We start from the raw sequence: 72,089 nt of genomic DNA on the forward strand, positions 1-72,089 counted from the left end.
TCCATTATAATGTTGAATTTGGACCTTAGAAATAACACCTGGCTCGTACAGCATAAGTTGTAATTTAGTGCTTCATTTAATTTGCATATATGTTATTCTTATATTTACAGTGAATGTAGTACTTCATTTAATGTAATATTAAAATACAATTTAAATTTTACCTTTAATTTTCTATTGCCACATCCCTTGAACCTCCCATGGCTGCAAGTGCTAGTAATTAACATTTTTATGGAATGAGATCTGAGCATTATACCTGTTTTGTCACATGGATGCTGACATATATTTTGTCTACTAAAATACACAAAATATTTTATTTCTGTTATTTAATTTCAAATTGCAGGAAAGCTTGTAGAGCTGCTAAACTTAAACATTTTATGCAACCACACGATAAATTTATCAACCAATTGACAATATCAATCTACAATAAGATTTTGAGGAGTAGCTCTCTGCTTATTTGTGGACAGGATTGTGCAATTGCTGGATGTTTTGCCCATGACTTTAATTTAACTCTTTACTGTTTTGTTGTCTATAGAGATGAGCTGCCAAATGCAGCAGTTTTAAGAAGAATCCTGTTTAAAGTTTAAACAAATAAATATTTGGCAGGGCTTATGATAATTTGAATGTAATGCAAGGATTATTAAATACTAGTTAATTTGTTTCTAATTCTGCAGAGGTATTGAGGCTAAGCAGCCTAACTCTGCTATTCGAAAGTGTGCAAGAGTTCAGCTTATCAAGAATGGAAAGAAGATTGCTGCGTTTGTTCCAAATGATGGTTGTTTGAACTACATCGAAGAAAATGTAAGTATCTAATACTCAAAAGGCATTGAAATTTTGCTTGTTAAAATTAATGGCATCAATGGCTCTATGGTTTATGCTTATTAAATGAGCAGTCTACTTAGAAAATTAATAGCATCTATGGCTCTGTGGTTTATGCTGATTATTTGCAATCCATGGACGAGTTCTATCTGTTTGTTGAGTCTTCTGGAGTAAGCTGTATAGGCAAAGAAAAGATACATGCAAATTACTTTTAAAGACCCTATGAATATAGAGAGGAAAAAGATCAGAACTCTCTGTTTTTGACTGTTAGGTGAACATTTATCAAATGTTTCTGTTGCCATATGGACTGGTGAATGGTAATCATGAATGAATTGCTACTTTTGCCTGTTATATATGATTTTCATGACTCGTAACTATCAGAACAAAATACCCAGAGTGGATATAGTTTCATATTTTATTTGCTTCTTGTTGCAGTAGTTATTAAACAGGATCTTTCTTATTGTTGACAAACTTTTGGCCATCAGGATGAGGTGCTCATTGCTGGATTTGGGCGAAAAGGGCATGCTGTGGGAGATATTCCTGGAGTTCGGTTTAAGGTTGTTAAGGTGTCTGGTGTATCGTTGTTAGCTCTTTTTAAGGAGAAAAAGGAGAAGCCACGATCATGAGCTGGTTGTTTAAGTGGTTCTTTAAAGGACATGACTGGCATTTAGAAGCTTTGAGAAGTTTAATCACGGGAACATGATTTCAGTTATTGTATGGATTTATAAACAAATTTTGATTAAGATTGTCTTCTTCAAACTGTGAATCTGTTTTGCTTGTCCATGCTTTAATATGGTTTAATATTTTAGTTAAACATAAAAGTGAATGGAATGGAGGTAGTTCCCACAATTCATGTTTTATTTTGCTCTTGTTCATGGAATGGTTCTACTCAAAGTTCAATGGTTGAAACAATTTTGCTCTTAAGCATTTGTTATGGATGTGTCTTTTTAGCAGATCATTTTTTGCAGTCTTTGCTTTTACTAAACCAATGTTGTAATATACATGAGGTTTTACAAGTTTTAGGTTTTACAAGTTTTGTCACAACTGGGCTAATTAAGGCTCATCTTATTTGTTACACATCTGGTTAGAGTGACTTCTCATTAGTAAATCATTGTAAATTGCTATGTATAATATTAATGAGCCTCCAAATTAGATGGCCATGTATAAATGTATATGTATGAATCTTTGGCCTCGATCCGAAAGTATTGGAATTACCATCCCCTATGGTTGTGTTTTTCACTGAGCACAGAGAAGAGATCTCTTACAAAATGTTCAAAAATTTCATAGGCATCCTACTGCTCAAGGATTTCGTCAGCATTTCACTACGGGCAGAGGATGGGACATGGTGGACACGAGCCTAAGAAAACTTAGGAAAAAGCAAGGAAGAGGGTTTTTTTCAACACTTCACCAAGATATGACTCTTTTCAAGGATGTCGCAAAGGAGAACTTTGGAAATCACAAGAGGGGCTTTTTTTCAACACGTACACCATAGATATGACACTGTTGTTATGGATGTTCACGGCGGGCGTATCTAATACAGCTTGAAAATTTACCCTAATTCTGTATATTATTGGGACATAGAATGAGTTTGTTGAATATTTGATTTGAGCAAGGCACAATTATTGTTTCTTTTTAAATCTTACGCATTTCTTCGAGTTCGTTGCCCCATAGAAAAATATGGTTTACGAGGGCATACCAAAAAAATTGTAATTTAATGATATAAAATGGAGTGCCACTTTTAAACAGGAAAGCGTCAAGGGGCATTTATATGCTTTGCTTTTTAAAATGAAAATGAACTTGCATTAATGGATGGATTTTTGTTTAGTTTCTTTGTATAACTAACAACGAATGTTTTATTTGATATATATTTTTGTTCGAGCATGATTTAATTTTTGGTAAATTAGAATAATACAAATACAAATTAAATATTAAATCAAATTTCTATTAATCAAATATTGTTGGATTTTTGTTTAGTTTCTTTATTTGTATAATTAACAACAAATGGTTTATTTGATGTACATTTTTGCCCAAGCATGATTGCATTTTTGGTAAATTAGAATTAATTATAAATAAAAAAAATTGAATCAAATATCTATTGGTCAAATATTGTTAGATAATTTTTTGGATTGAATTGTGTGATCACACTTTGTGATTTATCTTCAAGTTGTGGATAGGGTTGTAAGGAGTAGAAGAGAATGAAATAATGAGTTGCTAATAATGATCAACTAAATAGAATGGGGAGTGGTGATGTAGAAGTCGAGATCACAAGGATGAGAAAAAAGAAAAACAAGAAATGGAGAAGATGATGTATTGAGGTCATAATCACAATTAATATAAAATTAAAAACAAGAGACTTGTGTATGCATGCTATTACACACAAGCAACTCTCTCTCCATATTTTGGGTGCAAGGATGAGAAAAAAGAAAAACAAGAAAAAGCTTAGTGTGTTTATTATAGAAGATGAACGGAAAAGATGTAGTGAGGTCATAATCACAATTAATATAAAATTAAAAAGAAGAGACTGGTGTACACATGCAACTATACATAAGCAACTTTCTCTGCATGCATTAGGTGTCTATTGGGCACATAAGTAGGTTGCCTTTATGTGGGGACGGTACAAAAGAGGTATTAGATCTCTAGTCTTGTGCGGGAGGGATAAAAGTGGTTCTAAGGGTAGGTTTTGATATGAGAGCTTGTGGGTGAGTTCATGTGTACTCAAGAGTATAGGCCAAGAGAAGTTTGTATGGGTAACAAAGTGGTAGGGGTTACTAAGATTGTTGGAGTGGCCAAGAGGTGCGTGGCTCAAGGAGCTTGTTGAGTTGGATATAGAATCTAGTACTTGTGATGTTTGGATGAGCCATAAACAAAGAGCTTAGGGATCTTAGTGAGGCAATCATGGGTGTGGAGAGAAGTCTATGAGAGCTAAGGGTTGGTTTGGCCTTGCATGGAGTTGGTGTGGTTTCATGGAATGCCACGGGTCAAGGATTTGTTGATAGGGCTATGTGGGACAAGGCATGAAGCCAATCTAGTCATATATGACTTGGATAAAGAAGCTAATTTAGGGAGTCTAGCCATTCTAAGGAATGAAAAAGAGGCTCAAAGTGTTTAAAGAAGAAGTGGGCCAATATGGGATGTCACTATTAGGATAGTGTTGGCCCAAGTCAAGGAGTATGGCAAGGTAGTGCTAGGGGTGCAATGAAAAGGTGGACTTAGGGAGTCCTAATTGGTTGTGGAGTAACATAGCAACTTAGGGAAGGGTTATAATTTTATGATATAAAATGGGTTGTTAATTCTAATGAAGAAAGCATTAAGAGGCATTGAACTTGCATAAATGACAATGAATGTATTTTTGTTTAGTTTCTTTGTTTATATATTCAACAATAAATGTTGTACTTGATGCACACATTTTTCGTTGAGCATAATTTTATTTTTGGTAAATTAGAATAAATTATAAATAAAAAAGTTTGGATAGTTTTAAAAGCCATGTTGTCCTCTACCAGGGTTTGTGGTTTTTTTTTTGTGGTTCTTGGTTTCCCTTATGTCATTCCATGCCTTTGATAGAAAAATCCTTATTCACCTTCATTTGTTGGTCTTTTTTAGTTTGTTCTTTATATGGTCTTAAAGAGTTTCAACACAATAGTTCATGTTGGTGTTGACAGTTTGGTGGCCTACAAAATTGTTCCTCCAAGCGTTATTAAAAATCAAACCTAAGGGTATTGAGGTGCACATTTTGATTCTCCAACGAATGGTTGTTTTATCAATCCTTAAATTTGGTAGTGTTTGTAGATGGTTAGAACATTTTAGTCTCCTAAGATATTTAGAGGGGAGATCTCCCCCTAAAATCATGCTTCGAGAATGGGTCAACAAGCACTAAGCCTCATATGGGGTTCAAATTGATGCTATTGAAAACTTCTCTAAAGAGTTCTTTCTTTTTCATTTTTCTAAGGCTATCTTCAAGCATGACCCCTAGTACGTTTGCTTGTCCTTGTTGGTCTTTCGACCTTGTAATCACTATGTATTAGTATGGCTTGAGTTTCCAGGTTTACCCCTTCCATTGCTCCCTCTCTAGGAAATGTTATATGTGTGGAGCTTGATAAGTTTTACTAAGGTCACCCATAAAAACACATTTGCATTGAGATTGATTTATCTAATGATTTAAAAGAGTCAATTGACATTCAAATTTACAACCTTTGTCACACCTAGAGGGTGCTTTACTTTAATCAATCTAACACTTATTTTTCCTATTAAGCTTTCAAACATAAATTTAAGAATTGCCTTTTAGCAACCCCCCACATCAAATCACCTCCTTGATTGGTTGAAGCTCCTCAATCTATAAAGATTCTTGTCTCAAAATTTGAGGAAAATGAACTACAGTGTCACACTATAAAGACAAAAATACCAACATTGGTGGAGTGCAAGTCAAAACACAACCCACTTCAAATTCTTCCGATTTCAAGGTGTAACCATTAGTTGCTTAACACCCTTTTGGTAAGGGGAAAAAAGGGTCATGCCACCCTTGAGTGAGCCATCCTCCAAACCAACGTTCTCTCAGTTGTCATAGCTAGCATCAATTTTATCTTCACAATCATTTTTTTTTTTTCACTCTCCCTTGTCACTAAAGCATTTGGAATAGTCTCATAGCCCTCTTGGGCACTTGGAGGAGGGAGAATATGCTATTGAGAAATAAAGGATTTCACCACTCAACTTTAGTTGGGTTCCTTCTACCCAAAGTTCTTGCAAAATTGTTATTCCACTCTCTAAAAGTTGGACAACAAGGATATGATCAACTCTTGCACATGAGTTTTTTGTCTTTTAATGTTTGTGGTTTCACCGACCTCCTTAAGAAGTATTTTGTCCATGACACTCTTTAGAAGCAGTTGACTCTAGTTGTGTTTGTTTATAAGAAGTGAAGATTATTGGTTTCATTCTTTTAATTACATGTCATTTCATATGGCTTGCTAGTACTACATGACTTCTACATGTTTTCGACCATGGCTGTGACCCCACTAATGGTGAAATTTGGATCTCTTTAAATGTCAATAATCATGCTTTTGAAATCATAAATGTTTACAACTAGAATGATGCTATTGAAAGATATCTTTTGTGGTTATAACTTGTTGATTCAATGGCTACTACCACTTGAGTTATATGTAGTGATTTCAATATGGTTGATATGGCATATGATAAATATGGTACATTATCCTTATGTTAGACAACTGGCGAGTGAAAGATGTGGTATTACATGTGCAATAAATTGGATCTTTTTTATCCCAACTTAAGTTGTTGCCACAATCAACCCATTTGTAATAAATGGTGTAACTTTTGGACTGGCTTTGATAGTGGCTTTAAATACCTTAATCATGCTATGATTTATGTGCACTCTTTCTTTTCCTTTGCCAATTACTTTTCCCTCCAGGTGGATTTGTTGCCAGACATCACCTTGTTAGACCAATTTCCCATTTGGTTCAAAGTTTAATAGGAAGTGGGGTCTCCTCAATGTTAGAAGACTCAATTATTCTTAAATGATTATTTGTTGAGTCATCATCCTTTCTTGGCTCACATTAGGAAAATATGGAACCTTAAATATCAACTCACTTAGCCAATTGGTTGGATTGCTTAGTGGAACAAAGCCACTTTTAACACTAACCCTTGAGCTTGCTCTATGGCATGTACATTTAAAATTTAAGTGGTATAAAAAAATGAAAAAAGTAAAAATAAGCAATTGGGGCGAAATATGACGTAGAGTTGGAAGAAAGGGACTTGGAGGTGAAAAAGTTGATAGTTAGTATGGAAAAGATGACTAATCTAGGAAACCAACTGAAGAGTTGTAGGCCACCAACCTGGGTATATGCCTGTATTTGCAAGTTAGCTTATTAGAGAGGCACCTATTTCCATCATTACACCTAGAATATTTTTAATTGCTATTTCAAAGGCCACACTAGAAATGCAAGACCAAATGTGTGAATTTTACCTTCACAACCTAGTTGTCCCTTATAATGTAAATTGGAACCCATTAATATACATGTGATATGTTCAACTTAAGGCTCTTGCTTCTTACCTTAGGAATGAACAAGAAAGGGGAGATTTGTTTCAAGCATATTAGGAAAGGAAAATGTCACATCCTTTGCAAATCAGAGTAGAATCAACTGAGTCAAAAAAGATTATAGATGAATGGTTTCATCTCATTACCAAACGAGAAGTGGTTGAGAAAATTGTTCAATGTAGGATAGAGGATTATAGCAAGTTAAAAGCATTAATGGCTAGGTCAGGTAAAGATACAAAGGTGCATCATCAGAATAAGTGGAGTGAGCTCACTCTTGAGTTCAAGAGAAAAGTACCTTAATCAATTTCCAACTACGTTGCACTACAATCAAGGGCAACAATATACATCAAGGCTTCATTAGATACCGAGGTCACATGGATCCTACTCACATTTCATCCCCCACTCCTCCATTATCCAAATCACTAGTCAAGAAAGAAGTTGGTGGATATGGTGAAAGAAAGAGAATGATAGGAGAAGATCATCGAACAAGAAGGCTTTTATATGACACATTATGTAGGTGTTAGTGAGCGAGTAGACTTTATACTTGATGTGTTCTAAATTAATCTTAGGCCCTAGTTTTCTTGGGGACAAGAAAAGGTGTAGCTGGGGGGGAAGATGGGTCTTGCAATTAGAATTGTTTTATCTATTTTAATCTTGCTTTCACCAGACTTTTATATGTTTTAAGACTATATGTTGAACTATGTTTTACTTAATAGATGGTATATATGACATGCGATGAATGAATATGTTCTGTATATTTTCATGGTTGATATAATGTCAAAATGTTAGAAATAATGTTGATATGAATGGATACTTGTCTTGAGATACTAGCACGCAACTTAAAGATTAATGATTGGTCAACAACCAAAGTAGAATGTGCCTTGTGACTTGCATGGAAGGAGTCAGAGGATGCCAACCAAAACGTAGTTGTTAGGAAGCTTTGATTGACCTTGTCTTTGAAGAATAATCATGTGAAGGATATGGATTTCACAAGATAATGAAGTTGTGCTTCATTAAGTCGTGCATATTGAATCTTTCATGTTCCTATATTTCTGTTTACCATTTGAATAAGGGTCCAATTTGGATTTTCACTCCAGCTAGTTAGGTATCGTTTTTAGGTTCATAGTAGAATAAGTCACCCTCAATGTTGGAAAGGATTGAAAAGTGTTCACAATAGTTTCTAAGATGTAATTATCCCACTATATTGGATTATGTATAAATTCCATTTTTCCTAGAGCTTGAGAGATCTTCCGCATATATGATACAACTAGATTCTACCTAGATTTTTGATTAATTAGAGAAGATACTACTATTTGTTATGTACTATTGAAGATGAATAAAGTGAATGATTGATGATGCGTTGAGTTAAGATTATGATAAGAGGTTGCATCCCCTCAAGCAAGGGCCACTTGAGGTAGTGTAATCCTTTTATAGTTAGCTTCATTTATTTAGCATTAGCTAGATTGTTAATTACTTTCATAGATTAGTTGTTATTCTTATTCAGTTAGATGCATGTAATCTGTAAATGATGTTAGTAGTTTAGATTGTGAGTTAAAGCTGCAACACAGTCATACCACTGCATTACTCACAACCATTATTGAGTTACTTGCTAGTTACTTGCAACAACTGTTGTGCAAATAGGTTTATATTCTAGCATTGCTTTTGTTTTAGTTAACTATTGAATTTAGTTAGTTCTCTATATGCAACTGATAGGTAGCTTAGAGAGTCCTTGACTGCAAATAAAATGCCAACATCATCCAAGTATATATGTCCCTGGCTGATAATTAAATGAACCTCTCTAGGATAATAGGTTACTTAATTTGAGATATTTTTGTCGGCTAAGAGTATGCATTGAGTTGTCTATTGTCTGCATCAACCTATTGCATTTAGTAGAGACCAATCAAGAAGGAAGAGCTAAGTTATCATCATATGCATAAAATGGAATGTGATGAATGTTTTGGATAAAAATTAAAATTTAATTAGAAAAAGAAGATAATAGCTCCAATTATCAAATGGACTATGATTAAACAATATACTCATATGACATTAATAAAAAAATGATGTAACCAAATCAATGTTCAACCAATGTATGTAATGAATTTATGAAAATTTCATGCAAAAATCATATCTAACATTTAAAATTAAAAAAAATGCAAGTGTAGGATATATCAAATTCACCAAAATGTAGTGGATGAAAATGGATCATCTAGCATAAGAATGGAAACTAGAAACCATTTCCAAACACATTCATTCATTAGGGAACAACCAATTAGGCCTAACTTCGAACCCTTGGGAGACTTAGGCACTTGATTGTTGATTGTTCTCTTTTTATTTGATTAATTGGATATGATTAGAGATTGGAAATGTTTTGATAGACAAACTCCTTCAAACCAAGCTTTGCTTAGTCATGATAAAAAAAAACTACACAATATGGAGCAATCACCTAAAGAAATGAAAGATTTTTACATTGCAAACCATTCATTCCAATACCCAATGTTGGCGCAATTCAAATGAAACATTCACAATTGAAAATTATTTTATTGAAGGATCAAGAGAAACTAGAGCTAGTCCTTTTGGTGAACCCTCCCACCGTAGTATCAAGGAAAAGGGATTCACTTCTCACTTATGTACCGAAAAATATATTGTGCTTAAATAAGGAAACATGCACTCCCTTGATTCCACAAGGGATGGTTAAATATTACTTATAGCCTAATGCCCTAAAAACTAAAAAACTTGAAATCCATAATGCATAAAAAAGAGTGTAGGTGGATTTGTAGATCTAAAAAATAGATCTATCATGTGTATATACTTAAGATTAATGTACATATTTTATGATCCACACTAAAAGGGCTTCAAAACTTAAAATTAGAAGTCAAATAACATCCATATATAATATAGATAAATTGTAAAAATACTAATTTTGAGAGGATTAAAAACTTACTACTAAATATCAAATGATGCTATTTATGAGAATAAATATTATATATAATTCTCTAGGAAAAGTAATTGGATATCAAGATTTTAAAAATACCTTAGATCTATATAAATCTGGCTCCTACTAAAACCATTACCTTCTTACCTTCTTAAGCCTTATAGCTTCATGGCTGGAAAAGTGCAATCCATCTTTCATGTCCACAATTTTATGAATTTAGTTGACATCATTGAACTTTTTAGTAAACCTATGTCACAATGCCTTATTTTGGTTGTTGGTTTCACAACCAATGGTCAACTTGAACTCATAAAGACAAGATGAAATCCCCCTTTGTTATGTATATAAAGAAGGAATACAAGGAATTGAAAGGCTTTTAATTTATGATGGTGATAGGAATAAATCAAGATGTCCTTTTCACATTACTTCCTTGATGAACCACTTCTTCAATGATTTTCTTAGAGTGGCCTATTTTGAAAAAAAAACTACTTTGAATTATGGATCTTACTAAACATTTCAAATGTGTGGTTTGGGGGTTGGTTGTCAACATCATCTTACTACAAAATTGTGACTAAACAACTTATTGAAGAATATATACTTCTAAACATAGAATTTTCGTATAAGTAGCATGAATGGATATGTCTATTTTGTAATGCTCTAAGATCAACTATATAATCTATTCAAGTTTCTAAATAGTAACGATACATGCAACTTATCCTTAAAGAATATTGCATTTTGATGTAAATAAAACACTCTTAAATATAGAAATATGACCATCGTCCACTACTTGTAACTAGCACAAAACCCAAATTTCGTATTGCTACTATATTTGACACACTACACAATAAACTAATTTTTAACATGTTAACATGAGCTTCCTTATGTTTGTATCTTAATATGCAAATTCTAATGAAATTTATTCAAAGCCCTAATATGCTTGATGCACATAATTTTTTATGTTACTATACGTAATAGCATTAGTATCCACCTTATTACAAGACTCCATGGCACTATTGTCATGATAGTCTATGCCAAGTGGTAACAAAGAATCTAATAGTGATGTCATTGAACCCAATCTTATAATATGCAGTATGGCAAGCCATATTTTATGGGTGGTAGTACCACAAAGACCAAAATTCTACCTTATCAAGGCTTACTCAATGCACCTTCATATATGATGTTTCAACTCTAGTGGTACAATAATCGATAACACTGCCATGCCTTGACAATATCTCCACTTCATAACCTTTGGGGATGGTTGAGGCATAACATACCTATAGGGTGCAAGAAATGCTCTTTGTGCCAACATAATTGTTAAAATTTTGATGCAACTCAACCATAACTAATCACTCATAGAAAAGCACTTGTTTCATCTTTCATCTCATTTTGCAAAAAATGGATATCATATATATGCATACAAGTAGATAGGAAGATAAATGAAAGCCAAAAAAAGAAGAGAAAAGAAAGATAGATAGCGATGCATCTCTATTCTAACACATCACTTTTAGAAGTTATATGATTATATCGAGTTGCCTAGAGTTGTGTGATGTCAACTACCTATATCAAAATAGACAAATCATATTATTGGATCCTGTATATTTTTGTACACAAATCTATCTAGCATTTGATCTTTAGGAAAGTGTCTATTTTGTGTTTTCAAGGAAGGAAAGATAACTAGCATATTGTGTTTACAATAGGCACCTTCCTTAGATACCTTCATCTTGACAAAAAGCTAGATTTTTTAATGTAGGTAAAATTTCTTATGTTGAATTTTTAATGTACACTTGGTTGTGTTATCGATTGCAAAAATTACTAAATTTTATTGAAGAACTTGGAATTTTCCACTAACATATCAAGGAAAAAATATCCAGATTAATAAAAAAATTGAAGTTAATAAATTTTCAAATTTTTGTTTAATACTTATTTATGTATACAGTACATCTCAATTATAGCAATTTCGTGAATTTTCCACTGAACATATCTAAGATTCATATCAATAAATCTCTTAAAATACTCATTGATACAAAAGGATGATAATGATAACTCATGATATGACTTGCTCTACATAAACTTCAGACAAATTAGTAAATTATATATAAATTATATCTTTCACCAAATATACATACCTCTCAAATCAATCAATGGCTAGTGTGTCGCCATTTGTGCATGCAAGGTGCTTCAAACTAGAATTGTCATCCAAACAATTCCAAGTGGAAAGGGTCATTGCTCATAGTTGGATGATGATGATAGTTTTCATTCTCAATAGCAAGTGGAAAGGGTCATTGCACATAGTTGGATGATAATAATAGTTTTCTTTCTCAGTAGCCCTTAATAGTATGACCACCTTGTCGCACACGAAGGGGGTGTTGAAAGCACTTTATGGCAAATATAGGTGAGGTCACCATGCAGTTTGTATTCCTGCAAGTAAAGGTTTCATGTGGCGTTGCCCATCTACTCCCACCTACAATTTGGTTGATTTTTACAATGTTGTCCATTTTGATCCGTTTCTAGCTCATCTCCTCCCACCTATAGATAGCTTGTTTTTTTACAATGCTACCCATTTGAATCCCTTTCTTGTTACCAAAAAAAAAAGATATGGATGAGAAATTTATAGTAAACAACATTCAATCATATTATACAAGTTTGCAAGAAAGTGATCAGCTCCATATTCATCTAAACTGTATTTTAAAATGGATAACACATTTGCCTTGTCAACTCTAATTTTAAAATAACCAACATATACACTACCAAACAAAATAACTAGTTTCTGTCTTCACATGCATGTTACAGAATGACGATCCCGCAGAGATCAATGGAAAACTCCATTGCGCAAAAGTTTACTAATTGATTTGGAAGATATTGTGCATTGGTAATCCCCTACCGTTAAACCTCTTGCACCGAAGGCAATCAACGAATTTATTTTTTATTCTTCTCACATACAATTGACAGCTATCAATTGCATTGAGTGTAAAAAACAATAAAACATTTATGAGAGTACAAAATATAAGGACATTAAAATCTATTGAAGAAAATTACAAGACAACTATCGTTCTACTAATGTATGGCACGATCAGTTTATAGCAATCAACTAAAAGGAGATTTTTACAATAAATTACAATTTGGCGGTTAAAGACAAATAGGTCATCAAACAAAAGTTACAAAATAACTTTATCCAAGGGCATTTAAAGTCTTCTCAAAATTTTAGTAAGCACTGAAACACAATATGTGTTAGAGTAATGGTTTAAAGTTGAAAATTTAAGAGGACATCGTTAATCAGGACGCTCAGCCATAAAAAATTCATCAAGCAGGATTCTTAAATATATATTTCATTCTGATATATCACTTTTCAATTGTACAATACCCAAAGGAATCCTTCTGTTATTAGACAGGGTTGCAAGTGCTACAGGTATTTGAATGCACGAGGATATACAAAGTGATTATGATTTGGAGTATTAAAGGTGAGCTTGGTAGTTTCCTTCTCTTAACTACCACTGCCAAAATATGAGATAGGGCTGCACCTCATGGCCAGTTGCTTCACCTCTATCATCTAATAATATGTACGCTTCAAAATTTTTACTTACATTCAGCATGTTCTTCAAATTAACTTGGAGTAACTATGTAGAAATATAAGCATTCTCAACCAACATGAGTAAAGAACTGTAAGAAAGTTTGGCTTGAAATGGTTTAATATGTTTCACGGATAGGCTCTTCTGCAAAGTGATTACAAGATAATCTTCCTCAAGCACGGCTTTAGCTCTGAAGATGAAATCTAATAGCAGCCACAAGCTGCTGTAAAGTATTTCATTTGATATGGTCATACTGTGCATTATTAGGTAACATGGAGACTGCATACATTTTTATTGCCTGAATGTGTTTTATGTTAAACGAAACAAAGTTAAAACTCACAGCTTAGCAGAAAAGAAAATTAAATGAGAAAAGATAACAATTGCATGGACATTTTTTCCTCATGCAGAGGATGATTTAACATCAGTAGCAAATTGTTTGTGACAATTGAAAGCATTAGTATGTACCAAGTGATTACGATTCCGAGTATTAAAAGTGAGCTTGGTAGTGTCCTCTTAACTACCACCGCCAAATTATGATATAGGCTTGCAGCTCATAGCCAGTTGCTTCACCTTTATCATCTAATACTATGTACACTCCTAAAATTTTACTTACATTCAGCATGTTCTTCAAATTAACTTGGAGTAACTATGTAGAAATATAAGCATTCTCAACCATCAACATGAGCGAAGCAATGGAAGAAAGTTTGGCTTGAATGGGTTTAATAAGTTTTACATGATTGCAAAAAGGTATAAACGGATAGGCTCATCTGCAAGTGAGCACGAGATAATCTTCCTCAAGCATGGCTTTAGCTCTGAAGATGAAATCTAATAGCAGCCACAAGCTGCTACAAACTATTCATTTGATCTGGCCATCTTGTGCATTGTTAGGTAACATGGAGACTGCATACATTTTTATTTTCTGAATGTGTTTTATGTTAAAGAAACGAAGTTAAAATTCACAGGTCAGCAGAAAAGAAAATTGAAAACGAAAGAAAACCATTTGCAAGGATATTTTTTCTTCATGCAGAGGATGATTTAACATCAGTAGTAAGTTGTTTGTGACGATTGAACGTACAAGGATGTCTTTGGCTTCTTCATGTTTCTTTTGCAGCATGTTGCACATCTAACATGCAAAAAAATGACAGAAAATGTGTCAAAATAAAAATCATAAGATCCTGGTTAGGTTTGAAAATCTGAATAAAGGGCACCTTGAATTTATAATGTACTATTGTAACAAAATTTACTATTCCCTTCTTCACCGTACAAAATAAATTTTCCAATACACATAATTTAAAAGAACAACAATAAAGAAAGCATCAAGAGTATGTCCTGTTAGTTTTTGGGTTAAATTAGCCAAAATTATGTGATGGAAAACATATTGAAAAGAATGTAGCCAGGAATGCTACATTAGTATTTGTGATCCTTGCTACATTAGCATATGTGATTCCATGTGCGCATAATATAGTTGAAATATGTCAAAAGAATAGAATTATGATTAAAGTAAAATTGAATTATTACATTTTTATGCACACACTATTTGAGTTCTGCTTAAGTAATGCATAAAATAGAAGCGTACCCAGAAAATATTAAGTATGCCAAACCTTGACCAATACCCTCTCTAAGTAATCTACAGATTTTGTTACAATGGCGACATATTTTCTAATGATGAAAATTCAATGTATCAACAGATAAATATCTTGCCTTTGAAATCAAAATGCCCTTTCTCGAAAAATTTCTTGACTGAATCTCACAACCTTAATGAATAAATCCTTATTGATATTTTTCTTGCGAAAGCAGCCTATCACTAATACTATAATGTAGGGGATGTCTCTAGGGGACAGGGAGACAGGGAGACCAAGGGTCTATAATGTACTATAATAACAAAATTTACTATTCCCTTCTTCACTGAACAATTAAATAAATTTTTCAATACACATAATTGAAAAGAATAACAATATAAAAAGCATCAAGAGCGTGTTCTGTTAGTTTTTGGGTTAAATTAGCCGAAATTATGTGCATGGAATAAATATTGAAAAGAATGTAGCAAGGACTGCTAAATTAGTATCTGTGATCCTTGCAACATTAGTATCAATGATTCCATGTGACCACAATATAGTTGAAAAATGTCAAAAGAATATAATTATAATGTGTTAAAATAGAACCATACCCAGAAAATAGTGTGTTAAAAAGATATCTTTAGGTTTTTTATTCTTGCACTTCGATTTTTTGGTGTTCTTGAAGGTCTTTTAATGGTGATTTTCACTATTCCCTGGTTTTTGGGAAATTTTGTGTTATGTTTTTAAAGTGGAATTTTATGATTTTGATGTGAAATTATAATGTTGAAGTATGGATAATGTGTATGAAATTTTGAATTGGGATCAATTCAAATCCATTTGCATGTTGATTTGATCAATTGATCAATTGTGCATATTATGTGAATTTGGTTCAATTTGATGAAAGTATGAATTGGAAAGTTGCAATTTAATGAATTTGGTTTTGATTTTGGTTTCACTGAGCCTAGGGTAGGTATTAGGGATAGTGATGGGAGTGGTGTCCAATTGGGGTTGGGGCACAAAGGGGCTGCTAGGGTAACTCATTGGGCATTTCATTAATAAGTAAAAACTAATGACACTTTTAATAAAATGAAGCAAGATAAGTGACTGCCCCTTGCATGCCTTGAGCGCTCGTATAGGGTAAGGATATATTGGGAAGACATGCCTGCTTGTGAAGTGTTGGGAACTTGGGACTTGTCCAAAGAGACATGCCCGACCATGATGCATTGGGACTAGACCAGGTTTCCTCGTCTATATGAGAGGGCTACTCGGTTCTGTGTGAGCCATCCCTTCGAGCTACGTGATGGCACTCCCTGATCTTGCTCTTTAACATCTAGCCTTGCATTTTCGAGTAGGACCTGAAAGATGTAGTGCCTTCCTTGTTGGTGTTGTTTGATTGATGATCATGTGATTGCAATGTGTTGGCCCATGATGTTAGATGGATGAACTCAATGCCATCCTTGAAGCTACGATCTCCGGTACCCAATGGTGGTTAACAACGCCACCAAACCTTGTGGAACCCAAAGAGCCACCCCATTGTGCTCATGGAGATAGATACATGGACCAAACACTAAAACAATAATACACATGGGGTATAGGCTTACACAAATGCCTAACACAAGTATGCACATCATACATATCAAAGAGGAAGCATTCACAAGGGAAAGAAATGCCAGACATCTCAATTGCAACCTGTTGATGTGTTTTTTACGCACATGCGAACACAAAATAAAATAGCCAAAAGTATCTTATCCTCTCTTGAACAAAGTTACTCAAATGTTGAAGATTAGCTTAAGGTTCACTTGAGATAACTCCAAGGTTCTAGTATGTTGGATCACGACATGTGGATAAGCACAGTTGGTTGATGTGATTCTTGGTATCACAAGGGGACTTACGTTGAATTGTCGAATGCTTGAATCGCTGGAACTTGATTATCTGATATTGCAATCTTGTGATGCTTTTCTATCCTAAACTAACTTGAGTTTGAAAAAATGGCAAAAGATGAAGGGTTGAGAGAGTCTATTCTAAGGCCTAGAATGTAAGAAGATAGGTGAATGATTAGATGGAATCCTATTGAGCGAGGTCTCACCATCAACTTGAACAATTTGACACAAGCTCAGTGCAATCTTCTAAGGACATTTCAGAGATGTTCAAATCATTACCATCAAACATTGATCACCATTCAAGTTAATACATAAACAATGGACGCATAACAATTTGAAGTTAAGCTCATATCATTCTAGTTGACCACACAAGGCACACTTACAATCAACAAGAGGCTAGTGGTATGGACTAAACCGATCCCACACAAATACATTCAACAAATTCTTGCACTCAATCTAATCAACATGAAAATAAATTGAGAAGTAAAGCCCATGCAAGTTGTTGAAGCAACAAATCAAATTCACCCTAACTTCAATGAAATCAATTGTTCATTACAACAAGGTTTGGCAACAATCTTTGCCTTCTCCTAATCTAACTTCTACTCTAATCTAGCTATTCACTACTCTATTCCTCGAAAACTATCTATTTCTCTATTGCTATTACTATTAACTATTTGCTAACTATTAACCTTTACAAATGAGGAGCTTGAGCCTTTTATAATGCTCTCAATACAATTCAATGGCTTAGATCAATTTTGAGATCAATGGTCGAGATTTTACAATGAAAACCCTAATTAGGGTTTGTTACAACAAACTCAATTTTGGCCAATGAAATAATTACAATGCTTTGTCATGACCAATAGATAATAAAGGTAGGTGCCTCGAAGTTTGTGCCTTCACGGGCGAGTCAGGTACATTGCATCTAGACATGCTCATGTGGAACTTCTTGATTTGGTGAGTGGTGACTGGGATGATGACTAGGATTCCACCTCAACTTGCACTTTGTAGGCTTGATAGATCATCATGAAGGAATATTTCTTGATACTCAACATTATCCAGCTTCAGCGATGATGACGATGATCTTCTAACTTTGATTAACTCTTCTGAAACTATCCTCTCGAATGCCTTGATCATGGAAGTGTAAGGTATAAATCTTGATTTTGAAGTATTGATGTGCCTTAGAATGAACTTCTGATGTCACCACTGCTCTTCTTCTTTGGAAATCCTTTTCTGTGACTTCCTGGTGCTGTGAGAATTGAGATTCCTCTTGGGCATTCTATACTTGTAAATGAAGTTTTCTTCCTTGCATGGTGATGTAGATCTTACAATCTTTCTCCTTTTGCTTTACAATCACCATCCTCTCTCATCTGCAAAACAAAACAAACATGATATAAAATACATAATATATAACTTTGACAGTTCTTCTTAACATGATATATCCCTTGATTTTATGTGTTTTGCAGGTTTGATAAGAGGATTTAGAGAGAATTCGCCTTCATGAAGGAGCATTTGAAGTTGAGGTTGCTCTAAGGAAGGGGCACTTGAAATTCGCTCCAACAATGATGTTCATGAAGTTACCCTTCGCTTTGCCTTTGAACTCACTTTCATTCGTTTATCCTCATTCTATGAGCTCAACTTTAAAGCCTTTAATCATCAATTGATAACAACATGACAAACTACCTTTAGGAGAGGCCTCTATAGGAATTTCGCTCTGAGAGTGGAGTATATGAAGTTCGCTTCTAACCCCCAGTTCATGAAGTTCACCTTGACCTTGCTTCACATGAAGTGATCTTTGAACTTTCACCTTCCATCTTCTCAACTCAAAATGACCCTTTCCTTTCCAAACATCCAATTTTGATTCTTGAAGTTGATTTCAAATCAAGACTAAACTCTCCTTTGTATCTCAACAAATTCGCTCACCTACCTCCAAACATGAAGTTAACTTCTTACTCGCCTTTCATCATCTTAAATTCAAAATTGCTTTCTATTAGGCATGCTAAAGTATCAAATTAGCTCTAGGAAATGATCTATTAGCTGCCTTGTATCTTGTTTTGGGCAAATTCGCTCATCTATGCTAATCCTTGAAGTTCGCTCATCTACCTCAAATTGTGAAGTTCGCCCATATGCATGGATTCTTGAAGTTCGCTCATCTAGGCTAATTTGTGAAGTTTGCTCATATACTCCATTTTGTGAAATTTGCTCATGTTGTTGAGTTCATGAAGTTTGTTTCAAATTGAATCAAGGTAAATGTTTTCAAATTCCTTTCACTCCTCTACTTCCAACATGAATTTCGCTCATCTACCCCAAATCATGAAGTTCGCTCATGTAGCTGAGTTCATGAATTTCGCTCATATAGCTTGAAATATGAAGTTCGCCCAGGTGGCTCAATTCTTGAAGTTCGCTGATATACCTCAGTTTATGAAGTTCGCTCATCCTCTTTTGATCATGAAGTTCACTCATATGGGCCAATTTGTGAAGTTTGCTCATCTAGGTGGATTCATGAAGTTCGCCCGTGTGCATGGATTCTTGACGTTTGCTGATGTGCATCGATCCTTGAAGTTTGTTTCAAGTTGAATGCTTTCAAATCTCTTTTGTTCTTCCATCATGGAATTCGCTCATCTCCCCCCAAAGATGAAGTTCGCTCATATGGTCCAAGTTGTGAAGTTTGCTCATGTACCTCAAAACATGAAGTTCACTCATATGTCTTGATTCCTGAAGCTCGCTCATCTAGTGGAGTTCATGAAGTTTGCTCATGTGGTTGAATTTGTGAAGTTTGTTTCAAATTGAATTGACTTAGGGCAAATGCTTTCAAATCTCCTTCACTCCTCTATCTCTAACATGGACTTCGCTCATCTACCTCAAATTATGAAGTTCGCTCATGTAGCTGAGTTCATGAAGTTCGCCCATCTCCCTTCATTCTTGAAGTTCGCTCATCCATGCTGATTTATGAAGTTCGCCCTTTGGTGCTTGAATATGAAATTCGCTCATCTCCCCTCCATCATGAAGTTTGCTCATGTACTTAAAATTTTGAAGTTTGCCCATCTCCCTTCATTCTTGAAGTTCACTCATCCTCTTGAAAACATGAAGTTTGCTCATGTGGGCTGATTTTTGAAATTCGCTTCTCTCACCAAGCACATGAAGTTAGATCCTATCATCCATCATATGAAGCGACTCTTGAACTTTGCCTTCAATCTTGCCCTTAAACCACTCCTTTTGTTACATCCCACTTGTGCCCTAGTTGATTTTGTGCAGTATTTACGCCCTGATACATGTTAACCCTAGTGCATTTTGATATACTTGTTAGATGTATAATATGTCTAGTTTTATGCTTTAAATGATGGATTTGTTCAAATGATTACACATATGTGAATGATGATAATTATGCTTTTTATGATGATTTGATGAAATTGCAGTTAACAATATGATATCATGTTCTACTTTTGTCATGAATTATTAATAGTCAGAACTGGGCAAGATTTGGATCTAACCGATTTCCGTGGGCCAAGTGTGTGCAGGAGACCGTCGTCCTCCATGAAAGGAGGGAAAGTATCATCAGGACGGGAGGTGAAAGGAAGGAAAGGACTCAATGCCGTTTGAAAACCCTAACCTAAGCCAGGTAAACCTATGTTGATCTTGTCAGACCTTGTTAGCCAGTGTGCTAGGTAACCTAGTAGGTCAGTGCAGAGAATTTAGGGTTTATAACCCTAGGGTTTGTCGCTTCTCGAGGTAATTATTAATTATTTCATTAATTATTAATCAAGTTGGCTGCAACTAATGTTACTTTAATTATATAAATATATATTTATGTATATGTATATATATGTTACATATATATCTTATATGAATACCTGGGTACGGGAGTATGTATACATACCGCAGTCAGGTATTCGTAGGGTGTATGGGTCGCATATATATAAATATAAATAAATATGTATATTTAATCAATTTATAATTTGTATGGCAATGTTTATTTTTAATTAAATAAATTATCATTTGCCAACTTTAAATTGGCAACTGTATAATCAAGTGAAGGTTATGTGAAGGGGAGATATGAAGTTTGTCCCTCCTAAAGTTGCTAGGTGATTGGCTTAAAATATATTATGGCAATATTGAGAGGGATATAAATTTTTAATTAAACCATTATACATCGCTCTATCTTGCCTTATGAATTTATCAAGTAATGGGAGATTTGATAAAGAATAGAGTAAGCAAGCAAAAAGAAATGGGTTTAACGCATTATCAATACTTCCTAATATATTTCGATATCATTTGAAAAGAAAATGGGAAAGCACCAAATATATATTATTATGCATTCATTTCTTACAATATCGATGGAAAGATATTTTCATGGGAAGCATGTTTTGAGTGCGAGAATGTTTAACGCGTGAGGAAGAAGCTTCTGTTGGAAGCAAGAAATGCTGAAGGCGTGAGAATGGAGCACAAGATTAACATGACTCCTTGGGCGGTTTGAGAATTTTGCTTGGTATTAGGGCATGGCAATGAGGAAAAAAACGTGTTGGCAAATACATAGGCGGAAAGGAAGGAAAGGGGATTCATTCTTTCTTTATTCTTCATCTTGGATGGCAAGAATAAGGGTTTGGCTTTGCGAATTCTTCTTTCTGCTGTGCGTTTCCAGGACCGAGGGTTTGGCAAGAAATTGGTTGTAGGAATACATTCCAGGAGTTTCTTTTCCTTCTTTTATAGGTCATGTGATCTTACTAACCTGTGATTATGGGTTACATCTCTCCATTTCTCCTTCAGTCTAAAATTAATGTTATGTGAACGAAAAGAAAGGGAATACTAAGCTATATCTGTTCAAATTATTTCAAATTATGGATGGATTTTCTTTAAAAAAAAAAATGGGGAAAAACTTCTAAAAACCCCATGGCAGATTTTGCTAATTTCTAAGTGTGCTCAGTCTGGAGCAAGTGTAGAGAATCTCTTTTTTTTTAAAGGTTAATACTGCTGTAATTTTAAAAAGGCAATATGACTATACCTGCCATAGAATGAAAGGCTATTTATATTTATATGAGAAATTCTGGTGTATGAAACAACAGTGCTGTATCTGTGTATCCATTATTTTATTTTTTTTAAAAAAGGGTTTAGAATAAATGGGTTGAGATAAACCAGCTGGAATAATATTATAACAACAGTACTTTATAATTTTAGACTGAAACATTTCAATTAAACCTGGAAAACCTGCTAGATTTGTTCCTTATATATATTTCAGATTTGCAGTAACCTTATGTTGGATATGAATAGTTTGCAACTATATGGAAATTAGATATTATGTACTGCTGTAACTAGGCTGTTAGTTTCTTTTGAACAGAAAATCCATGTTGCCTTCATAACAATTGTGGGCAAACTATCGTTATCTGAGTTCTTTAATAGAAATCCTGACTCTTTATTACTTCAGTGATGGGTTAATGTATTAGCCTCTTGAAGGGAGCAGTCCATTCTATTTCAGTTATAAAAAGAAAGGGGGCTGTTAACTTGCATCACTGCTTTCTTATAAGAGAGATGTAGTGTTTTGTACATACTTACATATATTCACATCCTGTATAGGTACATTCATATACATGGGTGTGTATGTATGTAAGCATGGAGGTATAACACTTCATACCGATATGTGTATAATATATGGTATTTGAATCCTTAAATTGCGTAATAAGCTAAAACAATTATACCAGCAGTGTTCCTCAGTTTAGAATCGGAAACTTGCATAGTCTCATGTTTAGAAGACTGCTAACATCATAATCAAGCTTCCTCAGTTTTGCTTAAAACTGAACAATCTGATCAGCAATGTCAAATACACTATCTAATTGAGATTACCCTCCTGGTTATAAAACTAACCTATACCCTAGCCTAGGAAGGCAGTGGGTAGAAGAGCACTATTGTACATGATGAAGTTAGCATCACTATTGGGAGTTCATTCTCAAGAGGCCCGGACAGCAAAGACATGTCCGGCAAGTTATATTCCATACTTAGGAATTGTACGTACAATTGGCGGCTCTTATGCCCCCTAACTTCCCAAGCCAGGGATTCAGTTGGATACATGATAAAACATTGCAATTTGAATGAGAAAGAAATAAATGATAACACTTAGAGTTCTAAAACTATATCCATTGAACGCTAACACAAAAGTTGAGCCTTAGTTCCCTTTTGAGTTCAGTTGAACTCCTAGAACCTAGACTTATTGCCGAGAAGGGTGAGATCATTGACAACACGTTAATTCGTGCTTATAGTGTAAAACCTTGGCCAAGGTGGTGTTGCATAATGTATGCACTCGTCTGATCTTTAGTACTAGATACACCTCTAGTCAGAGCATCATACTAGTAGGGAGTTACCCTTAGTGTATGACCGACTAAGCGTGTAGGTCCTAACACCAAGTCTCAGATGGCATTGAGTTCTCTTTTTCCTTTACCTCCCTACGAAGGGCTGGGCCAATCCAGAAGGACATGGCACGTGCGACTAGATAGTCTGTGGTTGGACGGAAAAGCGCCCTAATGATACTTTCCCTCCTCACCAATATCATGACAGAGTTTTGAAGTTCAGAACTTAGCATCAGTTGCAAATTACTCTCTAAAACCTTTCTCTCTTTAATTTCATGCAAAGTTATTTATTTCTTGATCTTACATGTATGCTTTATTTTAGTTCAATGTAATTAATCTTTCAGTTATCGTTATTCTTGTTTCCTGTTTTTAAAAAAAAAAATTCCCTACTTTTATGTTACTTGCTATGTTAATGTTAACGGCTATATTGTCAACGGTTAGATTATTTGAATTGATATCTCTTTTGAATTTCTAGCATGTTACACCTTTCTTAGTTTGTGAAGTTTGCTTCTATGTTGTTCAAGGTAAAATTCACTCATCCTCTTCAAGCTGTGAAGTTTGCTCATGTGGTTGAGTTCATGACGTAAAAAATTTCGCTCCACTTCTTTAAGACATGAAGGTGCTTCTCCTAGGTTTGAAGATGAAGTGAATTTCAAACTAAAACAAACTTTCTTCTAATCACTTCATTGTTTGATCAGCTCAATCCTTAGGTTTCTCAAGTCTTTATCTACAAAAAAACATGTCAAATTTACTTCATGAGGACTTAAAAGGGAAATTCGCTCCAAAAGTGCTAGTAATGAAGTATACTCTTGAGGTCATGCACATGACAAGGTTCAGACTCAGTCATTTTACACCTTACACAAGGCTATCCATCTGACTCTTAGCTTTTTGACCACCTATACCCCTTTGATGCAAAGGTTAATAGCTAAGGACTCTAATACAACCTAGAAAGAAGGAAAAAAGTGGGGGTCCCCATTTGCAATGGGGTGATATGTGAATACCTCACAACACAACCCAATATAAGAAAGAGAATGATATAAACAGCAATACAAGTTTGCAATACATGAAGCATCTAGGTAAGAATACCATTAATCATCCAAGTATAAGGTGACATATGGATGTTTGAATCCAAGTTATGTAACGATGTATATGTATATTGGACACTCCTCATGCAGGATGATACAATCCTATGATTATGGAATGGATTAGAGTAGCTTTGCATCTGCTGGTGTTGGTACGAGGCATGAGTTATGCATTTGTTTCCTTCATTGCAATTATTGTATCATGATTACGTGTTTACAAACATTTCATTTGGGCTTAAAATGAATCTGGTGGTGTTTTGTGCCATCTTGGAGGGTGTTGTAGTTCCCTCACAGAATTGTCATGTGATCTTGAGTGGATTTGAGTGGATTCAAGTCAATCTAAGTCTGTTTGGGACTCCCTGGATACATCTTGGATTGTCTTGTACATCGACAAAGTGTTGTATGTTGTGCTTCTTTGAGTTCTTCAGAGTGTTTGAGCCTTTAGTGGGAGTTTAGCATGGTTTGGAGGCATTTAGGGCTCTCCCCATCATTTCTCTTGCACATTGGTGGTGCCTAATGTCCAGGGGTCTAATGTCTACTCCAAAGCATCTGTGGTGTCTATGAGACCTTAGCTTGACGTCGGTTTGCTCACTAGTCAAGACACTAACATGGCTTAGAGGATGACAATGCAAGATGGTGTTACCATGGACACTAGCACCCAAAAAGGACACTAGTGCATCTAATGGACTAGGGCATGTTGCGCTAGTGTCCTCTAGGAGCGTATGTGTCTTGATTTGGCGTCCAACTTGTGTGCTCCTTAGCCCTTAGCACTTGCTTGAGAAGGTTTCCAGAGTCTTTGAGTGTCAATTTGAGAGCATTGAAGTTCTCTTTTGGTTATGGAGAGTCAAATGAACCTTTGAGGGGGTCCTAGAATGTTGTGAGTTCTGTTGGTGTCGATTGCATTGATATGCATGTTCATGTTCATGTTCATGTTCGTTGGAGGCCAATCGTCACACCTAGAACCAAGGGGAAATTCTAGTTTTCCAAGAGAATTCTTGTAGCTCCTTGTGAAGTCTTCTAAGGTTTGAAACCATTGTTTGACCTTTCCTAAGGTGTCTCAATCCTTCCTCTATAGTTGGTTGGTGTTTAGGGACTTTAGCCTTCCACTTGTGCATTTTCAAGTTGTGACAAGGTGTCGTATTGTGTAGTTGAGCTAGTGGGCTCTTGTGAGTGTCATTAGTGACTGTGCTTGAGTTAATCAGCCTAGTGTGATGTGGATTAGAGGTGGATGAATCCTTCCTCCCATCTTGGTGTCATTTGGTGAGAGGATGTGATCGTGGTATGTGTTGATTAGCATTGAGGAATCATTCTTCCTCTCATTCTATTCTGCCGCTTCTTGTGGCGAGTAGTGGTTCTGATGTTAGTCTTCCATTGTGGACACCTTTCTTGTGCAATAGTGTGGTCTTGAGTAGATGTTTTTGTGTGTCAAAGTCTCTCTTGCGACACTAATGTGTATGTCGTCGTGCAGGTGCAACATGCTGTGTCATTTCTTTGGCATTGAAGTTGTTATGTTTATCTAGAATGTCTCAAAAAAATAAAAAAATATTCCATTTTTCTTGGCTTGTTTCCTTGGGGGTTCCTTGGCAGTGCATTACAAAAATGTAATAATATAATTAAAATAAAAAAAGTAACATTAATATCAAAATTAAAAAGTGTTTTAAAGTACTTGAATAAAATAAAAAAGTAATTTTCAATAGTTACAAAAATTAGACCCATGAGACCATTGGAGCACTACAAAACAAGGGCGTTTGGTTTCATTGGCATATCTCATCTTGTCATTATTTTTGCAAAGCACCTTTTCAAAAATTTTGAGCATTGTGGTTAAATTGTCATCCAAGAATGATAAGCCTTGGCTGATTGGAGATCTTGGAGGACAAAAACCCTCTCAAATTTTCACTAGTGAATATGGAGAAAAAACCCTCATCTCCTTTGGGGTAATTGTTGGTGTTGGAAATAAGCCACACCCAGACCAACGATGGACTGGTCCAAGAGGGGCCAGTAGCTTAGTGGTAGAGCACTCCAACAATGTATGGAAGGTCCTAGGTTCGAGTTTTAGCTGGTCCATGTCTCAACATGGTATCAGAGCCAGGTCCAAGCTAGGAGGCCCAAGCACATGAGAGGTGTGGCTTAAGGGGGGGGTGTTGGTGTTGGAAATAAGCCACACCCGGACAGACGATGGACTGGTCCAAGAGGGGCCAGTAGCTCAGTGATAGAGCACTCCAACAGCATATGGAAGGTCCTAGGTTCGAGTCCTAGCTGGTCCATGTCTCAACAGTAATTTCATCCAAGAGTTGCATGTGAATTACTTTTGATCATCAAGCAAATCTTCTTGTTCGTGATTTTTGAAGGTTTCATTGCTGATTTCCAAACTATTTTCTGATGTTCCATCATCATTACACATCTATATCTTGAGTGCAATGTCCAAGAGGAGACACCATCAACATTAATCACCAATTTGAGGGTTTGCACACATATTTCTGATACGTGCCTAAGAATTAATTGCCAAATGTCATCATTTTGCTACTCAAACTTAAGGAGGGTTTTTTCAAAAGTTGCCAACACAAATCGCTTCTTGTTCATCAGTATTTATTGCTAATACGATATTGAGTTTGAGGGGCCAACCTCCCAGGGAGATCTATGCCACTTGTGGGGACAGTTTAGCATTACCATAAGCTGCAATCTGCACATTTTAGCCATTTTCAAGCCTTATGGACTACTGCACCAACACCCCAGCCATTCAATATCTGTAACAGCCACTAATTTGTCTTTGCAGTCAACTATTTTGGAGTATCATCATTTTACAGTTTAAATTTGCCTTCAAATCATCCTTCCAGGTTAGTCACAACCCTAGATCAATCAGTCATCTTGTCATAAGTGGGTGATCTACTCATGGAATGATTATTGCTTCTGTTATATGTCTATTTGGATCATTTCCAGCAGCCATTCTTGTTGTTCATCCATCATTATAGAATTTCTTTTGCATATGGAAGCTATAATTTCATCATTTTTAGTCAAGATCACTTGTTGTAAGTCTAAAATTGTGTTTCTAGCTTGCATATGAGTCAGTGTAAGTGTTCTAGCTGAAAATTTAAAAAGTCAAGATTTCAAGTGGATGTTTGGATCTAGGTGTATTTAATACAACAACTTTTAATAATTGTTGATTATTTACACTTGAGGGTTCAATATATAACATATCAGCATTTATGTTTTATCTGTAGAAGCATTAGATCTAAGAACAATTGCATGTCATAAAATTTCAGATTTACTGTTCATCTCATACCAATCATAAGTTAGCTAATATAATTGTGGTAGTTTGATATCTGTAAGTTGAATGTGTTGTATTTGATGCATTTGAGGTAAATGTATGGTGATTGTCATGTTCCCTCAATTTTCTGTGTATGAATGTATCCTCAAAAGAATTAATAATATTTACTGATTATTTGCTGATTATTAATTTACAAATAATAACGAAATATTATTCCCTAATGCATTGATCATCAAATATTTTTAAATGAGAATATTCGTAAATTACAAATAATAATGAAATATTATTCATTAATTGTATTAATCAACAAATATCTGTAAAAAAAAGAATAATATTAGTAAATATTATTCAATTATTAAGTTAGAGCTTCATGTTAGCATCGAATGATGGAAAGCGGTGACTTTTCAAGGAGTCACTGCCTTCCAAAACCCTCCCAGCAGGTGCGTCTTCCCATTGCAGATGTGGAGGGGAGAATAAATAGGAGACTCGGGAATGAACCACACAAGGGTTTTTTGGGAAAAAAAAAAAGAATTACGCCTACCTCCATGCACAGGCGGACGACTTCTTCAGGTATGAGCACGTACAATAAGATGATGAGATTCTAATGAAGTTTACATATAAGTATTCTCTCTTCAATACATATACATATTGTATCCATAATTTGAAACAACACTCTGTATAATAACCTGAATTTAATATGCTGCAAACATTATAATTCTGACAAGGCAATTGGATTTCTTCTAGTTATAGATCAGAACTTTCTATTTCCATAATTGATTAATTCTATTATAATATTCTTTAGTTACAATTCTCTGATTTATCAATTAGTCTCTTTGTTCTTTCTTTCTTAACTAGTAATAATTCATATGATGTAATTAGAATCCCATCTTCTAACTTTGTTTTGCATTTTTGGACTAGCAGAGACTAAGGTACCTACTTTCAATTCCTACTAAGACCTATAACTAGGGCATTTTCAGTCATTTCCCCTAAGGGACATTACAGTGATCTATCTTGAATCCACTACATCTCCTGCTATATGGTAATATAAATATGTATGCATAATTTTAAGACTCCAAAAATGTAATGTCCCCACTCTAGCAGATTGACCAAGCATATGTGCGTTAGCCTAGCTCTACATGGTCCCGAGGGCTAACGAAGGGTTTAAAGGGATCCTGGAGTGTTTTGGCCTAGTCATTTCTAGTTTGGGCCAAAACGAAGTTGATTTACTTAGTTTCAGGCATACTTACTATTTTTAGTAAGTCAGCAGGACACAACGGAGGCTAGTTTTGGTGATTGGATTTGATACTCCTTGGCGAGAGCTTTCCGACGAGCTATCACTCATGCTATTCGGAGTCCGATTGCTAATATATTTTAATGCCTGAAGTTTTATTAAAGTAACATTTAATTTAATTGTAAAATATTAAAGTGTTACTTTAATATTTATTTTATGGAGATATGGGTAAATCAAAGGGGCAACCAAGGGAGACATAAGTGAATATTTTAATATGTTTTATATTGAACATGTTTTATCCCACATTGTTTGAGTGAGTTGGGTCGCCCCTTGGAGAAAGAATAAAAGGGAGCTTTTGTGGCTTCATTGGGGGAGGTGGAATATGAGAAGAATTTGGTGTGTGAGTTGCAGATCCGTTCTTGGCATTAGAGGACGTCTATCCTCTCTTGTGACATTCTAGACGTCATTCCCTTGGGGTTTGGCCTTTGGAATCCTTTGCGATCAGTCATTTACAGGCAGATTGGGTGCATTTTTCAGCCACAGGCAGCAACATTATTTGGTTGCATTTCCAGCTACAAGCAGCAGCATTATTTGGTTGCATTTCCAGCTACAGGCCGTGACACTATTCACGTGGGTACTATTCACGCGACACTATTCACGCGGCACTATTCATGCAGCACTATTCACCTGGCACTATTCACGCGGCACTATTCATCTGGCACTATTCATGTTACTGTAGCAGCAGAATTAGAAACTTTTGTTGGAACATTATGTCAAAATGCTAGAGTATTTAGTGAGTTGAAAATAACCTGCTTTGTATTTGAGTTTGTTAATTCTGGAAATAATATTATAACAGCAGTAGTTCAATTTCCAGCTTGCCTATTATTGTAAATTCTTTTTAGTTCATGTTATGTGGTTTCATACCTGTGCAAAGACTTAAAACAAAAAAAAAACATTGAAACATTAAACGGAGGAATAAGGAATTGGCTGCAAACTGTTTGACTAAATTCCTATCAGCAGTGGGGTTAGTTTTTGGGCATTCTAGGGTGTCCATTACAAAAAAGGTCGAAGACCTTTTATATGAGTTGAAAGTTGAAACAATCATTTTTCCACGCGACTCTTCACCTTCTAATGGTTAAGCTGAACACTATCAAGTATAATGGTTGTTGATTCAAGTAGCATCGATCAGATAAAACCGTATACCTATCTATTTACATCAAATGAAGAAAGACGGTAATGCAGATATATATTTCATATGAATGATTTATATATCGAACCTCTTCATTATCGAATTGCAATTAAATACATGTCCAAAACATTACCGATATATAATTGGGTTATATTAGAATTGACCCGAATTAGTTATCGGGCTTGTTTGCTTTGATACCGATTCATTATCGGGTGTGTTTATATCGATCTGTTATCATTAACAATGGCACCGATTAGTTATCATAGACACCGAATGGATCGGTTGACATTTGGAAGAGTCACGACCAAGTGACATCTTGGTCGGACATGTCTAAAAGACATGTCCGATCAAGGTGCCACTTGATCGTGACTACCTTACTATATATGCATCATTCAAAAGAAAGGGGATGACATTGAAATCGATACATGTTCATCCTCCATACCTGCAGCAAAAGAAAGATCTTCAATATTATTACTATTCTTGTTACAATATTGAAGACAACAATATCATTGTCATAGTCATAATACCAAAATCTTAAATACACCATCTTGCATATAACTTGTTCATTAAATTGGAAATTGCACTAACATTTACATGGTATTAGAGCTAGGCTATCGAACCTGAGGCTATTCAATTTTGTGGAAAATTTAAGAACTAGTTTATATCAAGCATCCTATTTCTCTAATGGCCAATGCTATGAGATTCGAAGATAGACTTGGTGTGGGTGATGATTTCTCCGCATGGAAGTTCAGAATCAAGATGATTCTAAGGGAGAGCAAAGTCGAAACTTTTATCAAGACTGAATCTATGGAACCAGAGACCAAACTTGACAAAGCATCATGGATAGAAGGAAATGAAAAAGCAATCAAGATTATTGTTGATGGGGTGAGAAATAACATAATGCCCATTATAAAGAAACATGAAACGGCTTTTGAAATGTTCAAAGCACTTGTGAACACATTTGAGATATCAAATGCAAGTCAAACTCTGGCCTTGAAGCGAGAAATCAATCATATAACCATGAACAAAGGAGAGACAGTAAACGCCTACTTCATGAGGATCTCAACTCTAAGAAATGAACTAGCAACCCTAGGATATGAGATCCACAGCAAAGAGTTAACACTCATTGCTCTAGATGGGTTACCTAGTGCATGGGAAACATTTGTCCAGGGCATCAGTGCAAGGGACAAATATCCTGAGTTTGAAAGACTAAGAGATGACTGTCTCCAAGAGGAATCTAGACTGAATAAGAAAGGAATGAAACATAAGAATATAGATGAAGACCTACAAGTCCTAAACACTAACTCCACCAAGCAAAACAAGAAAAGGTAGTTTAGGAAGAGAAAAGGTTGTCAAGGCAAGAACACTTCAAAGAAGGACTTATCTCACATCCAATGTTACAAATGTGATCAGTTCGGATACTATGTTGCAAAGTGCCCGGAAAGAACCAAGCAACATGCTACATTTGCCAAAGCAGGAAAGACTAAAGGGGAAGATGACTCCGGAAAATATGTACTCTACTCAACACTCACAAGCCAAGCTTCTAACAAGATCAACTCATGGGTAATTGACAGTGGTTCATCCAGGCACATCACAGGGTTTAGAGAAGTACTTGACTCCATGACAGAGGAGAGTGATGAAGAAGTAACCATCGGAGATGACTCCACATATCCAGTCAGAGGAATGGGAACTTGCACCATCAAATTGAAGACAGGCATATCCTTGCGGCTCGAAGGAGTACTATATGTTCCCGGCATCAAAAGGAATCTAGTCTCTATATCGGCACTAGAAGATAACGGATACAAAGTGACATTCATGGACAACAAAGTATTGGCTTGGCCAAAGAACTCTTCCATCAAGAAGGCAAAGACCATTGGACAGAGACAGGGCTATTTGTATGAGCTGTGCACAGAACCCAACCTAGCCTTAATCCATGAAGCCACTAATGCAAATGAAGTTTGGCATAGAAGATTAGGCCATCTGAATTTTAGGGCTTTATCTTCAATGGGAAACCTTGTCACAGGTCTACCCAAGTTAAAGCAAGATCATTCAGGGGCATGCAAAGGATGTGCCCTAGGTAAAAATACCAAGGGTACATTCCAAAATAGTACTAGGAAAACTAGTAAAATTCTAGAGTTAGTTCATTTTGATGTATGCGGACCTATGTCCGTACCCTCTCTAGGGGGATTCTTGTATTATGCAATATTTGTTGATGACTACTCTAGGAAGACTTGGATCTACTTTCTGAAATGTAAAGAATCAGAAGAGATCCTCTCTAGGTTTAAAGAATTTAAATCACTAACTGAAAACTACTCAGGAAACAAAGTTAAAAGCCTAAGAACTGACAATGGGGGAGAATACACATCAGATTCATTTAAAGAATTTTGTAGAGATAATGGGATTAAGAGGGAGCTTACTATACCTTATAACCCCCAACAAAATGGGGTAGCTAAAAGGAAAAATAGGACTATAGTCGAAGCTGCCAAGGCCATGATTCTAGATCAAAACCTTAACACAAATCTCTGGGCAGAAGCATCCAGCACCGCTGTATATATACAAAACAGATGCCCACACTCCCATCTTGAAGATAAAACTCCTGAGGAAGTATTCACTAAAATTAAGCCAGTATCAGCCACCTTAGGATATTTGGGTGTCCTGTCTATATCCATGTACCTAAAGAAAAAAGACTAAAACTAGAGCCTTCTGGAAAAAGAGGAATGCTTGTAGGATATAGTGAAACCTCCAAAGCCTACAGAATCTATGTACCTGGTCAAAGAAATATTGAACTAAGTAGGGATGTAATCTTTGAGGAGGACTTAGCCTTCAAAAGAGCTCAGAGCTCCATAGAACCTGAAATCTATGTCCCTACTTCTAACTTAGATGAAGATCCTGCTCTTGAGTTTCAGAGGGAGAATCTAGATGAAACTGAAAATGAAAATGAACACTCACCTAGAAATCTCAAGAAAAGACCACTATGGGTCACCAAAACAGTAGAAGAAGCTCAGAGGTTTGCTGCTCCTTCAGGAACCTTCAGAGAAAGTAAAAAGCCTAATAAATTTACTAGCTATGTTGCTCTTATGAATGATCTATCTAAAAATGAACCTGACAATGTAACTGATGCCCTTAAACATCGAGTATGGAAGGATGCTATGTCTGAAGAGTATCAATCCATAATGAAAAATGATGCATGGAAGATTGTTCCTAGGCCAACTAAGAAATCTATTGTTTCTTCTAAATGGCTTTTTAAGATCAAACATGCAGCAGATAGCAGTTCATCCTCCATACCTGCAGCAAAAGAAAGATCTTCAATATTATTACTATTCTTGTTACAATATTGAAGACAACAATATTATTGTCATAGTCATAATACCAAAATCTTAAATACACCATCTTGCATATAACTTGTTCATTAAATTGGAAATTGCACTAACATTTACAATGGTCATGTTTGGCACGTTGCATTTGCTTGAACCTCAAGGGGCATTGCCCACTAAACCTGTGAGGGGAACCCTTCAAGTCATACAAGAGGATCTACCCATTCCAAGACCAAGGCAACAACATTGTTGTTAGTTGACAATGCCATGTGTTGTGACTTGTGAGAGAACCTTAGCAATTTGGTCGAAGGTGTTGAGAAACTTAGTTAAGCCAATAATGACGATTGCATAAGGTTAGGCGCACGTTTGGATGACACCATGTCCAATTTTCTTAAGGTCCTCTCTTTCCACTAAAAGCATTTACAACATCTAGTGGAGATGGATTGGTGATCCTATATTGCAAAACTCAAAAGTGCAAAGGCCATTAAACATGAATCAGCACTACCACAAGTTATGAGATTGGACTTGGTGATATCACTAAAGTTGTATTTGGAGAATCCAATTGGTTCACTGACATTTAAAATACTAGAGGAACAACGGAGGATAGAATAGCCATAGTGGTCAATAGTTATAGGTTGCTAGAGAAAATACTCAAGTTCCAAGAAGACAAAAAATTACTGCCAAATGCATATTTTAAAGAAATTGGGATTAAAAAGAATATAATTCTGATTTCTAAGTGTTGCAGACCTTGACGACAAGTCGTTACTCAATTCAATGTAGAAACAACCTAGGTTGTGTGACACACTTGTGAAGCTGCTTCCTTTTCAACCAAAGTCTTAGTCAACATATAATAACTATTACCATAATAGTTGAAAATGATGGGGTACATCTCAAACTATAGTTTTAAGGGTCACCAACAAAAGCAATAAAGTAGGAGTCACCAATAGGCTGAAGCAAAGAGTTTTTATTTTTGTTCATTATTCTTCAGTTAAGTAATATAGTAATATGTTGCAAGTTGCATTCTTATGATGTATTGTTCATTCTCTATGACAATCCATAAACTCCTAATGAAATTTTTGATCCATAGAAAAGGTTTGAAATGTTAAATGGTATCTACATTTCTTTAAACCATGCCCAACTTGCCTTTAATCTCCCTAACCCTATATAATCCTTGGCATGCAGTTTTAGGGTATGTTTTACCTATATATGTAACAAAAAAAATTCTTTCTTGTAACTTTTGGATACTTGGATGTTAACTACATTAAAAGTAAGGAGTTAATTTTCTCTTGTTGCAAAGCTTATACTGTGAGTATTTATTAGAAGCATGCTTACCCATTCCATTAAAACAGAACATTTTTAGAGCAAGAAATGAAGGCTAGCATGGGACTCACATATTTCAATTCTTTTGAAAAGATATCGGCTTTTTTGACATTATCATCAATCTCTGGAATTGATATGTCATCTGAATCTTCAATTTGCTTTTGGAAAAGTGAATGACTTTTGAGGTGTTGGTTTGGTTCGTCAGTGCTGCCTGTAAACTCAGCCTGTCTAACATTTTCCAAACCCTGTAGCCAAAATAGAATAAACACAATAAATTATATTTAAAAATGTCATTGAGTATCTTCTGGTACCATACCATCTTTTAAAAAACATGTAATATATTTTTAGTCCAAATAGCTCTGGCATTTCTGCTTTATTCACCTCTTCTTGGACAACTGATTTTGGTAATTTCTGACTATACTGTGCTTTCTCTTCCAAAATTATTCCTGATGATGATTCTGATAGATGTCCTCTAGGAGTTTTCCAATAGGTTTGATCTGTAGTCAAGCTTTTCAGTGAAGGTAAAGGGTTTTGATGTTTCCTGTAAAATACAGTTAAGTAAACTCTTCAGTTACATCATGTTTCTTTTACCTATATATGCAGTTAATGATAAACAATTGAAATCATTTTACCTGAAGCGAATGAATACCTTCTAAACATATATTTCTTAGACTTTACCTGACATCATCAACAAGCATATTTTCTGTTACTGGCAGCGACCCTGCTATCCGTTTCAAAGGGTTCGTGGTAGATGCCTCTGCTAGCAACTAATTTGGCAAAAATCATGGAAAAAGTCAATTCAAGCCATGAAATTTAATAAAATATGCTTCTGTTGTTTTTCAAAATGAGATGAAAGATGTGTTCTAACATGATTTATGATGTATCTGAATGCAGAAATGCCAAATCATCAGGAAACATGGCTGGGAAATATTCAGAGAAATAGACCAAAAAGATTTTAAAATATGTGTCAATTAATGTATACAGTTTCTGGATTTGATTGAGTAAATTTTTTTAACCATCAATGTTTCAAATTTTACACCACCTTGACCTTTCTTCATCCTGATGATGGATCACGGAGTGTGATTCGAAACATTGATGGTTAAAATTTTTTACACAATCAAATCTAGAAACTGTATACATTAACTCAATGGATTGTGGAAATCTGATAGCTTTTATTGTTGATTGTAACTAGGGTATAGGGGTTCGGATTGCCTTAAGGCAACATCCGAACTCCTTTAGGACTGGGTCGTACACTAAACGTGGCCCTATCCTAAATCCACGCTAATACATATTAGCATCAAACAACATTAGTGCCTAAAATATAAGGAGGCCGACTTCAAGAAAGGGCCGACCTAAATAAAGAAAAGAGGCATATAAATAAAGATCACTTTGCAAGACAATATCATCAAGTTAAATTAAATCAGAATGCAAATTAGCTCTGCTGTGCGAACCTAAGGAAGAGGGCAAATTATTCAGTTTGGTGTAATATTGTCCAAGGGGACATAGCATATCTTGAGGCAAGTCATTGAAGCATACAAGGACAGATCTGATATGTCAAGATCAGATTCGAGCTAAGTATTGTACTGTTATTTAGAGGAGAATATACAATCTGACCTGTGGGTCTTTCATGTTGGGTTTTTCCTCCTTGGAGGTTTTCCCAAGGTATGCTTGTTTGTCTTCTATCATATTTCTGATTTATGTTGTCTTACTAAGTTTTGCAAATCTGATTACAATCTAGGGCACAATTTAATGCATATTGATTCACTAAACTACTGCAAATCTAATACAAACCAGGGCATAATTGAATAAGATAAATCTGATTATCATACCTAGGGTTTAAATTAATATTTATGTGGCAATTGTCAAGTTATAATGCGTAAAACTGTTAGAATTACCATCAAACTATTAATGCAGAGGATAAATGGTCATAAGAAATCACCCCATTCCCTAGAGATATCACATACATAGTAGTTTTCCAAGACCATGTGATTGCCACTATATATTTTCAATGCAGCAACTCCCAAAGACATAAACATATAATTAGAACTTGCACAATAATTAATTTTTTATGATTGTTAGGTAACTGGGAACAATCTATCTGTTCAAGGTAACTACTATAAAATGTATTCAAGGTATCATGATGATGTTGCATTTAAGAATATGTTTGAAACTGAATGAAAATTTATGTCAGGAACTTTAAGGCCATTGATTATGTTCGTCAATAAATATCAGCTTCTGTAAATATATTCTCTGATAGATATAGATTTTATTAAAATTCTGAATGAGCACATTTTTTTCACTATCATTACTTTCATATATTCAGGTAAGAATCAAGATGACTTTTGAAAATAATTGACAAAGAAGAAAATACAACTGGCTAAGTACAGTGACATGTGAAATGTTATCAATTTATTCTGCATACTGCTTAGAGTCCCGTTGTGTTGTAAACACACATGCCCCATTGCAAAAGGGGAACCCCACTTCTAGCTTGCTAGCTTAGTGTTTTGTTTTCTTAGCTTTAGTTTGACAATACTTTCATAGTTTCTAGCCTTTGTTTGTGAGAAGGGATTCATCTTGTCAAGTCTAGGAGTGAGTGTTGAGTGACCCTTGAATTGACTTAGAGTGCAAAGTCTTGCCCTTGGGGGTTTGATCAAGTTAAGAATTCGAGTCCGAGATCCATCAATAAACGTCAAGATTTGGAATAGAGGGTGAAATTGTGAGGAACTTCACAAAGCAAGAAAATGTTGTCAAGAGTGCAAAAAGTTGTCAAAATTGTCAAAGTTGCAAAAAGTTGTCAAGGCAAGATGTTGTCAAGTTGTCAAGGAAAATCTTGTCCAATATTTGGAGAGCTCCCAAAATGTCGATTATCAACTCTAAAAGCATCAAGAGGCTCCACATAACCAACTAAACTCACTTCAATGAAAACCAGTGTTCCACGGGGACGTGTCTCACCCCTCACATGCCCACGTCCCCCCGTCCCTAAAACTCATTGTCTCCCCATCCCCAACGCTTGTGGAACATTGATGAAAACCCCTGAAAGCATCAAGGGGCTCCACATAACCAACTAAACTCACTACCATGAACAATAACTCTACAAAACTAAACCTATTCTCTCCAAAAACTTTGGAGTTCTCCCTTACCAATCAGCCTATAGGAAAACTCAAAAAATAGGCTCATCATCCACAATCAGATTTGCCTTGAGAAGGAAACATTACAGTAACAAACGAACGTGCATTGAATGTATGATTTCTTTGTTTATTGACAGCTTGGACAAGGATCAAAAGACGAAAAATCAAAAGGCTGAATTTAGTAATCTTTTATGGACTATAAATCACTAAAAAATCAAAAGGCTGAATTTAGTAATCTTTTATGGACTATAAATCACTAAAGTGTATTTTCTTAATAAAACCATATAAATGTACTAGTCTGGTCTAGAATCTTGCTAATCCAACCAAAAAACTATGTAATTTTCTTTCAATATTTAAATGGAAGGGAGTGGCCCTTTAGGCCATATTTACTTAGAAAAATAAAAAAATATTTTATTAAAAACTGTTTGTGAACATTCTAGAGGGAATGTTAGGCAAAAAAAGTAAACTCAAACTAAAAAGCTGAATTTAAAGAAAGAGTTTGGAAAAGAAGAGGTTATCCATTGTTATTGTTTTAAACCCCTTTTTCTCAATGCTTGCACATTTCAATTCATCTCCACACTAGAGATTGAAAACCCTTTGATGTAGGGAATTTAGATGACAACCCTCTCAATTTCCATTTTCGGATTGGAAGACGAAAATATTTTTGTCCATGTGAGGTGATTATGTTCAAAGATCACATTTATATAAAAAGATTGTGATTCCAATTGGTGATTTAAATTTCTAGTTGTGTTTTTGAAGATTTCAAGTTTAGATATTGTGTAATGTCCCCATTTTTCCTATGATCACTAGTTACACAAATTTGCATGTTAGCCACCTCTGCAGGTAATTACAGAGGCTAGGGGATGATTGGTTAGCCAGAGGGGACCCATACTTAGTCATTTTCTTGCTTTGGTGGACTTAATAATATAACTTTATAATATAAAGTTATAAAACCCACTTTTTCTAAAAATAGAAAAAGTTAACTTAAAAGATGTTTTAATAAGACTTTATATTTTACCCCTTGGCACATCTCCCTAGGTGAAAGTTATTTTAAAAGGTGACCAAACTTAATGTAGAGATGACCCTCATACCCATTGAACTTTTGGAGGGAGAAGAGATTCCTTTGGAATCTTCAAAAGATGCTAAGTAAGGGTTTGATTTAGGGTTTGAGCATAAAAGTGCTTTTGGAGATCATTTGGAGGCATGTTATTTTGGTGATTAGTATTCTTCTTCTGTGCAATATTCTGCCATAGTAGGTACAGCAGTGTGGAGGCCAGATTCAGGCAGGTTGGACGATACCCAAGCCATCATCCTGTTGTGACCATTTCACACATCGCCCCATTAGGATGGGGACCTGTTGACGTGTATTTTATACACAATCATACACAGAATAAAATACCAATAGGCATCTTATCCTCTCTTGAGAAAATAGTCTCTAACTGCTGAAGATTCGCGTAATGGATCAGTTAGGTAGACTCCAAGGTTCTTTTAGTAGGGTCTCTACGTGTGGACAAGCTTTTAGCGGTATGATGTGATTTGCTGTTTCCTCCAAGGGGCCTTACGTATTCCAAAAGTTCAAGATTTTACTAAACTAAAGAAACTTTTCAAAAATAACAAAAGAGTAGGGTTTGAAAGAGGTCTAATCTAATCTAACCCTATGAATGACTTAGTATGGACAAGACTTGGCAAGATTCAACCAACTTCAATTTTGCCATAAGATAACAACTCAATTGAAATTAGTGCGATCTTCTAAGGTAATAAAATGATATTCAATGCATCAAAGGTCATGGGCACTACCACGAAGGTACATATCTAAGACACAATAATGGTTGAAGATTAGGGGATTCAAAGTATTTTCCAGTCGACCACGCAAGGCGTTCCTACAATCAGCAAGAAGCTAGTGGTTTGGATTACGAATCCTACCAAAGATCAAGTCTCACACTATGTCCTTCAAATTAACAAGCTACTTTGATTGAGCATGATTCAAGTAAGTTAAACAACCATGCAGATAACTTAAGAAAGTTGCAACAAAACACCATAACTTCAATATTTTATTGATTTCCAAGTCATCATATACAACAATTGCTTGAATTTCTCTCTTCAAACTCAATCTTGCTACAAAATAAAATTGCTTCTAACTCTAATCTCTCTTCTCTATTACATCAACTCTTGACTATTACACTATTAACTATTACCAAATGAAATGAAAAATGGGGGTATAAATAGCATCCCCAGTTACAATGAAAGGTTCAGATCGAAAGTAGATCAACGGTCAAGATCATGACACCTAAACCCTAATTAGGGTTTGTTACAAATGGCCTCCTTTTTACTGAACAATATTTAAAAGCATAGCCAAATATTAAATTTGGCACAAAAACCTAGGAGACATAAACCAATGAGAAATAAGATGTCATGTCATCTGTAACAACCTTTCATCTAGAATCTTATTCCCTTTCCAATTCTCTTTCTTAGCATATGCAATGAATCTTGAAACGATTCCTTCGATTTCTGCGATTGGAATCTCGGGAAGATTCTTCATACTCTCCTCTAAGTGGATGACCTGATCAAATGCATCTAGAAGAGCTGCGTCCCATGAAGGTTCAAGTTCCTTCGTTCTTTCAATCAGGAGCATGGTGGCAAACATCTGATCATACTGCTCATCTGTAACATTTGCGTCCTTGCAAAAGATGATCTTGATTCTATCCTCTAGTTCCTGCATATCCACATCTATCTCGACCTCGATCCTTCTGCCAAGAATGGTATGAAGTACCTCAAATACTCTGTCCTGGATCGGATTGATCACCTCCTCAACTTGGCCACATCTAGTACTGGTGTCTTCGAAGAAAACACTCTTCATATGGAGTAAGGTTGACCAATGAAACAAACTGTGAGGTTCTCCATCCAAGATCTTCTCTTGTGCTAAGACCTTCCTTGATGTGTGTCTAATAACTTTCAAGACAGGAATGATAACGTCCTTGGTATGGGCGAATGCAGCTACTGTTATCATCAAATTGTGGATCATCTCAAGAACCTGGATAGCTTGATGAATAATCTTCATCATCCTTGTTACAAACTCAATAGCCACTGTATGAGATCTATCCATCCAATTACTTGTACGTTGGACCATGTTCCTGAATCTTTCTGCTTCATTGATTGATTGAAGCGGCAATGCTTGCACTGGTGATCTAACTGGATCCTGACGTCCCAAAGGTTCATTGATGTGACTGAAATATGTCCTCCATGCACCGACCTCTCTCTCAAGCTTTCTATTCTTCTCCATTTCTTCTCTAAGCTTGTCTTTCAATGCTTCAAATGAATCGGTAGCATCATCTAAAGTCTGCTCTGCTGTGGATGGTCCTAACTCAAAAATCTGTATATCATATTCCTCTGCTAGGATCTCACCTTCATATTTGTCTGCTGCCGGTGTAGCTATCTGCAGTTTTCTAGATCCAGTCTCATCTCGAATCATCTTGGACATCTTGGTAGCCTTCTTCTTTTTTGTTACTTCATGTGAGCGTCCAACAAGGCTCTCTAAATCAATTGCATTGTCCTCATCCTCTACTACGATCACCTTGGTTAATCTTTCCTTCAACCAATCTGGGATAATCGATCTGGTTTCTTGAACTTGAATCTCTTTATGCACTATTTCTTCTTGTCTGGGAGGAGATGTTATTTCATTGTCCTCTTTGTCTTCATCTAACTCATAGTCTTGGAGAGATCCATCTAGTGAACCATGCCGTGCCTGTCCTCCCTCCTGCCTATCGTTCTGTACCATCGACTCCATGGATTCTTCAACTTGAATTGTTTTCTTCTCAGGTCTAGAAGAAGTACCGGATGATCGATCTCTGTTAGCCTCTTGTTTCTTCTTGGAAGACTCTCTCTTTCCAGGTCTCTCTTTCCTCTTCGAACCTCTTGAATGGAGATTGCCCTCACTGGCACATCGAAGGTTACCTTCACCTGAATTCCTAGGATTAGGATTGCCTTCACTCACACTAGCTCCACCTTCGGCTGGTTTTTCTTCCAAAGTGAAAGACATAGCTATGCCTTGTTCTCTCAACTTCTGATACTGTACGTCTACCCATCTGCGAGTACAAGACAAGACTGGTGCCATCAAGGCATCTAAATCCACGACCTTGGGCTCATTCCAATCCAACCTTATTGATTTGCTTTCTCGATCATAGGAAGACTGGATATGTCTGCCATTGTCCTGAGCTTGGTCGGCCACTCTGTAAATCCTGCATTTCCTGATGAAATCCAAAGGCAATCTAGAATGCATTTTCCGTTTCACTTCAAGATCATCTAAGAGATTCATCATAAAATCTTCAATCTGGTACTCATGCCTAAACTTCCTGCCAACTGTCTCCTCTAAATGTCCATGTGGATCAAAGCTTTCTCTCAAAGCAAAAGATGAAAAAGAATACAAGGCTAACTCCTTCTCTGCGTCATCCATAGCTAAAGCATTAGGACATACCTCAACTGAATTACCCAAAATGATAGGTACTGGAACTCCATTCTGATGTCTGTGTCTGAATGCCTTCACATATGCTGCCAACTGTCTTGTTACTTCAAGTAACACAATTCTGTCTGTCGGATATCTCGGCAACATGTATGGAGGTAAAGGACATCCATGCACTCTAATATAAGTGAACTTGGGAAACTGAATGAACCAAGCACCGTACCTCTTTATGAATTCCTGGGCATCCTGAGATAATCTGTTGTGAATTCCACCTTGCAACGTCCTGGTGATGTTCATCGTGAAAGTATCGTTAACCAACTTATAGTTGCTCCCTGGCGGATGATGCAAGTAGGCGTAGGAATCACAAGCTCTGACCTCGCCGGGTCCTCTTCCAATCACTCCTCTGTGAGGTAGTCCTGCGTATTCAACACCCCTGATCAAGGCATAGATGACATATGAACTCATGTGGAAGGACTTAGTAGCCTTGAGTCTCCTCAACTGTACGTCCAAGCAATGGCTAATCATCCTAGCCCAATGTATCGTACCTTTCCCTTGAACAATCACCTGGATGAAGTAAAACATCCACTTCTCAAAATAGAAGGCATGAGGGGCTCCTGTAACTCGGTTGAGCATGGTAATTAAATCTCTGTACTCCTCCTGGAAATCAATCCTGTGCGGTGTGTTCGGGACCTTGCTCAGACGGGGACGGCTTTTGAGTAGCCAGTTCTTATTGATAATGCTTAGACAAGCATCTGGATCATCTTCGTACATTGATCTGGCTCCTTCTATGCTCTTGTATATCATGTCCCTGTGCTCTGGAAGATGGAAAGCTTCACTTATAGCTTCCTCTGAAAGATACGCCAAAGTGATTCCCTCTTTGGACACGATTGTCCTAGACTGTGGATCATAGTGACGAGCACACTCGATCATCAACTCGTGGCACTGAACAGCTGGAGGAAAGCCGGCCGCCTTAATGATACCACTCTCAATTATTCTCCGGGCGACAGGTGATGGCTTGCCAATGTAAGGGACCTCTCGAAACTTCTTCGTGCTGAAGTTCCCCAAGTTGGTATCTCCAATGTTGTTCCACTTCGACACGATCTTGGTCTCCACTTCTTCGGTCTTCTGATCTTCTTTCATGAGAGCTGAGCGACTGGTGGATGCTCCCGCCTTCGGGGTCGCCATACCTACACAACATTTCATAATGAGAAGCTAGATTTTGCAATAAATAACATAGATTAGAGGATAAATTTTAGGAAACTTCATGATAAGTCTTTGAGTTATCATTTCCTAAAATAAAACGATTGAGCTAGAAATTCAAAATTCAAAATAATTCAAAATTTAAAATATGACGATGAATAAATAAAACAATAAAAATCAAATCGCCATACCTCAATAGAGAGCTAACTCTAGAATGCAAAAAGAACAAAATCGCCTAGGCAAAATTGAGGTACAAATGATCTTCAACGTGATCTCCTCAAGAAATCAATTTCGCCACCTTTGTCCTTGACGTGATCTTCAAATATCGCCTTTAACGTGACCTTCAAATCTTGGCAAATTCGCTCAATATAGATCTTCAAATATCGCACCACCTTGGAAATATTAGCGCCACCTTTGGATGATATTCGCACCTCTTTAAACACACTTCGCACTACCTTTGTCTTCCTTAATTCGCATGTGGAAAGGTAAAATGATGATGTGAAAATGACAATTTCACCCTCCATATATAAGCGCTTGCACCTCTCCATTTATCAAGGCCGACTTGGTGATATAAAACAATTTTCAAACGATTTTTAATTAAATAATAAAGGCCGACCTCCATGTATGAGTGCTCCATTCGATTTTTTTTATTAATTAATTAATAATTAATTAAATGCCTTTTATTTTAATTAATAAATTTCGATTTTTAAACCAAGGCAAAATAATTAATAAATGCCAAACGCCATTTTTAAATGCAAATTTAATAGGATTTTCAAAACTCATCGATCTTAGCATTTAAGGTAAATTTAAAATGTTCATTTGAGCGCCAAATTTTGAAAATGAGTAGACGTACCTCATCGCCCTGGTCCCTTGGAGAGGGACAGGAGCGATTCACCATTTTTGTCGTGATCCTTGCAATTTCCACGTTCAACTTCTTCATTTCCACGTTCAAATCACCCATTTTGTCGGGTCCTTCAAGTTAGATCGCCTTGCATGTGCGCATGAGTGGCTTTGGATGTATCATCGCCCTTGTCCCTTGGAGAGGGACAGGAGCGATCCTAAGGTTTTCGCTTGAAATTCTCCATCTTGATATGAACTTTTCCTTGTATCATCTTCCAAATGCCATTTAAAACCTTGTGCGTCTTTATCTTAACGTGATTTTCAAAGGATATCATGTGTTTTGGCTAACATCGCCCTGGTCCCTTCCTGAGGGACAGGAGCGATCTCCATGTTTTCACGTTGATCCCGCATCTTTGATCTTCGAACTTCCATTGTAAGGCGAATAACATCATTGCTTGTCCATTCCACGCACGTCCCACTCGCTTTCATGAGGTGTTTGGATGTTATAAGGATCATCGCCCTTGTCCCTTGGAGAGGGACAGGAGCGATCCATGTCTTTTCTCCATTTTGAGCTCAAGTTGGTAACATTTAACCTTGGTTCATCGTTTATTGCCTTCGAAATAGCGTCCTTTACCTTGTCCATCCTCGCCTTGCCTTGACTTTGAAGGAGTATGAGTGTTCTTAATGAAATCGCCTTGGTCCTTGTCCAAAGGACAGGAGCGATATGGTCTCTATGTTCAATTTGATGATCATTTTACGTTCGAAATCTTTGCGTATCACCTTCTAATCATACCATGGACCCTCTACGATCTTGCAAAACCTTGACCTTACGTGATTCTTGCATGAGCTGGCCAATATACCTAATATCGCTCTAGTCCCTTCCTGAGGGACAGGAGCGAAGTTCAACATTGCGAGCTTGTTCTTGTTTTCTTCAACTTGCAATCATCTTCAATGCGTGAAATGACGTCCTTTTGATTCTCTTGGTAGCTTGACACTTGCTTGTCTTTTGAAATTCATGCCTTTATGGAAATATCGCTCTGGTCCCTTCCTGAGGGACAGGAGCGAACTGGGTCTTAGAGTGCAAATTCCTTCAACGTGGCGACCTTTGTAACCTTGTGCTTGATCGAAATGCCTTGAAACGTCCTTGCCTCCTTGTTCCTCATCTTGGAAGGTCTTGATCTTGGAGGAACGGTTTTAAACTTGAATAAGAAGCAATATCATCATCATATCGCCCTGGTCCCTTGGAGAGGGACAGGAGCGATTCTAGCTCTTGTGGTCTTCATTTCACTTTATCACCTTCAAAGTTATATTCAACGGGTTCGTAATGCGCCCTTCCATTCATCCATGCCGTGGGATCAATTGAAACTGGACAAGAAAATCATCTATAACAAAAATCGCTCTGGTCCCTTCCTGAGGGACAGGAGCGAACTAGGCATTTTTGGGACCCTTGCTGACGTTTCAAAATCTTCAATTTGTCTTCAATAGCTTCATTTCATCATCTTCCTTGCCATCAAACACAAACTTGCCTTGAACTTTGCCTGAATTTTGTCCTATGAAGAATATCGCTCTGGTCCCTTGGAGAGGGACGGGAGCTATAATGTACTTCGCCCTGGTCCCTTCCTGAGGGACAGGAGCGATTTTAGCATTCTGGGTCATTTTCCTTCATATTTGCACTTCAAATTATATTCATCTGATAAAACACCTTCCCTTGGACCTCTTCGAATTGTCAAGTCATCAAAATCTTGCAAGGACAAAGCAAAATTTGATTTGTAGCTCCGGTCCTTCACTGAGGGACAGGAGCGATTTTGCTCCTGGAGGCATTTCTGTGTTCATGAAAATCTTCAATTTATATTCAATGGAAAGATCTCGCCTTTCGCCATCACTTCCAATTTGTAACTCATCTTGACCCTGCAGGAATAGTAAGATATTTGAAAACGAGCTCCCGTCCTTCACTGAGGGACAGGAGCGATTTTGCTCCTACAGGCCAAAATATCATGATTTTACACATTTTATCAATTCACGAGGCGAAAACAAATCATTCTCAATGCCCGGGATCAAAAATCAAAAAAGTCAAAATTTGGTCAAAATTAGTCAATTGGACAAAAATTCACATTTCATCATCAACACTTAGACAAATTTAAGCTCTGCATTCAAAATTCCAATTGAAAATAGACCAATTTGGCGAAATCATTGCATTCAAAATTTGCATCCTAGAAAAGGAAGCTCAAAACGCTCTCAAAACTGACTGGATTCTGGCTTGAAAAGACGTTAATTAAAACCCTAAGGGTTAACCCTAAATCCAGACAACTGACTGACTAACAAAATCCTAAAAGCGAAGCGAAAAGCGAGCGAAAAACGAGCAAAAAGAGGGGGTCCCCATTTGCAATGGGGCGATGTGTGAAATGGTCACAACAGGACCCCCTCTTTCTTCTTAGGTTTTGCTTTTCCCTTAGCTAGGTTTTCTCTCTGCTTGCTAGGTTTTGAGTGAGTGAGTGGTCGCCTGGGCTGGGTAGATTAGGGTTTCTTTCAAGGCTCAGTGTAGTCTGGATTTGGGAAGTCATAGGTTGTCTACCTTGAAACCTAGGGTTGTCGCAAGAGGTGTTTTACCTTTCAGAAGAATAAGGATGGATAGACTGAGTGAAGGAGATGGTAGGTCTCAAGTCAGGGTAGGTCTGGATTGTTGGTTTTCTTGTCAGAGTCTTGTTTTCTTCCAGGTCAGAGCCTATTAAGCAGAGTCAGTGGCCAAGGGGAGACTCAGGAGGTGATTTCAGGGACTGGAATGCATTTTTGCCTTAGGAAGAAGGTTTGAAGCGATAAAATGATGGAAGTTATCCTGGAAGAGGAAATTCGCTCCTGACTCTTCCAAAGGGTCCAGAGCGAAATCCTCATTTGACCCTCAATTTGTGAGTCAAGTGGATGGCAAGTAGACATGACGGTACTAGGGAGAGATAAAGTTGATCAAGTCTGGAAGGAAAAAGAATGGAATTGAGGGTGAAATCAACCTAAAATAGGGATTTCGCTCTTGACCCTTCCAAAGGGTCCAGAGCAAAATTCCAAGAAGGCACCCTTTTCCTCCTTGTTTGCTCTAAAAGTCTTGTTCCTTAGGCATGTGGTGAAGGTTTTTTATGTGTTCTTGCCTAAGAGGTGATCAAAAGCTTTAAAAGTTGAGGATTTGGACCTAAGGCATGGATTTTCGCTCCTGACCCTTCCAAAGGGTCCAGAGCGAAATCCAATTTTTCTCCACTTTGCTCCAAGATATGACCAAGGTTGTTGACTTTTGAGGCGTAATTGAGAAAGTTTGATACATGTTTGCCTTGGAGAAGAGTTTTTAGACTTTGAGATGATGAAAGCCAGCCTGGGAGGAGAATTTCGCTCCTGACCCTTCCAAAGGGTCTAGAGCAAAATCCTCCATTTAGCCTTCTCTTGGCCTTAAAAACCTAGTTTGACCTTGCCTAGACCCAGTTGGATGATGGATTGTCTTGATTAAGATGGAAGGAAGTTGAATTGATCGAGTTTGGAGGAAAATGAAATGAACCTAGGTGAGAAACTAGCCAAGGATAGAGATTTTGCTCCTAACCCTTCCGAAGGGTCCAGAGCGAAAATCCCCTTAAAACTCAATTTCTCACTTATCAAGGCCAGGTTCATAGCTTCTAAGGCATGTATGGAAGTGTTTGACTTGTTCTAGCCTTAGGGAGTGACTCGAGGTGGAAGAGATGAAGGATTTTAGCCAAGAAGGTGAATTTCGCTCCTGACCCTTCCAAAGGGTCCAGAGCGAAATTCTTGAAAACACTCATTTTCCCCTTAGCCAAAGTCAAGACCAAGATGGAGATGAAAGGAGAGTGGTCTATGTTTGCTCTCAAAACAAGATTGAAGTTTGAAAAATGAACAATCAAGCCCAAATCATGATTTCGCTCCTGACCCTTCCAAAGGGTCCAGAGCGAAAATCTACCTAGACCTCATTCGCTTCCTTGTTTGACCAAATTTTGATTTGCAAGGCATGTTGAAAGGAAGAATGGACATTTTTTTTCCTTTGGAAATGTTTGAAAGCAGTGGAAGGTGAGGATTTTGACCAAGAATGGAAATTTCGCTCCTGACCCTTCCAAAGGGTCCAGAGTGAAATTTCCCATAAACCTCATTTCCTTCTTTGTTTGGACCTACATTCTAGTATTGAAGTGATGGGATGTGAGAATATGAAGGATTTTAGCCAAGAAGGTGAATTTCGCTCCTGACCCTTCCAAAGGGTCAAGAGCAAAATTCCTTGCAAACCTAGTTTTTTGACCTTGCTTAGGCTTAAAACCTTGTTCCTTGGATGAGAAATGATGAAATTTATCTTGTAAGGAAAAATGAGATTGAAAAGATGAAAAATTCACTCCTGACCCTTCCAAAGGGTCTAGAGCGAATTTTCTCAAAACCACCTTTTTCCCCAATTTTATGCCAAGGCAATTGCAGACTAAAGTGAATTGAGATGGGAGAGGTCCTTAGGAATGACTTCAAGTTGCTAAGAAATCTTTGAAATTGAAGGAATTGAGCTAAACCAAGATTTTCGCTCCTGACCCTTCCAAAGGGTTCAGAGCGAAAATTCTTCAATCACCTATTTTTCCTTGCAAAATCAAGTCAAACTTGGGTTTTAATAGCTTGGATAAGTGAGGAGAAGTGTTTTCTTGCCTTTTGAGGTTGATTCAAGTTGAAAGGATGGAGGAAGAAGACTAAAACGTGATTTCGCTCCTGAACCTTCCAAAGGGTCTAGAGCGAAAACCCTAAAAACCACCTTTTTCTCCAAAATTTGAATGAAGTCAAGCCTAGACAAGGATGAGAGAAGCCATTTGGATTGCCTTGGAAAGACTCTCGATCACCAAAAATGAAAATTGAGCTAAAACTTGAAAATCGCTCCTGACCCTTCCAAAGGATCCAGAGCGAAATTCTAGATAGTCACTGTCCCTGGCTAGGTTTTTGAGCAAATTTTCCTTTTTAGGCCTTGTGAAGATCAAACCAATGTTGCCAAGTTGAGAAGTGGATTCAAAATGAGGGACTCTAGATGAGTTGAAGTGAATAAAGTGAAATTGAGTGTGGATAAGCAAGCAAAAAGTGAATTTCGCTCCTGACCCTTCCAAAGGGTCCAGAGCGAAATTCTTATAATCACCTAATTTGCCCTTGGTGGAAGCTAAAAGGTTAAATTCCTAGGCTTTGTTGAGCTAAAACAAGCATATGCTCACCTTCAGGAGGATTTTGGAGTAAAAAAAAATTGAGACGATTGAGGTCTAATAAAAAAAATCGCTCCTGACCAGGGCGAAATCCTTGAGGAAGCCTATTCTTCACCTTGTTTGGACTTTGACAAAGGCAAGTTGTAAAGAAATGATGACAAAGTTGTGAAGATGTTGATTAATGGAGTAAATATAATAAATGAGAATAGTCAAACAAGCCTTCTTGGGGTGACCTAAACCATGGACATTCTAGTGTCTAAGAGAAACATCTTCTAGATATACCTTGTCTTTTCAAAAAATTCACAAGCAAATCTCTTCAAGACACTTTTTTCCTATTTCAAATCATTTGATAAGCCTTATCTTTGATTAAATAAAGCAAATATACCTTGATTAAGCAATTCCTAAAATGGGCAAAATAAAAAAATCAACCTTTAGGCGTTAAAATTATCCTAAAATTAAAAAATCCACACTTTGGTGCTTAAAGCATTTTATTTTTGCTTTATAACCAAGTCGGCCATGCTTTGAAGTGGTTTTATTTTATTTTTGTTTCATATTTATCAAGTCGGCCTAGGGGTAAAGTGAGGTGAGCACCCTTTAAAGGAGAGGTGTTTTTTGAAATCATTTGTCATTCATTCATTTTCTCTCATGCGAACTAGAAGAGCAGATTTGGAGGTGTGAAATTGAGCAGATTGAAGGTTAATTTCCAGATTTTGAAGAATACTTGAAAGCTGGTTGAAGGCGAACTTCTTGCTGGAAGCTGATTGAAGGTTAATTCAGCCAAGGGAAGAGTCTAAAATTCAGATCAAAGACCTCTTGTCCAGCAAATTCCCATTTTCCTTTATCAAGGTTGATAGCTAAAAATCAAGAAAAAGGTATGTATAATCAGATTTTTTGAAAGCTTATTCAAGATTTAATTTAATTTTTCATAGCAAGGTTAAGCCTTTCACAATCTGATTTAATTCATAATTAATATCAATTTGAAAGTTCATAATTCTAAAGGTTTATCATATTATTTTCAAATTGTAATCTATTTATTTCCTTGAAAGGTCTTAAATCTCCTACCTTAAGATATAATGCTCAAACCTAACTTAAGCCTTTTTGTGTAGGTATCAAATGACGACCCCAAGGCTAGTGGATCCACTACTCGACAGGCTCTCATCAAGGAGGATCAGAAGAACGATGAATTGGAGACCAGGATCGTGTCCAAGTGGAGCAATGTTGGAGACACCAATCTAGGAAACTTCAATGTGAAGAAGTTTCGGGAAGCACCCTACATTGGCAAGCCGTCGCTTATTGCCAAGAGGATAATTGAGAGTGGCATCATCAAGGCTGCAGGTTTCCCTCCTGGAGTCAAGTGTCACGAGTTGATGATTGAATGTGCCCGGCACTATGATTCACATTCAAGGACGATCGTAGCTGAGGATGGAACTGTCTTAGCCTACCTCTCAAAGGAAGCTATAAGTGAATCTTTTCATCTCCCGGAGCAGAGAGACATGATCTACAAAAGTTTGGAGGAGCTAGGTCTATCTATGAGGATGATCCTGATTCCTGTCTAAACTTCATCAATAAGAATTGGTTACTCAAAAGCAGACCTCGCCTGAACAAGATTCCCAATACACCACACAGAATTGATTTCCAAGAAGAATTCAAAGACTTGATAACCATGCTCAATCAGGTTATTTGTGCCTCTCAAGCCTTCTTCTTCGACAAATGGATGTTCTTCTTCATACAAGTGATTGTGCAAGGAAAAGGAAAGCTCAACTGGGCTAGAATCATTAGTAATAACCTGGACGTGCAGTTGAGGAGGCTAGCCCCTACCAAGTCATTTCACATGAGTTCATATGTTATATATTCCTTAGTCAGGAGTTTTGAGTATGCGTGGCTACCACACAGAGGAGTTCTTGGGAGAGGACTCGGAGAAATAAGAGTTTGTGATTCTTATGTTTGTTTGCCCTCTCGGGTGAATAACTTAAAGCACACAGATAAAACACGTAATGTAGAATAATAATGCCATAGATATCAGATGCAATATAAGAGATGTTATTCCATTCATAGTCGTCCTTGTCCACAAGTTACATTCAGAAGTATATAAAGATGCCGAGGGGGTGCGAGCGCCAACCGTCGCACTGCAACTGCCACCCCTCGGTTGCCAACTAACCAACACAATTACAACTTAATTAACTAGTTTTATTTCCGTGTACAATATTACCGCCAACATCATCCCCCCCCAAAAGAAAAGAAGTCGTCTCCGGACGACTTAACACAAAATAGAAATGACATTAAACAGAACTGCTGATGCCAGTCGAGCCTGGAACCCATACACCTGCTACGTCCTCACCTGAAAACCCTTTTCTGCTACCATCTGATGCTCAAGTACGGATTTCACCATTATTGCTTCTTTTGACATCCAAGTCCTCCTGTGCCTAAACCAAACTTGTCTGCAAAACACGCGTTTCAGTCTCAGCCTCCACCAACTGCTACTCAAATGATATTGTCTCCCTAGCCAATTTGTCCTCGATAGCCACCCGTGCTGCCCTCTTGGCATCCAACTCCTGGGTACGCTAAGCTACGTCTCACGCTACTACTGCCTCCAATCTGGTGGTCAGCTCCTCCCGAGCCCTCTTTGCATCCACCAAGGCAACCTCACGTCCAACCGAGACATACTCCAAGTTCCTCAAAGCATACCATTCCTGCCTGGAGGTGGCCACAACCCGCTGGCACAAAGGCTAGGAGACACCTCAAATCCTCCATCACACTCCCCAAAGGCTGCTAACTGAACTGAATAACTCTCTAGTGTCATATGACTTCCCTCAAACTCTGTTTGTTCACAACCTCCAAATCCGTCTCCCTCTACGGCTTATGGCTTCCCTGCCAATGCTTATCTATATAGGCTTCTTTCTCACAGTACAGGACAACCCAACACTTATTGTGCCTTCTCTGATGCCCTTCGCCCAACTCAAAAAGTGTATTGTAGCTCAAAAATAAATTAGGGGTCTGGGGGCAATGCCCCCAGTGGGGTCGAGGGGTAGCGCCCCTCGCAGGGTCCGGGGGCAGCGCCCCAGGTGCTGCCAACACCAAATTACAACCTTCAGAACCACACGAAAGTCCATGGCACGCATCATTTTTGTGATATTTTATGATGTCAAAACCCTTCTTCTACACTCCAATATTTTCAGTGTCCAGGCTCTAGATGTCATCGAATAATTTTTCACTCTGGTCGTCGTCGTCGTCGTTTTTTTTTTTTTAAAGTTTCCTCTGTAATGTCCCCGATGGCACCCCGGCCATACAACCTCCTCGTACGGTCAACAACAACACTAACACCTCGAATCGTACGACCAACTTCCCATGCGGTCAACACCCCTCCACCGTACGGCTGTGTCTGTGTTTGTTTGTGCGGTGCTGCGTTTATGTCTCTGGTGGCGGTGATGTCCTCCGCACGGTGGTGTCCACCGTCGGTGTTGCCACCGCACGATGGTTCCACCGCCGGTGGTCCCACCGTGGCTTCTTCTTTTTTTTTTTCCCAATCGTACGGTCACTGTCGTACGAACCCGTCCGACCGTACGTTTTTTGTTTTTTTTTTTTAAATTTTTAATTTTTTATAAAAAAATTTTCCAGCCGTACGATCAATTGCCGTACCAACCCGTACGGCCATACTTTTTTTTTTTTTTTCTTTCAATTTCCCAATTTAGTTGTCTAGAGAGTTGTCGGCTTGGGTCCCCTGTCTCTGGGATCGCCCTTCATCCTTCTCAGTTTTCCTCGCCCAAGAGTCTCCCGCGTTGGTCCCGTGCCTCTCAAGTCGCCTGCCCAGCCTCTCGAGTCCCCTTCCATCCTCTCGGGTGCCCCTCCAGCCTCTCGGGTGTTCTTCCAGCCTCTTGGGTCCCCTGTGCGCTTCGCGTGGTAGGGTTTCAATTTGGGCCCGTTGGTGGCCAATCTATTTTCAATGGCCATCCGAAGACCTGGAACCACAAATTCTACAGAGACCACGGTCTCCTTCCCGTACATAAGAAGAAGAAGAATAATAAAATTTTTGAAAGTTGCGGCCTTCCACACAAGGTTTCAATCGTTGCTGACACAATTGATCTTCGGATTATCTACGTCACCGAGGTTTGGGGCGTCTCCCTTCCAATATTCTATGTATTCTGGCAGGTACATCTCCTCTGTTACTTGCTCTGGTTCCTCTACTTCGAGCTTGTAGCTCTGGAACATTTCATAGTCCTCCATCTGCCAGTGGAAGAGCCCGTTCAATGACCCTGTCTCATCCTCAGAGCATTCTCCTAGTTTGAGAATCCCCTCATCGTTGGGCTCCCTGTAGCCCCGTCCTTTGTCCCTCGGGTAGCCTTTTCCTTCACCCTCTGATTCTGAAGATGATGTCAGTTCCTCGTCAACAACTTGGGTCCTCAGATCAATGGTGTACTTCCGCCCCCCTTTCTCCATAGAAAGGGTGTTCTTTTTCCAGTCGTGGTTCACCTTTGCTGTAACCAGCCACCCTTTGCCTAAGATGGCGTCGTACCTCTTCTTCTTGAGTGGGATTACCACAAAATTTAGTATGAAAGGTTGTGTGCCGATGGTGACCGACTGGGCCATCAGGGTGCCGAGTGGCTTGATGCCGTGTTGGTCTACACCTACCAAGTTGAACGTGGGTGGCCATAGTTTTGGCTTCCCCAGCTTCTTCCATGTATCCTCTGGTAGTACATTCACCCCCGAACCTCCGTCCACGATGGTGTCTTTGAGGATAGCCCTGAGAATTCCCATCTCTACTACAGCAGGATGCCGACCACTATTTAAGGCCAACAACATTGGCTCAGCCGAGGGGCTGACCGGAACTTCCGCTCATGTGGCACGCAAAGGTGTCTGTGCAGTGGTTTGTATGGAATTAAAAATGGTGGTTCTTAACTGTGGCATTGTTTCTAGAAGGTCCTTTACCCTTATGGGTACTTCCATCTACAGTAGTTGCACAATGATGTTATTTTTCGCTTCCGTACGGGATGATGTACTCACCACCTCGTTGTCCCGTCGTTCGACCGTCATCTCACGTTCAAAATTGGCCTTTGCCTCCCGTAATCTCTCCTTCTCCATACAAGGGTCGGGATAAGTGGCTTTTTTCGTCTGGGCACGGGTGATCGCCAATACTTCTTTCTCACCAGTCTTCTCAGCCTTCTCAATGTTGAGGAGATTAACCCCTGCCTATGGGCAATTTGCGTCCTCATGGTCGCCTGGCCCACACCATCAGCAGAGGTGCTGAGGGGTGGCTTTCTTCGTGCAATCACGAGCAAAGTGCCCCCACTGATTACAGGCCCTGCATTGGATAATTGGCTGGCCCTTGGCGTCATACTGGATACGGCTTCCGTTATTGTTATTGTTGCTATTCCTTTCGCCACCGCGTCTGTTGTCCCGGTAACCTCCAGATGATGTCGTTGTGTTGGTTTGCGAAGCTCCGACGGTCGGCTGCTCTTGTGTGAAGAGAACTTGTTGGCTCCTGGTATTCATATTGTAGGGACATTCCTTTGTCAAATGTCCCGCAATCTGACAAATGTCGCAGAAAGCCTTCTTGGGGCAGGACCCCTTGGTGTGTCCGTCACTCCTACAGTCGGTACACCACACGTCATTTTCTTCAGTCTTACTTGTACTCCCCTTCATGGCTTTGAATTCTTTCAGCATTCGTTCCATGTCCTTTTGGAGAGCGTGCACCTTTTTACTCGATTCGCCACTGCTGCTGCTTTCCCCGTTAGAGTCTTCATCATCGTCAGATGAATATTTATTACTTTTCTTCTTCTTTGACGTTTTGTATTTGCTCTCTAGGTCCATCGCCCTATTATAGGCATCGTCATATGACGTCGGGGGTACAATTTTCATCTTTTTTCGTAGGGAGGATTTCAATCATTCAACGAACCATCATTTCTTCAATCCCTCTGCTGGTCGGCTTTCCATTTTACCTAGCAATTCCTTCAGCCTCCTGTTGTATGCCCGTACTATCTCCTTGGTACCTTGTTTGGTATTGTATATCTTCGTTACAATTTCATTGTCATCACGGAGCAACCAGAACTCCTCCGTGAATTCCTTCTGTAGGTTGGCCCACGTGGCCACTTTTTGCTTGTCCACATCGGAGTACCAATCTATGGCAACTCCATGTAACGTGGCTGGGAATTGCGTTACCCATTCGTTTTGGTCAGTAACACCGTTCGCTGACCATATGGTTTCGCACGTTCGACAATGGCGGACGGGATCGTCCTTCCCCTCGCCGTTGAACTTCAGCAACTTTTGTTTACTGGCCATCCCACCGCTCGGTCTCGCTCCTCTGGTGCCTTGTGTGCTTGTCCCTGGTGATTCTCCACCTCTGCCTCCTGCACCTGACCCTCCACTCGTGGGTCCTCCGAAGAAGGTTGTTGACCCCGAACCGAACAAATTGCCTCTCGTACGGTACCCTTGTGCTCCCTCGGCACCGTCGGCCTTACCGTCACCTTCGGTCGTCTCCCTCCGGTTGTCCTCCGAAATGAACAAATTCTTTATTAGGTCTCTGGTAGCGTCGATCAAGTTTAGATTTCGCCTTGTTTGTTCCACCAACTCTTCGCGACTTCTTACCCTATGGTGGTGGTATTCACGCGAATTGTAGAGGTCGCCTTCGGCACCCTCCGTGACTCCTAGGTTCCCCTCGGGCAACCTTACGACAGTGTAGAGAGTGTACTTCTCTCCGTCTATCTCTGCCTCCGCAACCTCCGTGACACCTCCTGGGTTCCCTTCGAGCAACCCCTCGGCCAGTCGTACCTCGGCAAGCTGCCTTAGCCTACGCCTTCGTTCTACTTGCTGCTCCAGAATCAAGGCCCTCTGCGCGGCCTCCCACTCGTCCGTTTTTGCTTTTTTTTTTTCTATCTTTATTTAATATATTGGGCATAAATCACTTCCGTACATAGCAAGCACATGCCATGTACACAAAAAAAAACTTTTATTATTTTTCCTGTCGGCCACAATTTATCTCAACATTGTGCCGGGATTATTACAGGGTTCAATTTCCCCTTCGCCTCTTGCCATCACGCTCTGCGTCCCACGACGATTGTTCCGTTTGCGCGTCGTCAGCCTCTGGGTTAATCTCACCAAAGGGTAGGCCCATCGCGTCCGTGCGCCATCCGTGTTTTTCGTTCCCAAGTACGTCTAGGCAATGGCGCCAAATGTTTGCCCTCTCAGGTGAATAACTTAAAGCACACAGATAAAACACGTAATGCAGAATAATAATGCCATAGCTATCAGATGCAATATAAGAGATGTTATTCCATTCATAGTCGTCCTTGTCCACAAGTTACATTCGGAAGTATATAAAGATGCCGAGGGGGTGCGAGCGCCAACCGTCGCACCGCAACTGCCACCCCTCGGTTGCCAACTAACCAACACAATTACAACTTAATTAACTAGTTTTATTTCCGTGTACAATATTGCCGCCAACAATGTTCAACTACATCATCCGCCAAGGAATAACTACAAGCTAATCAATGACACCTTCACGATGTATATCACCAGGACATTGCAAGGAGGGATTGATCACAGATTGTCTCCGAAGGCACAAGAACTCTTGAAGAAGCATGGTGCATGGTTCATTCAGTTTCCAAAATTCACCTATATCAAGGTCCATGGATGTCCTTCACCTCCCTATATGTTGCCAAGGTATCCTACAGATAGGATAATATTACTTGAGGTGACCAGACAGTTGGCAGCCTATGCTAGAGCATCGAGACATAAGCATGGAAATGGAATCCCTGTACCCATTCTACTAGGGAATTCAATTGAAGTATGTCCTAATTCTCAAGCCGCGGAGGATGCAGAAAAGGAGTTATCTCTATATTCGTTCACATCCTTTGCTTCAAGGGAGAATTTTGACCCTCATGGTCACATGGAAGAGACGGTCAGGAAGAAATACAAACATGAGTTTCAAGTAGAGGACTTCTGGATGAATATTCAGGATGATATAGAGGTGAAAAGAAAGATGCATTCCAGATTACCCTTGGATCTCATCAGGAAATGTAAGGTTTATAGAGTAGCCGATCAAGCCCAGGACAGTGGTAGATATCTCCAATCTTCCTATGAGAAGGAGGATAAGGAGGTGAAGGTAGATTGGAACGAGCCCGAAGTTGCAAACTTAAGAGCATTGATGGATCCCATTTTAACTTGCACTCGCAGATGGGTGGACGTACAACATCAAAAGTTGAAAGAACAGAATGTATCTATGACATTCACCCTAGAAATAAGAACAGAGGAAGGAGAAGCAAGTGTGAGTGAGAATTCTTCTCATTCCAGGGGATCAAAGAGAAAGGAAGGACCTGAGAAGAGAGAACCTTCCAAGAAGAAGCAACAAGTGAATCCTGATCGTCCACCGAGTACATCCTCTAGGCATGAAAAAGAAATAAGTCAAAGAGAAGATCAAAGACAGATAGTGTATGAGATTGATGAGTCTATGGAATCCATGGTGCAAAATGATAAACAAGGTAAAGGACAAACATCTCAGCATTCGTCAAGCCAATCCCTCCAGGTTGGGGCTAATGAGCAACAAGAAGGAAGGAATGATGATGAAGCAACATCCCCCTTTAGAGAAGATAGACCTCTGCCTAAGGAAATACAAGTGAGGGAAAGAAAGTCTTCAATTCCAGATTGGCTAAAAGAAAGATTGACAAGGGCAGTTGTGGTCGAAGAGGAGGAACAAGTGTTCGACTTGGAAAGTCTCATAGGAAGTTCTCATGAAGAGATTGAAAAGAGGAAGGCCACAAAGATGTCAAAGGTAATTAGAGATGAAGCAGGATCCAGAAAGGTACAGATAGCTACACCAGTGGTGCACAAGTATGAGGATGAGATTCTAGCAAAGGAATATGATCTAGAGACATTTGATCTTGGTCCACTTACCTCCAAGCAAGCCATGGAAGAAGCAATTGTTTCAGTGAGAGCACTTAATGACAAACTCAAGGAAGAAATGGAAAAGAATAAGAAACTAGAAAAGGAGGTTAATGCTTGGAGGAATTATTTTGGTCATCTTAGTCAACCATTGCGGCAACAGGATCCAACAATATCACCTTTGCATGCACTTCCCCTCGAATTGGTAAATGAGGCAGAAAAGATGAAGAACTTAGCCCAACTCATGAGTTCTTGGATTGATGAATCTTACAAGGAAGCCATTGAATTTGCAACAAGGATGATGAAGACAGTCCATCGGGCTATCCAGGTTCTTAAGATCATTCATAATCTATTGATAACTGTGGAAGCATTCGCTCACACTAGGGATGTTGTCATCCCAGTGTTGCAAGTGATAAGAAGGACATCGAGAGAGATTCTAGCACAAGAGAAGATAATGGATGGAGAAGCCCATAACTTTTTGTAGTGGTCAACTTTGCTCCAGATGAAGGAAGTTCTTTTCGAAGATATCAATACCAAATGCAGCTGAGTTGAAGACACCATCCACCCTATTCAAGACAAGGTGTTTGATGTGTTGTGTACGATCCTTGACAGAAGGATTGAGATCGAGACAGATGTGGATGTCCAAGAGTTGGAAGATAGGATCAAGATCATTTTTTGCAAGGAAGAGAACTTGGTCACAGAGGAGCAACGAGGACGGATGTATGCTACTATGTTCCTGATTGAGAAAACAAAAGAGCTAGGGCCTGGATAGGAGACGACTCTTCTCACTGCTTTTGATCAAATCCTCCACTTGGAAGAACGAATGAAGAATCTTCATGAGATTGAGGGGATTACGTCCAGATTCATTGAATATGCTAGAAAAGAGCATAGGAAAGGGAACAAAGTTCTAGATGAAAAGTTGTTATAAAATGATGTGGCAACTTAATTCCTATTGGGCTATGTCTCCTCGTTATTTGTGCCAATTCCTATTGGCTATGGATTGATAATGTTTATCTAATTAGGGTTTAGGTGTCAAAATCTCATCTATTGATCTTCTTTTGATCCAGGCCGTTCATTGTATTTGAGAGCACTATATAAGCCCTCACTCATTTCATTTCAGAGTTAGAGAGTTAGAGAGAGATATTTAGAATTTATAAGTTTAATATTGTCAGCAGCAGAAAATAAGTAGTGAAGAGAGAAAGTTGAACAATTGTTGTTTTATTTGGCTATGAGATCAATGAAATAATGAAGTTATGGTGTTTTATTGCAATCCTTGTGGCTATTTTCATGGTTGTTTATCTTCTTGAATCACTCTTAGTAGAGATAGCATTTAAATTTTTAAGTTTGAAGGACGAATGTTGTGCTTGATCTTTGATAAGACTCATATTCCAAACCACTAGCTCCTTACTGATTGTAAGAACGCCTTGTGTGGTCAACTGGAAACATTGAGATTGTTTAAGAAGTTCAATCATTGTTGGAGGCATTGATATGTATCTTACTGATAGTATCTATGCCCTTGGTGATTTGAAAATCATTGAATCCCCTTAGAAGATCGCACCGATTCCAGTGGAGTTGTACTCTTTTGGCAATACTGAAATTGGCAAAGTTCTATCAAGACCAATCATCACTGAGTCATTCTTAGGATTAGTTTAGTCTCACCTCCTTAAAACCTTTATCTTTTGATTTTTTTTGAAACATCAGTTAGTATTAAGAGAATCTTGTTTCCTCATTAGAAAAGTAATTACACGAACAAGCTTTCCTTGAAAGTACATAAGGCCCCTTGTAAAACAGTAAACACACGACCACTGGTGCTTATCCACGAGTAGAGATCCTACATAACAGAACCTTGAAGTTCTTCCGATTGATCCTTCTGCGATATCTTCAGCATTCGGGAACTTTACTCAAGAGAGGATAAGATACCTCTTGGTGTTTTATTCTGTGTTTGGTCGTGTACAAAAGACACATCAACACATCCCTACTTCAGCCTTCAGCAAAGATCAGTTTTCAGGCCATTAGAGGGTCAAATCATGTGGATTTTTGTATCAGATTGCAGGTTTAGCAATGTTAATAAGATCTGAGCAGTTTGGTCACATTTCTCAGCAAGTTTAATACACATTTAAGCCAGCCGTACCTTCCTTGGGTCAGTTGTACCATCTTTGGGAGCCTGGGATTGCAAATAAACAAATAAAAAGGTTTTTGGAGCAGCTCTTGCTTGTGAAATCATTGTTAGGAGGTAACTAAGGCATTTTGGTGATCTATTTGGTGAAACCCCAACATATTTGAATGATATCAGCAAATTAGAGGGGAAAAGGAAGCAATTTTGGTGATCTCTCCTAGCAAGATTTCAGAATAAGCTCCAGATTAGCTATTCATCCATTCAATTATTTTTGATAACTATTGTTTTGAAGAATAAAACCCTTTGGAGTTGTTGGAACACTTTGGAAGCTCCTGTAGAAACGTTTCTCTTCAATAAAGTCAATAAAGAAGCCCTCCAAGCAAGGCGTTGGACCCCTGGTAGGCCAATTTGGCATGTTAGATTTGAAATTCTTCAATTCTCTGCATTTATTAATTGCTGATAATAAATCAGATATTCTGAAAATTAGTTTCGGTAGTTGTAATTTGTTCTTGTCTTGAATTCCAAATTGCATTGTTCATTCTATCATTCAAAAATCCCCCAAAAATTCATTAAAACTCAACTTCCTCAAAAACTCCAAGCTACAATATGCTGGTCAAAGATTGATTTTGAAACAAAACAAATCAGAATTGAGCCATCTCCTAGTCGGCATCTTTCATATTGTGTATTTCCAAAGGTATTATGGTATCATTATTTCTATTCAAACCAATTAGATATGAGTTTATTGTTTCGAGGCTGCCATACCATATTATAAAAGTCGTACCATTGCTGGCTTAGTCACACCATTTGCTAGTTTCGGCCTTCCCAATTTCTCCCAAGTTGTTTTTGGTATGATGTTGATGTCTGCCCCTACATCTACTATGATATGCCTCAACTTGCGATTGTTAAGGTTAGCAGCTATCAATAATAGTTTGTTCTGCCATTCAAGGCTATTGTTTATTCTAGTGATCAATGGTTGTCTATTTAATTATTTATTCCAGTACTTCGCTAATTGCTCTAATTTGACCAGTAGATTTTTCTATCAGGCTAATGAGGCAAAGCTTTTCTTCTGGAAAAACTAATTTCCTCATTTTGTTTCTGAATAATTGCTTTTTTGTTCTTTCCACTATTTTGTCATTTAGTCACCTTGTGGGCCGGAAGCATATGCAATCACCTTCTTTCAGATATGATTCTTCGATTGTGTCCTTGTTTATTTTTTCCTTATTCTTAGCAATATCAATCCCCTAATGGTTTTTGTTATCACAAAAGCTTGCACCCTTGCTGTGCTATCAACTCAGCAACCTTGTGAAACATGGAAACAACCCCGAAGTGTGGGACCTTGCGCAAGGGGGTTGAATCTCCGGAGAAGGCCGGCTTCCTACTCAATCTAGGTGCAGGCGTTGAACCAACTCAACACTTCAAAACTAACTCCTAGACTTATCCTAACAATTTGCAGAGGTAAAGGGAAGAGAAAATGCTTGAAATAAAAGGAGGTGATGCACCAAGATAAGAGATTGTTCCTCTCCCCACTCGAAATGGCACAAGGAATCAACTGAAATACCCAAGAGATGCACAAAATTCAGTTGCAAAAGTGACTCAGACGCATGTATGGAGGTTGGAATTTTGCTAAGTGTCAAGAGGGGAGAAAGATTCCCACAAGTCACACTCAGAAAACCAGTCAACACAACATATATAGAGAGAAGAGCCACATCATACACCTATGATGAAGATAAGAAAGCATACACAACATACATAAGTTGAAAGAAGGCAAGAATGGTGATCTTCAATTAATCATAAGGCCAAAAGCCAATCTTATAGTTGTAGAAATGCAAAAGATTACAAGTCTTCAAGAGAAGAGAAAAGCATAAGAAAGCTCAAGGCAACAGGGAGAGAACCCTTTACAATGAGGCTTAAAAGCCTTATATAGAAAAAATGGTTACAAGGGTGATCACGACCTCTGCATGTTAGTCTGGAGTTGCAGGGAAGTGCATGCACTTGACTTGTACATGCAAGCAACCTAGCCATACCCACAAAGGGCAATCTTGAGAAGGTGGAATGACTAACCTTCCAAAGTCAGGCATGACATAAGTCACTAAGCATGGCCCCGTACCTCCCTTGATGGAAATCCTGCCAAAAACATTAAATGCACCCCTGTGGCTCCACAAAAAAGTGCATAAGTCACCAAAACTGTTAGAGCATTTAAAGCCTTGAGTGTCGATCACGCCATCCGGAAGTGTTGCAAGCCAGAAGCAAGTTTAGAAGACTTCAGAGACCGGGGTCACCGTAGTTAGGGAGCTTCAGGGACCGGGGTCATCGTAGTTGGGGAACTTCGGAGACCGGGGTCACCGTAGTTAGGGAACTTCGGGGACCGGGGTCATCGTAGTTGGGGAACTTCGGAGACCGGGGTCACCGTAGTTAGGGAACTTCGGGGACCGGGGTCACCGTAGTTGGACAAGGAACTTGGGAACCTGGGGGTTCCGAAAATCCGGGCTAGAAGGACAAGGAACTTGGGAACCTGGGGGTTCCGAAAATCCGGGCTAGAAGGACAAGGAACTTGGGAACCTGGGGGTTCCGGAGTTCCGAGCTAGAAGGACAAGGAACTTGGGAACCTGGGGGTTCCGGAGTTCCAAGGTTGAAGCACAAGGAACTTGGGAACCTGGGGGTTTCGGGGTTGAAGGACAACAAACTTGGGAACCTGGGGGTTTCAGAGTTCCAGGGTTGAAGAACAAGGAACTTGGGAACCTGGGGGTTCCGGAGTTTCGGGGTTGAAGAACAAGGAACTTGGAACCTGGGGGTTCCGGAGTTCCGTGGTTGAAGAACAAGGAACTTGGGAACCTGGGGGTTCCAGAGTTCTGGGGTAGAAGGACAAGGAACTTGAGAACCTGGGGGTTCCGGAGTTCCGGGGTTGAAGAACAAGGAACTTGGGAACTTGGGGGTTCCAGAGTTCCGGGGTTGAAGAACAAGGAACTTCCTTCTGACAAGACAACACTTCACACTTCATAATTCCATTGCTTTTCTCCTTGATCAACTGGGCAACGCTGGTCCATGGAACATATCTCTGATCGGTTCTCACTGATGGACCAAGGGTGTCATAAAATGACAACATTTTTGGCGATTTATGCGAGATGCTTGCCTGCTAAGCATGAAGTCCAGAAGCCTTAAGCATCCATTGGGCACTGATTAATGGAAGACCCAAACATGTGTGTGCCATCACTTGGAGGAAAACTGAAAACTAGAGCATACACCCTCTTAAAGAGAATGCGGCCTGTGCATAAGCACTTATGAAAGCAAAACAACCTCTAGTCTAATATTTACATAGTCATCAACACCCTCTTTAGAAGCAAGGCTTGAGATGAATCCCGTTCACTGGAATTGGAAGAACTTCGCCATCAAGCTTGGAGAGATGAAATGCATTGGCCTCCTTGCAACTAGTGATGACATATGGACCACTCCAGATAGCATCAAATTTAGAGTGTCGCCCAGCTTTGGCTCTGTCTGCATCCCACTTGAAAACTAGATCTCCCTCTTTGAAGACCCTATCAGTAGTCTTTTTGTCAAAAACCTTCTTGACCTGCCCTTGACGAGTCTCAAGTGTATGCATAGCCTTACTCCTAATCTCCTCTAGCTCCATCAGCTTTGCTAGCCTTACTGTCATGGCATCATTCTCTATTAATTCCAGCTGATGTGCTAGTTCAAGAGAGGGTAACTCCAGGGAAGTTGGGAGTCTTGCTTCCTTCCCATATACTAGCATGAAAGGGGAGTTACCAATCACCCTCTTGGGTGTGATCCTGTCAGCCCATAAGGCTATCCTCAACTTAGTGTGCCATGTCCTCTGATTGTCTTCAATTGTCCTTTTAATTATCCTGATGAGGTTCTTGTTGGAAGATTCAGCTAAGCCGTTACCCTGAGGGTAATAGTTGGATGATGTCTTCAAGTATACACCATGCTTAACTGCCCAAGAACTAATTTGGGTTCCAACAAATGCCCTAGCATTGTCTAATATGATGGTGGAGGGGTGTTGACGTGTATTTTGTACACAATCATACACAGAATAAAATACCCAAGGGTACCTTATCCTCTCTTGAGTAAAGCCTCTGATTGCTGAAGATATCGCGAAAAAGGATCAATCAGGATGACTTCAAGGTTCTTGTATGTAGGGTCTCTACGTGTGGATAAGCTCTTTGTGGTATGATGTGATTTGCTGGAATCACAAGGGGACTTACATTTGATGCCTGAACTTCTGATTTGCTTTGAATATTGCTGGAACACAAGATTTTCACTAGCTTAGATTTGAAAAAAGGAAAAAAGACGAGGGCGAGGAGAGGATCTAATCCTAACACTAAGAATGTAAGAGCAATGAATGATCTTTGATGAAATTCTAACTAAGTCTTTGTTGACGTGTCTGAAATCGCATTGCTGCAAACTCCATACGGCCAACGCAGAATAGAATAGCCGACTGATTATCCTACTCTCTCTTGAGATAAGGAAGTCTCTAATGCTGTTTTCTAAGTTTGATCAAAGGAGACTACCTCAAGGTTTCTTTTGTCAGGTCTTGACTGCGGGATCTCTCAGTGGCTTGATGTGTTTATGCTGGAAACACAAGGGGGACTTACGTTTAACTGGCAACAAGCTAGTCTGCTATGATTCTCGAATTATGCAATAAAGAGCAAAAGGAAAGGGTTAGGAGATCTAAAACTAACAACATGGGTATGCGGGTAGACGGATTCCACATAACCAATTCCTGCTTGGCCAGAATGGCTCACAACCTTGCAGGAACGGTGCAATCTTCAAAGGGACTTGGAAGATTTTCAGATTGGAGACGCATGGCTAAGCACCCAATTCTGGCCCAGCTCAGACGGACACCTGCAATTGAACTAAGCACAATCGAAGGCTCAGGTTAACCACACAAAAGGATACACAATTAGTATATCCTCAGTGGTATGAGCCCGAATCTATCAAATACCTGCACACCCAAAATAGAAAGATCTATCTAAAATGTTGAAAGAAACCATGCAAACATGATGAAAACAAGACAATAAACACCAAATCAATGTTCATATATTGATCTCAACTGCCTATTACAACAATTCCTGCAGCATCTCTATGCTACTGCTAAGATCTAACCTATTCTAACTCTAAAATCTAACTATCTAGCAATTTCTAACAATCTCTCTCTAACAATCTAACCCTTTACAAAAGAAAGGCCTCTGCCTTTTATAGGTATTACAATTTTGAACTGAAGGCCAGGATGGACTGCATCCAAGGGCCCTGATCTGTCTTCCAGAAGCTGACAGCTTTGACCCATGCTGAATTAATTCTCAGTTATCCAACCAGCAACTATTTCAACTACCTGCCACTATTTGGCTTTAATTCAGGTCTATCCAATCTTCTTGGTGGTTGGGAATAGTTATCCACAAAAATATCTTGCACGGGAGCCATAGGCAGTTTACAATAAAGCAATTTCAGCTTTTTAGGAATTGAATTCCTGGAATTAAATCCATCTGTGCACTTTTCGAGAATGCATAGACTGAGTGTTCTTTTGCCTTTTGCCTTCAATTTCGCCAGTGGACTTCATCTATGTTCAACGACACGATTCCCAATGCTCGGTTGCTCTTGCGCTCCTGCATCTTTTCTTTTCCAATCTTCAGCGCCTGGCCTTGAATTGCGATCCTTCCTCGATTTGCGTTTCAGGACTTTCTCCTGGTTCTTCGATGACGTCCTGCGATCAACCAATTTCACTTAATTAAATCAATTTGAAAAATTAAATAATTTAATTTTAACAAACATTAAATTTAATTACGATGTCTGGCTTGAGAAGCTCTTTGCGGGATGTATCTTGAAAATGCTTCTCTTTCTCTTCGATTGTGAAATCTGATCCTTGGTTTTTCACTTCTGCGTGATTTTACCTTTGGAGTCTTGGACACTTTAAAATGGGTTTATGGCGCGATTCTGGAGGTTTGGAGAACTTCTGCAGATTTTAAAACTCTAACTCTCATGCTTTCTGGTAAATTTCGGAGCTGGAGGGCACCTTTTGAAATTTGCAAAAAACTTCGAACCTTTTGGCGTTCTTTGCAAATTCGGAGCATTCATACTATTTGCAAGTTTTCAAAACCTTTCACTTTGGCCTCATGGGTCCGAAGTCTGAGGACTTAAGGCGAATTTCGGACCTTGCCATCCTTTTGCAAATTTCGGAGCTTACATATATTTCGCAAATCGCGATTTTCAAACATTTCGCCCCTAGGGTCCGAAAATGGGACTTCACGTTTTTGGTGAACTCTCATTTTCGGAGCTAAACCACCTTTTGCAAAATAAGTGAACTTCGGACCTAAACATGTTTACAAAATCGGAGTTTGAAGGCGTTTTACAAATTTCTGAGTTTTAAAATTTCGGGGCTGGGGTCCGAAAATGGGTGTCCAAGGCAAACTTCGGATCTGGAGGAGCTTTGTAGGATTTCGCACCTTTATACCTTTTTTTCGATTTCGCCCCATGGTCCGAAAATGGACACTTAAACGATTTTCGGGGCTTGAAGCGCTTTTGGTAAATTTCAGATCTAAAACGCGTTTTTTTTTTTTGTGTTTCCTAAACTCGACGCACTTTCTATTTACCTCCGAGGGTCCGAAAATGAGGGCGCTTAAGTGGTTTTCGGACCTTGTAACATATTTCGCAAAATCGCGTTTTCACTTTTCGAACCTAAAAACGCGATTGGAAATTTAGAAGAAACTTCGAATTTCGGCCCTAGGGTCCGAAATTGGTGCTTTAAGTGAAATTCGGACCTGAAGGCACGTTTGCAACATTTCACTTTTTCGGACCTCCTGCCATTTTTATCAACTTTTTCACTTTTTGGCCCAGGGTCCGAAATTGGACAACTTAAGTGATTTTCGGACCTCTGGGGCATTTTCGCAACTTTTGAACTTTTTCACATTTTGGCCCCAGGGTCCGAAATTGGGCATTTTGGGCGATTTTAAACGTTTCCTCAAGAAGTGCGAGCTTGGGCACTTGGGCAAGTTTGCCCAGATCTCCCCGGAGGATCATTTAATGGAATATAACATTTAAGTATAAGTGACATTTCCATATGTCTTTCTCCTTTCTTATACTTTAAGTTATATTCCATATATACTTTCAGGATGTTTGAGAGTGGTTTCGGCCCTCCAGGAGTTATATTGCAAATTCTAGTTTTTGGAGGTTTCCTCAGTTTTCAGAGTTAGCCAAATTTCAGGATCAGGAAATTCCAGACTTAGCCAAATTTCAGGGTCAGGACAGAAAGGCACAAACTGGGGGGGGGGTCCCTGTCCAAGACGGGGATGGGTGTGCGATTCGCACAACAGTCTTGTTTTGACATTATAGGAACATCTCCACAAGGTTAGTGCGATCTTCGAAGGAAAGCTTTATGATGTTCAAATCATCACTGCAGGCATAGACACCATCAGGTTGATGCATATCGATGAAGAAGCGACAATTGAAGTTAAGCTTAAGCTGAATGATTCCAGTTGACTACGCAAGGCAAGTCTGCAATCAACAAACTGCTAGTAGTATGGATATACGAATTTCACCATCAATCAAGCACATTTCTTCCACTCATCTAATCATAAAATCAAACATGAGAAGTATAAAGACCATGCAAATTGTCGAATCGACCCATAAATTTCACCATTTCTTCAATGAAGTTACAAGTCTTTTACAACAACATCTTGGCAACAATCTTTGCCTTCTCTCTCTACTCTACTCTAATTGCTATTCTCTCTCTATCTTCTAACTGCTTCCAACTATTCCTAACTATTCTAACTATTGCTAATTACCTTTACAAAATGAAATGCCAGGGCTTATATAGTGCCCTCAATACAATTCGATGGCTTAGATCAATTCGAGATCAATGGCCAAGATTTTACAATGAAAACCCTAATTAGGGTTTGTTACAACCATTACATAACATTTAATGCTTGACCAATGATAAAATTGTATTGCTTGGACACATGTCCTCTCTAGAAAATTCCACCAATGAATAGCCGGGGTAGGTACATAGAAGTTTGTGCCACCTTCCATGAGTTAGGTACATTGAATCTGGAAATGCTGAGGTGGACCACACTGACTGGATGAGCGATGACTGGGATGCCACCTTGTCTGACACTTGTAACTTGGTAGATATTCAACTTAATGTTGTTGAGAAGCTAGCTTTAATTAATTCATCTGGAACTATTTGCTTCCTCAATGAACCCTTGTTCTAACTTCTTGTGTCCTTGATTTGCAGGATGATGATGTACCTCGCCTTGGAATGCTGGATTGGAAGAGGTTGCCCTTGATGACGTTAGTCCAAAGAAGGCCGTCCTTGTCGATGCTAGGCTGGATCGAAGAAGGTCGTCCTTGTCCTCGCTTGATCGTCCTTGTCCTTGCTCGATCGTCCTTGAGGAGAGTCTTCCGACTTGTAGATCCTTCGAGTTTGGGAGTCGCCATCTTGATACCTACACAACATTTCAAAATTAGTAACATGTTTTGCAACGTGGAAATATAGACTAGAAAGAGGATTTAAGTTTTAAATTAGGAAACCTCATGATAAATCTTTGAATTATCATTTCCTAAATTTAACTAAGCCACTTGAAATTGAAAATTGAAAATTGAAAATTGAGACTAGGAGAATCTCGCCATACCTCCACTTGAGAACTAAATCTAAGAAAAGATGCAAAATTAAGCAAGTTTGCTAGGCAAAATGTGGATCGAAGTCCTCAAAATGTGCTTCTTCTATCAACTTCACCACCTCTAGCCTTCAACGCTTTGAGGAAAATTCGCTCCTCCTTTAGTCTTCAACTAAATTCGCTCCTCCTTAGACCAGATTTCGCACCTTGTTGTTCTTCTCCAAATCGCACTTGTGTGAGTGGATGAATGATGGATTAGAATCGCTAAACACACCTCCACTATATAGGCGCTTACCTCTTTATTTTCACAAAGGCCGACTTTTAGAAATAAGGCAAATAATAAGCAAATTTAAATAAAAGGGAGGCCGACTTTATAAAAATATAAAAATATAACCCCAAGCGCTCTCCCTTTTTATTTAATTTAATAATTAATCAATTTAAATGCCTTTGTATTTAATAATTTTGATTTTTAAAAAGGCCCAATCAATTATTAAATGCCTTATGCGCTATTTTTCAAATGCCATTTTAATCAAATAATTCAAAGTTTTTATCGAATTTTAGCATTTAATGTATTTCAACATTTATTGGCGCCAAAACATGAGAGATGTAAGGGATACAAACAACATCGCTCTGGTCCCTGGGAGAGGGACAGGAGCGATTATACATTTAGGTCCTCCATCTTGCATTTTTCACGTTTGAAACTTCATCTCCTACGTCCAAACTGGGATCTTCATTCGTAACTTGATGCTTGATCGATTCTATTTTGTAAATGAATGCCTCTTAGAACCATTATCGCCCTGGTCCTTGACTGAAGGACAGGAGCGAACCTTGCATTTAGCTCAAATTTGCCAACCTTTTGTCGTTAACCTCTCGTTCATCATCTTCTTAAAGATATTTTCAACCTTGTGTAACCTTGCCCTGACGTAATTTTTTGAAGGAAATGACCAGTTTAGTAGAAATCGCCCTGGTCCTTGACTGAAGGACAGGAGCGAACTTGCATCTTTGCTTAAGTTAGTCACCTTTTGACGTTTGGTTCCTTGTCCATCATCCTTCCAAGGACATATTCGATCTTGTATAACTTTGCCTTGGCGTGGTTTTTTGGAAGGGATGATGGTCTTCATAGAAATCGCTCTGGTCCTTGACTGAAGGACAGGAGCGAACCTTTGTTCCTTGGGCTAATCCTTGTTCTTATCAACTTTCGATTGTCTTCAAAGTATAAAATGGTGTCTCTTACTCCTTCTTGAACGTTTGAAATGGAAGTGACATCTCAAAATTAAGTATACTTGGACAGTTCGCTCTGGTCCCTAGGAGAGGGATAGGAGCGAACTTGGGTAATTTCATCACTTTTCATGGTCCTTGCAACTTTGTTCTTCTTCGAAGTGTTCCAAACATCATCGCCCCCTTGTACCTTGGCCTGGATTTATTAAAATTCGAAGGGGAAGTCTAAATAACCAAGATTTCGCCCTGGTCCTTGACTGAAGGACAGGAGCGAACTTTCATTTGTAGGCTCAATCATTCTTTGCCAATGTTTAAAACTATCTTCAATGGATCCACTATGCTCCCCTTCACTCATCTTTGACATGGAATTTGCTTCAAATTGGTGAGAAATTTGTCTTAGGAAGAAATCGCTCTGGTCCCTTGGAGAGGGACAGGAGCGCCTAGGACAAAATAGGCTTCACTGGCGTCTTGCACTCTTCAAAATTATATTCAATAGATTCGTTACGCCTCCTTTTACTTGCCTCAAACTTAAAAAACTCATTTCACTTCGCCAAAACTTGTCTTATAAGAAAATCGCTCTGGTCCCTGAGAGAGGGACGGGAGCTATCATTGAAATTCGCCCTGGTCCCTGGCAGAGGGACAGGAGCGATTTTGCTTCTAGGGCCAATTTTCTCCTTCGAGGTGCAACCAAATTATATTCAATGAGTAAAATGTACCTCCCTCGTTCTTCTTAAATCGCAAAATCGTTCAAATCTTTCAAGGACAAGGCAATTTTGGATTTCAAGCTCCGGTCCTTCAGTGAGGGACAGGAGCGATTTTTGTCCTTGAGGGCAAATGTTCAACTTTTTATTGCAAATGGCTAAATCCTGGCGTTCCATCATGTTGATTTCACCTTCCATTATGTCCTTGATGCTTCAACTTGATCAAAATGAGGTCAAAATGGTCTAAGTAAGTCATTTCGCCCTGGTCCCTGACTGAGGGACAGGAGCGATTTGACCTTAGACTTCAAAATTCGCGATTTTGAGTCTCAAAAAATCTTCTAAATCTTTCGATTCGTGTTCAACTGCATCTCCTGGCAACCCTACACAAGACAAATGAAATAAATTAATAACCAAGATGCATAAAATATCATTTTCGCCCTGGTCCCTGGCTGAGGGACAGGAGCGATTTTGCTTCCACAGGCTAAAATATCAAGATTTTAGGACCTCAGTCACTTCACAAGGTAAAATTAAGCTATTTCCAATGCCTGGGATCAATTATCAAAATTTCCAAAATTTGGTCAAAATCACTCAAACAAAATTTCAAAATTCCATCATTAACACTTAGGCAAAATTTGGACTTGCATTCAAAATTCCGACTGAACCTAGACAGATTCATTTGACCTCCTGACAGATTCACCCCATTTCAAAATTGCAACCTACGCGAGGATGCTCAACAATCCCCTTCAAAATTGACTGGACTCTGGCTTGAAAACATCTAAATAGAAACCCTAAGGCTTAACCCTAGTCCAGACGACTCACTCACCTATCCAAAACCCTAAAAAAAGCAGAGAGAGAAACAAGCAAAACCGAGCAAAAAAAAAGAGAGGGTCCCCATTTTAATGGGGCGATGTGTGAAAACATCACAACAAGGGGACACTAAATCTTGTCACAATTCCCTCAAGGAATTCCAACACTGAGGCCTCAGTGGCATCCCTCAATGTGATTGCCTCCGTCCACCTAGTGAAGTAATCTGTTGCGGCCAAGATCCACTTATGGCCAACACTAGAAGGTGGGTTTATCATACCAATGAAGTCTGAACCCCATTGGGCGAACGGTTGATCTGCTTGGATGGGATGAAGAGGTAGGGCAACTAGTCTTTGCTTCCCAGAGAAGAGAGCACATTTCTTGCAATTCCTCACCCATCTATGTGA

The 72,089-nt window shown here is 38.4% G+C and overlaps 2 protein-coding genes across 2 annotated transcripts in view; one reads left to right on the forward strand and one right to left on the reverse strand.

The window, feature by feature from the left end:
* The window catches only part of LOC131071932 (small ribosomal subunit protein uS12), a 5,037-nt gene extending 3,455 nt beyond the window's left edge, over positions 1–1,582 (forward strand). The window contains exons 3-4 of the mRNA XM_058007907.2: positions 672–798; positions 1,302–1,582. Of these exons, the coding sequence (XP_057863890.1) occupies positions 672–798; positions 1,302–1,442 (268 nt within the window). The 3' untranslated portion in view covers positions 1,443–1,582. The remainder of the gene's footprint in view (positions 1–671; positions 799–1,301) is intronic.
* An 11,864-nt stretch (positions 1,583–13,446) lies between these two features.
* Positions 13,447–35,319, reverse strand: LOC131071931 (uncharacterized). The gene is made up of 5 exons (XM_059209098.1): positions 35,202–35,319; positions 34,905–35,064; positions 34,595–34,768; positions 14,365–14,477; positions 13,447–14,277 (listed from the first exon to the last, which is right to left on the reverse strand). Exons 1-5 carry the CDS (start codon positions 35,219–35,221, stop codon positions 14,211–14,213), a joined length of 534 nt encoding a protein of 177 aa, XP_059065081.1. The 5' UTR covers positions 35,222–35,319; the 3' UTR covers positions 13,447–14,210.
* Positions 35,320–72,089: the final 36,770 nt, after the last annotated feature.

Source organism: Cryptomeria japonica, chromosome 7, assembly GCF_030272615.1.
Source record: "Cryptomeria japonica chromosome 7, Sugi_1.0, whole genome shotgun sequence".
NCBI lineage: Eukaryota > Viridiplantae > Streptophyta > Pinopsida > Cupressales > Cupressaceae > Cryptomeria > Cryptomeria japonica.

Excerpts from the sequence above, each read along its gene's own strand:
- LOC131071931 (XM_059209098.1), bottom strand. The coding sequence starts at position 35,221 with ATGCTTGTTGATGATGTCAG. Across the intron at positions 35,065-35,201 it reads ATGCTTGTTGATGATGTCAG|GAAACATCAAAACCCTTTAC; the intron begins GTAAAGTCTAAG and ends TGTATTTTACAG. Across the intron at positions 14,478-34,594 it reads TTTCAAAAGAATTGAAATAT|ATGTGCAACATGCTGCAAAA; the intron begins GTGAGTCCCATG and ends TTTGCATGTTAG.